The 72,089-nt window shown below is 43.3% G+C and overlaps 2 protein-coding genes across 2 annotated transcripts; one reads left to right on the top strand and one right to left on the bottom strand.

Annotated features, from left to right (window-relative positions):
• Positions 1–9,792: 9,792 nt before the first annotated feature.
• Positions 9,793–12,878, bottom strand: LOC147442981 (pentatricopeptide repeat-containing protein At1g11290, chloroplastic-like). Its single transcript, XM_086528941.1, has one exon. The coding sequence runs from the start codon at positions 12,749–12,751 to the stop codon at positions 11,012–11,014; it is 1,740 nt and encodes a 579-aa protein (XP_086385067.1). The 5' UTR covers positions 12,752–12,878; the 3' UTR covers positions 9,793–11,011.
• Positions 12,879–33,704: 20,826 nt separating this feature from the next.
• LOC147442980 (N-alpha-acetyltransferase MAK3-like) lies at positions 33,705–71,070 on the top strand. The gene is made up of 4 exons (XM_086528940.1): positions 33,705–33,925; positions 69,399–69,519; positions 70,129–70,184; positions 70,308–71,070. The coding sequence occupies exons 1-4, from the start codon at positions 33,758–33,760 to the stop codon at positions 70,665–70,667; spliced, it is 705 nt and encodes a 234-aa protein (XP_086385066.1). The 5' UTR covers positions 33,705–33,757; the 3' UTR covers positions 70,668–71,070.
• Positions 71,071–72,089: the final 1,019 nt, after the last annotated feature.

Raw genomic sequence — 72,089 nt, 5'->3', positions numbered from 1 at the left:
ATTTTTAGATTTGCATTTAGAATACCAAGTTTCCATTCTCCTAACTGGTTGTTTGGTCTAACTGATTTCAGCAATCTGCCTGACCATTTCATCAAGTTTCCTGAACGAAGACCCCTTCTTAGCCTTTCCTTGCTCTTTACATCTGAGCTGCTATAAGAGCTGCTGGAGGTCTCACTAGAATTGGAATTCTCAATAGAATTGCTACTGCTGGACCTCCGTTTCTTGTGGCTTTTCTCCTTCTTAGCTTGATGTTCAAGCTTCAGAGCTCTCTACACCAGGTCATTAAACTTTTTTGTTGGTGCAGGTACCTCTTGTTCTCTCAGCTTCTTGCTGTAGAACCAATTCAAAAACCATGCGCGTAACCTTTTTCCTGAAGGTGGCTTCTGCATGGTTAACTCCTTGATCTTCTCAACATAACTTCTCACATATAATTTCCCTTGTCTAATCTTGTCTAGCTCACATAGGATGTCCTCATCACCTCTGTTGTCTGAATATTCAAGCTTGAAGGCCTTGATCAGTTTGTTGTATGTCCTGTTGGAAAGCTGGAGAACGATAATACCATTTCCTTGCCGTATCTGAGGCAAATATTCTCTCCAGTCATCTTCATCAATATTCTTCAACTCAGCATACTGCTCAAAGGCTTGAATATGGACATCAGGATCATCTTTCTTTCCACCTTTGAACACAAGAAAATTGATCTTTAATGAAGAAGTATAATCATGCCGGTCGGCATCGTCTCTGCTTCTTCTGGCCTTGGAAGCCTGACTGCGTCTTGAGGACTTCCTATAGTGATCAGTATTAGCATTCCAATTACCTTTCTCCTCAGTTTCACTCTCTGTCTCTTCTTTAGCTCTCTTGCTGGAACCGTGAAGACTGCCCTTGGCCTCATCTGCCTTGTGTGTGGATCGAGAACTCTTGGTTTTGCGTTCCTCACGCTCAGCTCTTCTCCTTCTTGAGTGACTGGAATGTTGAGTCCCTGGCCTCTTCAGCATTACTGTGCTCATCTTGAGCATCGGTCTCACTCTCAGGATCCTTCTTAGTATCAGACTCTCTCTTTGACACCTTAGGAATAGGGTCGACACGAGTGGAATCAATGCCCAACCCCGGGTTGATGGTTTGCGACCACGACTGTAATGGAAATTGCCTATGAACTTTGAGCGTAGCGGAATTAGGAAATTAGGCGAAGCACTTTTGAGAGATTCTTTGTGAGCATAGCGGTTGAACTTAATTGATGGTAGCAACATAACCATGGTACTTATTTAACTTGGCATGAACAATAATTTTTCAAGAGAGAGAGAGAGTTTATAGAACATGACAATAGTTGAGGACCGGATTCATATGGAGCCGGTCTCCCCGCCAATAGGCACTTGTATTATAGTTTCTCCCATCAAGAGAGACTTGGTACAATACAATCTTTGTGTTCCTTGTAACCTAGGTGATGCAATGAAGATGGAAAGCTTCATGCATCACAAGCATAATCATAAACTTGAAGAAAGCATTAAATATCCCAAGCCTCAGTCCCAAGGCCTCAAACACCTTCGAAGGTGGAGAGAGCTAGCGGGGAATGGGGATAGGGAAGAGGAAGAAGAAACATTACATAAGAGAATAGTTCCTCACTTATCATTCACATCAAGCATAGCCCTAGCTTGCTTAAGTCTAGGTCGGGTTCCCACCTCAAGCACATCCCTAGCTTGCTTAAGTTTAGGTCGGGTTTCCACCTCAAGCACATCCCTAGCTTGCTTAAGGTTCCCACCTCAAGCACAGCCCTAGCTTGCTTAATTTTAGGTTGGGTTCCCACCTCAAGCTCAACCCTAGTTTGCTTAAGGTCAAAGGAATTTTAACACTAACCATTGGAGGTCTTTAATGAAGCTAACCCTAAGGTCTTTTAAGCTTCATTAGTTAACCTTGCTCTTTGACATACCATCTCTCATTTGGGCCCCTTTACCATTGGCCCCGTGTTGAGATAGATCCGTAAGCACATGTCTATATTCTAACCCTTGTTCTCATTTATTATCCCATATTAAATGATCAGTTTAATATGAGAAAATCAATTGGGTTGGTTAGATATTAGATATTTAATGACATTACCTCTCTCTTGAAATCATAGTCGTCCTCAACTATGAGGTAAAAGGGATAAAGTCATAGTCATTAGTCAATTTGTCTTAGCGGGTAGAGAATCCCTTTTTACCCTACGACATCATTCCAAGATGGATGACTAATCCATTTGGTGCTTGGGAGACATAGCTGCCGCAAGCATGTGTGCTCTTTAGTCCATATCATACTTCCAAAGTAGAGTGACAAGTTCTACTTGGTGTTTGGGAGACGTCTTCACCACAAACATGATTCTAAGCATGCATACTTTTAAATTTGTGCACAATAAAAAGAGAACTAGTCTTATAAGACATTTTTTTTTTCATTTAGAATGCATTTTCATATGCTTACTCTAGTGCAACATTGTAAGCATTGACAAGGTTCATATTATCCTTAAGCTAGGTTACTTGCATTCATTTAGCATCTTTAAAAGGATAATTCTTTAACTTAATAAGATATCATCAGATAATCTTACCGTTTCTTAATACCTTGTTTTCATGTCATAGGATGGACTTAGATTGAAGTACTTCTTCTTGATCTTCGATTTGGAGGGTCTGCAACTATTGCTTCTTTTGATGGCGCTCCTTTGTAAGGATTATGTAGGTTCTCATGGAAAACATTGTGCATGAGCCAATGGTTGGGAAACTTCAATTGATAAGCCATCTCATTGACTGCTTAAGAATTTTAAGGACCATAGTATCTTTTTGCTAGTTTAGCATCATACTCTTGGTGGTCCATAGGACTCTTGCCCGTAGTATGCCTTGGATGAGCCTTGAGAAACTTTAGCAGGAACCAATCATTTTTCTTAAAGGCTAAGGCTCTTTTGTGCTTATTAGCAGCAGCCCTTTTTGCCTTTCCTTTAAGATGGATATAACCCCTTTAATCTTTGGCAAAGATTCTTATAGGTCTCAGTTATATTCATTAGCAACGAAGATCTTCCCATGTACTTGAAGTAGTAAGGGACTTTTGGATCTTCCCTCTTTAACCTCGAAAGGTGCTTTTCCCATGGAAGTATGTACAATGTCATTGTACGCATACTCTATAAGAGGTCGATACTTCTATCATCGAGAACGTTGATCTACTTCCATGACATAGGCTTTTAGTAGATTCAAGAATCATTTAGATTAGTTATTTCACTTTGGTCATCTATTTGTGGATGATATGTCGAAAGAGAAATGTAATCTACTTCTTAGATTCCAAAAGAGACCCTTTTAGAAATTACTGGTAATTCTAGGATCTTTGTCAGACACTATGGATGTTGGAAATCCATGATGCTTGAAAATTTGAGATTTGAAGAAGGTTGCCATTTGATATACCTTAATAGTATTTTTGACAGGCATAGAGTGTGTTTTCTTGTTAAGCATGTTGACTGAAACAATCCAAGTTGCTTCCCTCAATCAATTTTCAACTTTTGGTATACCACACATTTTGAAACATACTCTTGTATGTTTACTTTTCATGGTAGACCAACAGAGATACATTTCTACCCCTCGAAGAGTAGACTATGGAATCCCTCTTTGCCCCGCATACGGAGAAGTATGGGATTCATACATGACTTTTGTATTGTATGGGTGATTAACACATAGCCTATTGTCGTTTGGAAGATAACCATCCTTCAAGGTGAATAATTCTTTTTTTTTTCTTCCCTATTGCAAAGGGTGTAATTATGTACTTAAAGTCTGATCAATAGCATACTCATCTATCATAAAAGATAGATCATTGTGAGCTGCTATAGACACCACATTTACCCTTGGTCATTGTGAAAGTGCATCGACCGCTTGATTGTGCTTGCCAACAATGTGAGCAATATGAAATTTAAATTGCAAAAGAAAATTTTCCCACCTCATTTGTTTGTCAGAGAGCTTGGTTTGCGTCATGAAGTTCTTGAGGCTTTGTGATCCATTTGTAGATGAATGGAATCCCCAAGAGACAGTGTTTCCACGTGTTTAAGGCATATAAAATAGCTAGTAGCTCTTTTTCGTATTTGCCCAATACTCACTTATCGGAGTTGAGTCTTTGACTCTCGTATGCTATGGCATGCCCTTCTTGAAGCAAAATAGCTCCAAGGCAATCACCACAAGCATCACATTGGAACTCAAATGGCTTTGAGAGATCTAGTAGTGTGAGCACACATTGAGAGATAAACTTCTGCTTAAGCTTCTCAAAGCTTGCTATTTTGTAGTCCATGAATACTTAACTTTTTTTTTTGTTAAGTCATGTAATGGGCACACATACTTACAAAGCTTCGTACCTCTTGTAGATTCCTTGGATTAGTCCATCTTTTTATTACCTCTAACTTTGTTGCATCCATATGGGTTCCATATTTAGAGATAATGTGATCTAAGTATTGAATCTCTTGTAGGAAAAATTCACTTTTCTTTTAATTAATGAAAAGCTTATTCTCTCTCACAACTTAAAAGATTACCTGGAGGTGTCGCTTGTACTCCTCAAGAGAATTTGAATGGCCTGAAGATTTTTATTCATCATGAGTTTGAATGTGTCAGGAGCATTTGTCAAGCCAAAACTTGTAAATTATCAAATAGATCTTCTACTCGCGGCACGGGAAATCTATTTTTGATAGTGATCTTATTTAGTGCTCTATAGTCGACACACATGTGATATGTGTCGTCTTTCTTTTGCACTAGAAGCAATGGTGAACAAAATGGAGAGGAGCTAGACCTCACCATCCCCTTTTTCACCAATTCATGCACTTGCCTCATGATCTCCTCTTGTTGAGCTTGTGAAACTCACTAAAGAGGCTTGTTAGGTGGTGAGCTTCTTGGTAAGAGCTCAATTGCATGGTCATCATCCCTCATTTTAGAGGTAGCTCACTAGGGATGTCATCAATGAAAACATCTTGGAATCCATTTAGGAAATTAGACAACTCTAATTCCTCTTGATTCTCTTTATTGCAGAGATATGGTGTTTCCCAACTCATTAGCATCTATATACATGCTCTCTTCCCTGTAGGTGAAATAGATTCTCCTTTTAAGGAGCTTCATGTTGGAAGCCATGCGGTTAAACCATGGTGCCCCAATGATAACATTCTCATGTTTGAGAGGGGAGATGAAGAAATCCTTTTTGTCCACATAGCTTTGGACATGAAGCCTTAATTTTCCAATAAAGGAATTAATTGAGACGTCTTGTCCCTTGATAGCTCCATTGGCTTTCAATGCATCTCCCATCTGGTGGGCTTGTATGCCTAGCTTAGTGGCCAACTGTGTGGATATGAAGTTGTGAGTTGAACCAGGGTCAAACAAAATAAAGGCATCATGCTCTTGCATCTTTTCCCAAGCATAGGAAAGGAGAAATCCTTGGCAATGAGCATCCTCTTTTGGAGCTTCAAACATAGAGGCTCTAGAAGTCTCATTGCGGGCAACTCTCTTGGGGCAAGGACGATAACCATGGCCTTGCTCCCCACACTTAAAACATTTGTGGTCCTTACAAAAAGCTTCTAGCTCTTTAGGAGAGAGTTTATATTTACCTTTGTAAACTCCCATCTCCTTGGACCGATTGTTGTTGTTGTTGGAATAGCCTTGGTAAGAATTTTGGACATTGGTTTTCCCCTTGGCATCACTTTTGTCTTTATTTTCCATGGGCTTGACATTCCGACTAGCCCCTTGTTGGAAATTGATGCATGAAGCAACCATGGTGTGGTGGATTACTTTGGTGATAGAACCAGGCCGTTGGGAGTTGACATACTCGGCCATCTCTTTGGGTAATCCCGCACAGAATTGTTGCTTTTGCTCGGCGAAGTCTATCTTTTGAAAGATTACCGCCTTGAGATGTAAATCCCAAAACTTGTCCACATATTTGTGGATAGACTCATGAGAGAGAAGCTTTAAAATTCACCATTTGGTAAGCACTTTTTCCTTTGCATCACTTGCAAGGAATTGCTTCATGATGGAAACTCGTAGAGTTTTCCATGTCTTTGGGGCTTTGCCGTTGCCACGAAGGCTAGCCCACCATTGACTAGCCAATTTTTGGAAGTGCATAGCTACATGGCGTAGCTTGGAGGACTCCGTGAAGCCCTCGTCCAAAGGCCACATCAAATTGTTGGATGAAGGCAAATACTTTGTCAGTAGCACCGTGCCATCATAGGTGAGAAAAGAGATACTCTTTCCTCCCCCTATTTAGCTTTTGTGACCTTCGCCATGCAGGGTAAGACTTGCAATGTCCTCCCCTCTTGTATTCTCTAGGAGAATAGCCATAGATTTCATCGGTAGAGGAGGAAGGTGAAGAAGAAGGAGAACAGGGTTACCTCTTTCTTGACCTTTTCTTCCTTTGTTTCCTCTCTTCTCTTTTGGAGTGACGAGGAGAAGAACTATGGGTTAACCATTTCCTCTTGGGAGGAGTTGGCGATCGTTTAAACCGCCATCTTCATGGAGCCACATCTTTTGAGGAACTTAGGGAGTCGTTACTTTCTCGTTTTTTGGATTCCTCCTCTCGTATGGGAGAGAGTCTTCTTTGGGGGGTCTCACCTAGAGGCCTCCTAAGCTCTCTCTCTCCTCTTTGAGAGGAATGGAAATCCCATAAGCACGAAGTTGTTGAGTAACTTCGGCTTGCAAAGAGGGGTTGCCCATAGCTTGTTGCAACCTAGTAACAAGATAATTAACAAACATGGGGCATCATCATTAACACCTTCATGTGCAAAATCAAAGTTAGCAATGTTCATTCTACTCTCTTGGTTATTGTCAGCCATGTCAATTAAACTTATGTGTTTACTTAGTGTATGCTTTGGCAATTCAAAACCTTAGTTGCTACTCCTCTTAGCCTTTGAAAATAGGCACTTACGTATTTACACCCATGGCTCGAGTTGGTTAATTATAGAGAGTAGTGGAGTAAGTCTAACAAAACGAAGTTGCCAAGGGATAGCTCCTTTCGGACTTCTTATGGCTCAATAATGTTAAAGCCGTAGGCAAGTCTAAAAAGACTCCATTATTAAGACCAAAGCTCCCGAGGTGTGCACCATATCCCACATAGTGGGCTCAACCAAACCGGTAATAGATCCCAGACCCACTTACCCTAATATAATTAACAAAAACAACCATTAATAGGCTACTTAAGGATCTCTCTTCTTAAGCAAGAAAAGAGAAACCAAATGCTCTGATACCAATGTAATGGAAATTGCCTATGAACTTTGAGAGTAGCGGAATTAGGAAATTATATGAAGCACTTTTGAGAGATTCTTTGTGACTCGTGAGCATAGCGGTTGAACTTAATTGATGGTAGCAACCTAAACATGGTACTTAGTTAACTTGGCATGAACGATACTTTTGCAAGAGGGAGAGAGAGTTTAGAGAACATGACAATAGTTGAGGACCGGATTCATATGGAGCCGGTCTCCCCTCCAATAGGCATTTGTATTATAGTTTCTCCCATCAAGAGAGACTTGGTACAATACAATCTTTGTGTTCCTTGTAACCTAGGTGATGCAATGAAGATGGAAAGCTTCATGCATCACAAACATAATCATAAACTTGAAGAAAGCATTAACTATCCCAAGCCTCAGTCCCAAGGCCTCAAACACCTTCGAAGGTGGAGAGAGCTAGCGGGGAATGAGGATAGGGAAGAGGAAGAAGAATCCCGATACCATAAACTCCCACCTAGCCAAGAGTGTTGGTGTAGGCTTTCACTCTCACAAGCTTGGAGAAGGAGGTGGTGTTCCTCAACTTTCCCCAAGTGAGAATGGCCTTCCAAAATGAGTGTGTGTGTGGAGTATATCCCCCTAGCACCCCCCCTCCTTGCTTTGGACGAGTGGTGGCCTTTCTGCATGTTGCAAACTCATTAGACCCCTCTCGCCCTAGCCAATCACATACAGCATGCAGTCAAGTACATGGGTAGTCTTTTGACAAGTGTCCTCCTTACCGCTTAGAGAGAGAGAGAGAGAGAGAGAGCTTGAAAATATCTAGATATTTGTTAGATGGAAGTAGAAGCTCATTGGACCCCTCTTTAGACCAACCAATAGTATTCAAGCACACCATGTGGTTAAGCTTAGTGAGAGTCTGACATGTGTCCCATCTGCTCTTTTAGAATTCCCCTAACTTTGAGATTTTTATGCATAGGAAGTTTCTCAAGCAACTTCCTCATTAAGTGTGTAGGTTTTCTTTTTGACTCAAGCATCTTATCCCCCATGCATAGGAAGCTTCTCAAGCAACTTCCTTATTAAATGTGACAAGTACCTCAAGTACCTTAGTCATCAAGCATGACAAGCATCTTAGGTGGAGTTCCCACCTCAAGCACAGCTCTAGCTTGCTTAAGTCTAGGTCGGGTTCCTACCTCAAGCATAGCCCTATCTTGCTTAAGTTTAGGTCGGGTTCTCACCTCAAGCACAACCCTAGCTTGCTTAAGGTTCCCACCTCAAGCACAACCCTAGCTTGCTTAAGTTTAGGTCGGGTTCCCACCTCAAGCTCAGCTCTAGTTTGTTTAAGGTCAACCGACTTTTAACACTAACCATTGGAGGTCTTTAATGAAGCTAACCCTAAGGTCTTTTAAGCTTCATTAGTTAACCTTACTCTTTGACATACCATCTTTCATTTGGGCCCCTTTACCATTGGCCCCGTGTTGAGATAGATCCGTAAGCACATGTCTATATTCTAACCCTTGTTCCCGTTTATTATTCCATATTAAATGATCAGTTTAATAATATGAGAAAATCATTTGGGTTGGTTAGATATTAGATATTTAATGACCATGACTGAAAAATGGGTGCCATGTCTTTAGCTGAGAATTCCAACTAGGAGATTGAGCTCTCTGGTCTAAGAGCAATTAACTCTAACCACCGTGATCGCTAAAATGGAATGGGAGCTGGTCTCTTCAGACAGCTTATTCCAGTGTTAGAATTTGGAACTATTCTTATATAGACAATTCAGTTAATAAGGACTGAATTAGAGTACTGGACTGAATAGGGAACTGAACGGAAATGATATTTGAAATGAAAGACATACTTGAAAACTGGAAATGGTATTTGTAGATTCAGATCATTAGCTCTTCGATAACGAGTACAGAGTACACTAGGCTTAAGCTCAGATGATTACAGGAGTAATGATTACAAGGGTGAATCTAGAACCTCAGAGCTCGTAAACCAAAAATGTTTAGAAAGCCAAAAGCCTGGTTACAATGTAGCGGGTCCTATTTATAGCTCTTAGGAGTTACTGTAGTAACTGCCTGCGGTAATTACTGCAAGTGTAGTTGTTCCCGCTTCTCACTAGTCGGCCTTTTAAGGGACAATTCCCGCCTATTGGGACTGTCCTCACCGTCTACATCAACATGCAAAGTATGCTCAAAGATATGAATATATTTACATTTGAAAGTAGAGCGAGAAATGTTTTCTACATTTCAAAGAACAAGTAGAATGTATCAAAATTTATGTGTTTTGGATGATGGCTTTCCATGTCCTACATTGAACAATATTCCATGCATGTGTAGCTTTCTCTGTGTATTGAGAAGGGACAAAGTACTTCATTACCATTCTTTGAACCTTTTTCCAAGTTCATGGTTGTTTGTTGCACAAGGAAGCTATAGTTATAATCATATGCCGTTCCATTTTAAAACAATTCGTTTTTGTGTTTGAGGTTGCAAGTCTTTAGTAGATCTGAAATATTATAAAATTTTGTATCAAACCTTCACAATCATCTATTTGTTTGTTTTTTGCCAATTTCTTGTACTTGTGAATATATTCCAATTATGTCATTTACAACCTTGAACATTTGGCCACCAATAAATCTTCACTATATAAACAAACAGATAATGAGCTACAAGCACAATACGAAATCCTTTAGCAGAAGGAAAGAAGGCGGCTAACTCGTTTGTAAGTTTGGAACAGAGCTCAAAGTAAGTTTGGAGCAGGAACGAGCTCTTTCTCTTGCATTGGTGAAACAAGTCATTGCCTTGGATAAGGCGCTCCTCTAGAAACTTGACGACCAAACCCCGGGTAGCAGTCATTGGCCCACCTCGTAGGAGACAAATTGACGACGAGAGAGCCCTAGCGCACTCTCAACCTGACAGTGGAGAGACCAAATGTACAAAGGCCCTAACCATAAGCCTAAGAAGTAGGTTTTGCGAGCTCCTTGCCCCCATTCAGTATTTTTGTATCCAAGGCTCTTTTAATCTTTTCTTGTAAAAGCTTCTTTCTTTGATGCAATTTCCTGCCCTTTTATGGGGTAGGGAATGGACCCCATTCCTCATAATACCTGCGACCCCTTGGCAACTGAACCCCTTGGCAACTGACGGAGGCCGGGAGCCATTGGGGAGCAGGTATTATGGAGGAACGGATACTTAGTGTCCATTCTTGACCATCAAGGGTCCAGGGGAGGGGGGCCCACAGAGGCAACATGATTTGTTGAGGGAGGAGGATCAGGTGCACTCGGTCAGCAGGCTCTGATCAGTCGTAGTGTTCACCTGACAGCGCAGAGCTCAGATTACTAGAGAATCTGCATTACGCATGCTGAGGTGCCAGCACCTCATCACTTTCCTTGTGCTGACGTGCTGCAGTTTGATTGCAGCTGGTTGGAGGACTTTCCGGATGCTGAGGTGTAGAAATTCCACCTGCTGAGGTGGCACATGATGCTGAAGATCAATGCTGAAGATCAAGCCGACGACGGCGTTTTTTCCTTACGCAGACTGAGCTGGCTGCCATCCGTCAGCTGCAGCTCCCAATTCCACCAGGGAAAGCTAGCCGCTTGGACAGCTATGATATACCGCCCTTCAACCACGGACCTCGACGGAAAAATAACTATCGAAGAATTACTGCATCTACATCATGCTCCAGAGGTGGTCGGCACCATGAAAAGAGTACATTCCATGTCACAAAGAACTAACATAAGAGGTTAATGTGCACATTGAAACCATTAGCCCATTATAATAATGTAGTTTCCTCTTATCATAATAGCTGTACAGTAAACTATTTAGCGTACAACACTTACGCGGATGGGGAACTCTTGCCACCGAGCTCCAAACCAACCTTTATGGCATACTTACTGCTACTGTTGTTAGAAAAAAATCTGCAAGAATTCAGAAAAATCTCCCAGATGATAGTGTTGGGCTTTAAGGGCATGCTCTCAATGAAATCCTCTGCCTCTTGCAGCAGAAAAGCCCGTCCGAGCAAATCCACCATGCACCCACCGTGCTCCACAGATGGCGTTATGTTGTACTTCCTGCCCATAGACGCATAGATAGCACAGCCCTCATCTACAAGGCCTGCATGGCCACATGCACTGAGAACACTAGTAAGCGTAATATCGTCCGGTGTGTGGCCTTCTTGTTGCATCTGTTTAAGCAAGTTCAAGGCCTCTTTGCCAAGCCCATGGTGCGCATACATAGCAATGATGGCATTCCATACAACCAAATCTTTCACATGGGCCTGATCAAAAACCCAAACGGCCTCTTCCACTGTTACACACCTGCTGTACATTCTAATAAGAGCCGTCGCCACAACTACATTTGCCTCAAGTCCAGCCTCAATCAAGCAATGGTGAGCCATTTGACCAATCCTTAAGCCCTTCAAGCTTGCGCATGCAGTGAGAACACTCGCATATGTAAATTCATTAGGCATCAACCCTTCCAACAGCATGTGTTGGAAAAGCTGAAGCACCTCCCGGGGATGCTGACCATTAGCAACAATAATGGCAGTCCAAGAAACCACATCTCGACATTGCAATTTGTTGAATAGTACACATGCACTACTCTGACAGCCACATTTTCCATACATATCGATCAAGGTATTCATAACAACAAGCTCTGACAAATACCCGAGACCTACAGCATTGGCATGAATCATGTTGCCCTCTTCTAAACAACTCTGATCAACACACGCGCCAAGAATGCTAGCAAAGGTCACCTTGTCCAGTTCCAATCCCTCGTTTACCATGTGATGAAAAAGGATAAGGGCTGCATTTTGATCTCCATCTTCAACAAGCACAGTTATCATGGCATTCCACAAGACGACATCATAGTGTTCCATTTTGTGGAACACCACTCCGGAATCTTCAGCACTTCTACATTTTCCATACATATTAACAAGGGCGGTTCCTACAACAATGTTGGAATCAAAGCCATAGACGATGATGCATGCATGGATGTATCGACCCTGCGCCAGCCCACTATGACTTGTGCAAGTACCCAAGACAGTGCTAAAGGTAAACTCATTCGGCTCCGCACCCTTGAGTTGCATTTGAGAAAAGAGTTTGTAAGCTTCGTTGAAGCAGCCTTGGTGCACGTATGCGGCAATGAGAATGGTCCAAGAAAACACATTAGGTTGATCCAAGCGGTCGAACAGGAAACGGGCGTCATTGAGAGCTCCACACTTGCCATACATCTCAATGAGGAAATTGCAGAGGAAGGTGAGGTGCTCATACCCATTGACGGAGATGTGCTCGTGAATGAACTGCCCAGCACGGAGAGAATCAGCATTGACGCAGCTCTTGAGGAGGACAGCATAGGTCTGGGGGTCTGGATCAAAGCTCTGGCGATCGAGGAGATGCAGAGCGTCTCTGAGGAGGTGCAAATTCTCCTTCGATTGTTGCGGATGAAGTTGATGTTTCAGGGTCCGTCTGCGTGATGGAGAAGAAGGCGGTGGGAATGTGGAATACTGGCTCGTTGTCCCGCCTAGTTTCTCTACATTGCCAATCAGAGGCGCCACAAGAGGCGCGGCCGCTGCCATTTGCTCATCCCCGTCCTCGCCACGGCGGGAACTGTTCTCGCCATCGCAGCATTCTCATCAGTCCGCTGATGCTACCCGTTCCGCCTGTCATAAATATCTTGCTAGCTCGCTTATTGGCACTGCCGTTAAGGCAGGGTCTAAGGGGAGGAAATTTGTCCCCATGGCCATAGGGACTTTGGCCAATAAAAATATGGCATGAGAGGTTTATTTTTTGAGGTGGATGGCATGCAGAGAAATTGCTATTTTTTGTTGGGACACGACGGCTTCAGTACTAACAGTGTTTTTTGGGGCTGTTGCTTCACTTCTGTAGTGCGTGCTCTCTCTCTCTATCTCTCTCTCTCTCTCACTCACTCACTTTTTTTTTGTAAATCTACTTTGATTAATTTACAAGTGGGAAACCTCAAAGCGAGGAAAACCCACAAAAAGAAAGCACGGAGCACTATGAGGCTCTGAAGGCTAGAAACAATCAAAATAAATCTTGTAGGTATCAAGAGTGATGTCTCTAGCGTCATGGGCAAAATGCAGTGCTTAATCAAGAGATAATTTGAAATAGGGAAAGGGGTCAACAAGAGTGCCGTGGAACATTAAGGAGTTCCTATGATGCCAGATGGCCCACATAGTCCAAAATCTGACCCAGGTGAAGAACACCGCAAATTGAGATTGTGGTGATCGAAGCATCCCAAAAAGCCAAAATCGTCTGTGAAAAGAGCCGGAAGGAAAACGCAGCCGAAGAGCAGTCGACACTTGTCGAATGAAGGCTCTGGAGTGACGACAACACCACAGTAAGTGTGGCACGGTCTCGTCAGCTTCAAGGCATCTGGGGCAGCGGGAAGGCGCAATATGCCAAGTATGCAACACGCTGCCAACTGGTAGAGCTCCCACCAAGGCACCGCCACGTTCCTTCAAAGGCAGATGACTTTGCCAAATTCTCTCTCTCTCTCTCTCACACACACACATACACACACACACACAACCGTGATGCGCAAGGATTGGTATCTACAAAAGCTGACACAGTTTCGATACAAATTCCAAGTATGTGGCGAGGCACAATTGTGGGATAGGATAATTTAGTTAATAATTTTGCTGCGTTGCGGCTTACTTGAGGCTGCTCGCCCTGTGCTCTCCAAAGTGCAACTACAGACCTTAGCTTTCAATGTGACGGTGTGCTATTAGCCTATTACTTTTGTTGTGCATAGATTTGAAAGTTGTGTCCTCGGGTCTCTCTTGTATGGTAGAGAAACTTTTTCTTTGGGCCTAGTTAGAAGGATTAATGTGATGATAGTACTACTCATGGATTTCAGTTTATTGAAAAGATATAAGACTTAAGTACATGTTTGACTACAATTGGAGAAAGCCCTTCTTTGTGTGTTTGGGCTAAGTCATATTATGTTTTCCCTCTCGGGGTTCTTAGTATTTTAGTGGGGCCTTGAATGCTGGATTTCTGTAGAAGTTAGTGTCAATTATCTGAATCTTGGTAGGTCCAGGAGTGACTGCTGATGTGTTAACATACCAGTTCTGAGCATTGTGTGAATCAATGAATTAACCATACTTGATTCAATGTAGACATGAACATTGACCAGTTTTCATTCAATTTTACACGGGCCAAATGAAGAAGACAAAAGTTGCTCGACCATTCCATGATGTTGCCTAGAATCTCAACTTATAGACTTGTATTTAAGTTATGAGCATTTTATGAAGTTGAGGTCTGGATTTAATTAACAACCCTTAGTAATCTGAGTCTATTTCTGGTTGTTGGGAGATGCACATTGGTACTCCAACTTCAAGTGGTTGTGGTCTTTGACATTGAATGTAATGTTTTTGGATTGATCATTCTGCGCAGACTGCAGATATTGTCATACTTTTTGATAGCGACTGGAATCCCCAGGTTAGTTTATGCATTCATAGATTATGTTAAGTTTCCATCTCGAACGTGTTTTTTTTTTCCGGGGGGGGGGGAGGTTTTGTCATATGTTTTGTGATGTCCACTGTTGACAACTCATTGTAGAAGTAATTGTGTTTGATTTGTGAGCCGTTTTTTGTTTTATGGTAATTACATGGACTATGCTTGTATCTAGAACTTGGTTTGAAAGTCTAGAAGACATGATCATGTACGTGCTGGAGCAACGTTATGGCGTTATTATCTATAAAGCAAGAGTTGGTGGTGTGCAAGACAATTATGAAGTCAGCACATGTTGAAAGTTTGAGTTGAACTTTGTGTTTTCCCAGTCAAAGAGAGGATATACATGTCAGAATAAGTCAACACAATGAAACCACGTTGATAACGGTGTGCTCATTTTAGCTGCGGAAGGTGGGGTTGCAATCAAGGTTTAACATTGATGGTTGGTCTTGCCTGGATTCATCTAGCGACATATAAAGTATAAAGAGAGTTGGTGGTACCAACAAACCTTTTGACGTATACAGCATAGAGAGAGTTGGTGGTACCAGCCGAGCTTTTGCCAACGATCCAAGGTTGGAGCCATTACTGCAGCATGAGGTTCCTTATAAACCTGCATATATTTATTCATTGTGGGTTTTGGAGCCATTACTGTGGCATGCAGCTCTACTTAGAAACACTGATAGTTTCGTTTCCTTTCTGTACGTTGGAAACGTGACATAATGAGGAGGTAGCTTAGTGCATAATGTGGCTTCCTCATTCCATTGTCATCTGCTTGCATGACATATTTGTTATATACCTATTTTTGCCCATTGAGGCCTGTTTTTTGTGGATGAACTTCAAAAGGGGTCATAGATTGAGGATTGTTTCTATAGCTTTTCCTTCAATCTCCAGAATATGTTTTGGCTTTTGAGACCTGTAATTTTCGAGCCAACGCAACTTGGCAAGATCCCAGAACTCGTAGTGCTTTGTACTTGTTGAAGGCTATTATACATCGAACTGGGTTCAATTCCTGCCCCCGATATTGATTTCTCTTTGATTACAGCCGAACGTAGAAGCTTATACGGTATTACTTGGCCTAGCAATTTCTTTGCTTGCAGTACCATTCTTGCAGCCAAATTATGCTCGAGAAAACTGCATGCCACTTTGGACAGTACGGTTTGTGAAATGGTGGACTTTGTATAGTCTTCAAGACTTTGCAACAACACCAGTAGCAAGTGACCTTAAGGGCATGATATACCTTGCATGGTGGTATTGGGCCTTAGGTGCTGAAGTTGGTGAGGATGTTTTTTTTGGATACAACATACGATTGGTGATAGTCACTTTGATTGAAGGTGCTACCATACAAGCTCACCAAGTGTCAAGGGGTATTGTATGGTTTTCTCCTCTTTCTGTGGGAAGGGGGGCATGGATGGGACCCTACTCTTTTGCCAGTCTTGGGTTACATATTCCATATGGGCAATGCAGGTGTGGAGCAAGTTGATAATTATTGAAGTGCTCATTTGGATTACAACGAGAATTCAAATGCTTCAAGCGACTAATAAATTCTCTCACGGATTCCCCTTCCTCTCGTTGGGCTTTTTGGAGCTGACATGCTACACCCCAAAGCACTCCCTCTCGTATGTACTCTTTCAAGTACAGTCTCCTAAGAGTAGGGTAACTCGTTTTCTCTTCCACCCTTAGGATTCTATACCAATCCCTAGCCTTCCCACTCAAGGCAAGGCTTAAAGCATTACTCTTATGCAAGTCATTGTGTGTGCCTAAGGAATCGCATATTTGTTCAAATACTTCAATATGCTTCCTCACATCCTTGTCTCCACTAAATTTTTGTGTGAGCTTGGCTATTTGTACTACCTTACTTCTAGGCTTTCTATCAGACGTGTTACGCATATTTTCAGCAATAGATCGATCGATAGCTTGAGGAAATGTTGCCAAGTCACCCAAGTGAGCAATTATAGTGGGGACAGTGCTCTTGGTATTGCATGCGGAATGGGGGTTGGCATCGGGTTAGGCATATGCGTGATCCTCTGTGTCCCAATCTGGGTACGATGTTGTTCCATGCGGTGGCCCAAAGTTCACATGTGTGGCCTTGGGCATAGCAGACATGGGATGTGACATGCTAATGCTAGCTGGTATGGTCTCATTGAAATAAGGGCTTGGATGTTGTGGTCGTGGAGCATAAGTTGTTGAAACAATGAAAGGGGTAGGAGCTACATGAGCACGAGGGCTCATAGGTGCATATGAATGATACACACTTATAGGTATTGTTGTAGGCATTGGGCCACCATGTAGCGGTGCTTTATTAATAAATGAGGTCCATGGCGTGTTTTTTGTCATACCCATCACTGGGGTAGGCATGGTAGTCATGGTGTCATAAAGAGAAAGATGAGCTAAACTTAGAAAGGTAAAGCTATTGCTCGTGGGCTCGGATTGTACTGAGACCCCTGGTAAAACAACATGTGGAGGATCCATCGGGCTTACCGAGGGAGTCTTCATTTGTGATAAAATTGGCTGCTTAGCCTTCCCTGTATCCAAGAATCTCATGAGACCCGTTGAGGCATGTGGATCCATTTGTTCTGCATCTCCAGCTCAATAACCCTATGGATGACATCACAAACTCTTTATTGTTGCTCCTCTATGCTAGTAGCACCCGTTGTGGATTGTAGGACATCTAACCAACCTACGTGATAGGTGTGACCTATGTATGGTCGGTTAAAGTCTCCATTTGCAGTTCATACTCCCAGTTTTTATTTAGAAATGCTCCATCTAGGATTGAGGTGTTAGGGGTGTCCGTTGAACTAGATGCAATGTGGCTCTCTATGCGTTGGCCCTTAGTCGTTGCTAATTCAAGAGCACTCGATTGCTTGACTAGCATGGATGTTGACATAGGGGCCTTCACCTTTAGCTCTCTCCGTTGCTCTGCCTTGTGTAGTCTCTTAATTTCTTTTTCCCTAGCTGCAATGATACATCGCTCAATCTTTTGCACTTTGGCAAGGCTTCTACCATAAGGTAATGTAACCTCGGAGAGGAATAGCTCTGAAGAGTCAGGGAATGGAGTGAATAGAGTATTCACATGCACACTCTCCACCAAGAGCATGGGGTCTACATTGGTCATGAATGGTAAATTTACTTCCCCATCCCCTTCATTTACATCGCTAGCTCTATGTTCGGAGCGAGTGGCTCTATTCAAAGTCTCTTTCAAGCGGCTAAATAATGTTGGCCAGGATCGTGGGCCCATGGCATGCATGTCTTGGGTTGAACTATCGGGATTGGGCGTTGGGTAACCTTCCATGATGTCATAGTCAAAGGAAGAGTCACTAGATGCAATATGTGGGTTCTGAGTGGTACTACCTTGGGCGTTGAGGGCCTAGAGCCTAATGTGGAGGAATAATGGGTGATCGCATAAACGGAGACACTCTCTATGTGATCGTCCTCTTGGACGTGACCAGAGCGTAGGTGCATGTGACCTCAACACCCTAGAAGTGTTGGTGAGTGCCCGTGAAGGCCGCTCACCTAGTTTTTTAGGTGTTTGCAACCCAAATTTACTCTCAATATTTATTTATTTTTTGTCCTTTTCCTAACCAAGCCACGGAATATGGTGTGTGATAGCTCAAAACAAGCGTTTTAGTTAGAGGGACCCATCGTGCTTTACAGCCCCCGATTCGGTTACTTAAAGCCTTCGGAACCCTAAAAACACACTTTTTTAAGTTGAGAAGAAGGCTAGAATTAGTAACTTCAAGGGGGTAAGTGTGAAGGGAAGGGATAAGACTGAGGACTGAGGCCTTCGCCTAGGCCTAGGCTTGGGAAATGATCTCGACCCCTTCCTTTTAATAAAGATTTTTTATTGCGGCCCTATATGCATACTTGATCAATGCATAGGAAAACTTAACGATGTGCAAGAGGAGGGTATAAGCAATATGCTTATTGGCATTCGATGTGAAGTTTTCTTTATCAAGACACCGGCAAGGCCAGACTAGACAAGGGCAGGACCGAGCTAGGCAGTGTGGAAAGGGAGTCCAACTAGGGCAAAGGGACAGGGGCTATGCTATATAGTGGGTGGTTGGGTGGTGGACTCCTAGGTTCTAGTTCCCCTTGTCTAACATTGGTATCAAGAGCTTGGTTCTTTTTTGGAAAAGGCACAACCGTGGGGGAGGGGAGCCACACAACCTTGCATGAGCAAGTTGCATGTCGGGGTCACCAAGTCATGGAACACTCTCCTGTGAGGAGGACGACAGGCAAGCAGTCCGTGGGCAACCCCCCTTGCAAGGAGGAGCCGCCGAGGCGGACCTACATCAACAGCGCCACTCACAGGCTCTACAACTGCGCACCGAGCGGGGGAGCACTTTATGACACTGGGCCGAAGCCCCTAGCTCATCACAGTGGCGGCCATGGCGTATTCACTTGCTCGCGCGCTGCTTTGAGCGGCCATAGCCGCTATGTGAAGCTTATTTCCCACTACACAGGCGCCCAACCCCCTTGGGGGTTAGTGGCCACATCCAATTTTCAACACTAAGGGACGGTACCCAAAGTGGGGTACCCCCTCCCCTTCCTCGTGTGCGTATTCGGCAAGGCCCGAAGAGGTGTGGCATAGCATCGACGTGGCCGACACAAACTTCGAGCCAAATTCTCTGCGCATTGCCGGCAAAAACTCAGAGATTTAAGAAAACCATTCCAACGGGAGTTCAAAGTACAATTAATTTGCAAAATCAATTAACGATTGCAAGTCTAATTGATTCGGCTACCAAGGACTTGTGGAATTCCCTATACGACGGACAATTCGAATCGATTTCCACCAGGATACTATCAATTTTGACAGGATTAGCAAGGCTATTACACTTTGCGAGTGCTCTCAATCTCGGGTATTTTTTCTGACTACTCCTTGCACCGCACTATGTCGCCATGGATTTGGATATCAATATGACATTCGATTTTGAGCAAAGTATGCCTCGATTTTGAGCAAAGTATGCATGATCCTGCCAATGATGGCCCGCGGCTGGATCCTCTCAAGGAGAGTACCCGCGACGCTACGGCAGGTGATGACACTTACGAATTGCTCGATATTCAAGAATTTCGTGCACTTCAAACACGCATGACAGTCATGGATGAAAAATTTAAAGCTTTAAATGCAACCCGGGGGATTCACTCTATATACAAAATGGGACGCCACCTGCGAGCGGACAACTTTGATAAAACCCCTATATACGACTCATATTATGGAATATGACCCCCCTTTCTACGCGTATACAACAATCAATGCAAAAAACTATCATATCCCTATCTTACATATAAAATTTAGGTCTCACATGATCTAACTGAGTAAAACTATTCAAAGAGCTTGTATCATAGTGACTGGAAACATCCTAAGAAACCGCTTTTGTTGATAACAACATGTACCCTCAATGTGTTTTAGTTTGACTTTCAAACTATGTGCCCGTTCAGCCTGCACTCTAGCTACTCGTCTAATTTTGACCCATCTAAATTACACAAAAAACATGGTTATAAAGTTGTGCTAGGTTCTCCGTGTAAATTTGCATCTATACAATGAGTCTTTATAGCTTTCATCCCTCAACAAATGAACCATAATCACAAAACAAGAAATTGATACAAAGTAGTGTCACTTCTTGCATGTATCTTTGTAGTTATTGACTCACAAGTTTGAGGGCAGACTCTTTTGGGAAGCCATGATTTTGAAACACAAAACTTCGCCTCATTTCCCCCTTTTCTCACTTCTCCCCTCCTCCCCCAAATATGATACCCCCCCCCTTACTTTTAATCTTGGGAGATTAATTATTGGGGGCCTACCCCTAACTTATACGCTTATGTAACTTGTAAAAAAAAAACCCTCCCTTGCACTTACGTGGTGCGGTAAGTTTTCCATGGTGAATCCCCTGGGAAATGCAAATGTTACTAAACTATCCACATTAGTCATTCAATTAATGCAACGACAGTCCAAGGGTCCTGCTGACATGCACATGCATGAGCACGTTGCTACACAAGGGCAAGGCCCAAATGCTAATACGTTGCATACTCTCACTGCAGAAGAGGTGGATGAATTGTTGAAAAACACCAAACCAGCGATTTTAAAGGAGAAGACCGAGACCGCAATAACGATGCAGTGATTATCTTTCTCATCAAGTGGGATGGAATTCACGCCTTACGATGTACTCCGGACGTAGTCAGAGCTCTGCAAACGAGCTTAACTCTAGAAGGCAAGGCCTACAAATGGTGGATGTCTCTCAAGGAGAAGAACATCATACCATAGAGTTGGGCAGCTTTTGAAGCTATGTTTAGCAAAGAATTTTTGCCTACAAATGAGGCATATCGAAATTGGATGGCTTGGGACACATGTTCCATGCGCCAATACCCATCATTGCTTGAATATATCTCTCACTATCGGGATGTTATCCTCAAATTGGAAGGCTTAGATAACTTTCAACAAGTAAGGGGGTTTGTAAGAGGTGTGACACCAGAGCTTAAGAAGTATGTCAAGACCCAAGATCCTAAAACACTTGAGGAAGCCATAGTGAAAGCACATATTCATGATGACCTAGATGAAAAGAAAGCACATAATAGTTACGTGCTTGCTAATACACATGGTAATACACGCACTCAGTATGGGCACAATAAAAGGAAATTTATAGTTGCCAATTCAGATGCATCTAAAAAACCCAAGGGGTCCAGGGGTCCTCTCTCTCCTGAGGACTTTGATAAAGCTAAGAAAAAAAAATTATGTTTTCAATGTTTAGGGAGCGGTCATGGCAAAAAGGATTGTCCCAAGGGGAAATCTGCTGCTCATGGCAAGGAGAAAGCAGTGCACATGGTGCAACTGCTACCTCTTGAGTCTTCCTCACGCTTCTTTACAGTGGAAGTAACACACACAAAGGTGGTACATGAATGTTGTCTCACAGCTTCCATGAGGCAACAAACCTTTGGACCACATGAGTTAGTACGTATACATGGATCTCTGCAAGGCCACAAGATGTGCATCTTGGTAGATGATGGTGCTACTCATAATTTCATCAATTATGGATTGGTGAAAAAACTCAAATTGCCTTAGACTCCGAGTACCCACTGCTACAAGGTAGCAATGATGAATGGACATGATACCAAAATTTGGGATACTCAATGCCGAGCTGTTCCGTTGGAAGTACAAGGTTACTCCACATGCTTGGATTTTCAGGTTATGAACATGGAAAGGGCAGATGTGGTTCTTGGTAGGGAGTGGTTGCATAGCCTAGGACCATCACTGAAGCGTAGCTATGAGCACAACAACTTGATGTTTGAATCCCATGGTGCATATGTGTTGCTATAAGGAGAGAAGGATATACCTTCATCACCATTGATTTGTACCGCTGAGCTTATGCAGCTCGTTTCTGATAATGAAATAGATCAAGTTTTCTTGTGTTACTCACTATCTCATTTTCTTTCTAACATTGAAACTGTTGAACATTCCTCAACGCCGCTTGCTTCTCTTTCATCTCTTCCACCAATGGCTAATTCTAAACAAGAAAACATTGCTAGTGAGTTGCAAAAATTACTTAAGGAATTTCAAGATGTTTTTCCTAATGATTTGCCACCAATTACCGCCGACACGATCAATGCAACATAGCATCGACGTGGCTGTAGGCTGTAAACCTGTTCAGTAAACCGCCTTATCGTATGAGTTATTCTGAAGTTGTTGAGGTGGAATGTCAGCTTGTTGACTACCTTAGCAGAGAGTATATACAACCCAGTTCTTCACCATGGGCCTCTTCTATCTTATTAGTGAAGAAAAAAGACGGCAGCATGCGCATGTGCGTAGACTACCGTGGCTTAAATGCGGTGACGATTAAGAAAAGATACCCATTGCTCAGAGTAGATAAGTTGTTTGACAAACTCACTCATGCTCGCATTTTTACAAAAATAGACTTGCGGTCAGGATATCACCAAGTCCGTATTCGACTTGCCGATATACCCAAAACTACATTCCGAACACGGTTTGGACACTACGAGTTCTTGGTGATGCCCTTTGGGTTAACCAATGCACCCGCAACATTCGTGACACTTATGGATAGTGTCTTGAAGCCGTATTTGGGAAAATTTGTCATTGTTTTCCTCGATGACATACTAGTCTACAGTGCTTCTGAAGAAGAACACTTACAACATCTCAGGCAGGTGTTTGAGTTGTTACGCACAAACAAATTATATGCCAAGGAATCTAAGTGTAATTTTCTAAAAGACAAAATTCACTATTTATGGCATGTTATTTCAGCTAATGGGCTATATATGGATCAATCCAAAGTGGATACCATCCGAAAATGGCCTTCTCCTAAAAATTTGGAAGAGTTATTGATTTTTTTTGGGATTTGCAAGTTTTTACCGAAGGTTCGGTAAAAACTATGCTAATATTGTTGTTCCCATGACGGATCAATTAAAAGGCAAAAGCAAAGCTTTTCAGTGGGGATCCGCTCAACAGCACAGTTTTGATATGATCAAGGATGCATTAGCTACAGCTCCCATACTGGCTATTGTAGATCCTTTGAAACCATCCGTTTTGGAAATGGATGCCAGTGACCGTGCTATTGGAGCAGTCCTGTTATAATACGAAGGACCGATTGCATTTGAAAGCAAGAAGCTTGATGCAGCTCAACAGAACTACTCTGCCTATGAGCGCGAACTCTATGCAATAGTGTCTGCCTTAAAAACATGGCAGCATTATCTGTATGGTGCTCAGTTTGAGATTTTGTTTGACCATGAAAGCATCAAATGGTTTACACAACAAACGGATTTGAAGGATCGAAAGCCAGGTTGGCCGAGATTCTTCAAGAATATGACGCCAAGCTAAGGTATCTCAATGGCCGATACAATGGAGGGGCTAACGCTCTAAGTTGTATGCCAGAGATCAATTCTCTCTTGTTCCCGGGACTTCGTAGTGAATTTTTAGATTCTCTCAAAGGAAAATATGAGCATGATGAAGCATATTCCAAAGTGTGGAGCCATATTCAAATGAGGGATCCTTCTTACTCCAATGGCGGTAGTGTACAGTTAACCTCCACACCTAGTTCTCCTCTATCGAGTGATGAACTACGGTGATGGAAGCATTTCATCATCGACAATGGGTACCTACTCCATAAGGGGAGAGTTTATGTACCGACATACATAGACATTCGACGCCGACTTCTTTATGAATGTCATGATAGTCCAAGTGCAGGGCATCCGGGTATTAGAAAAACTTATGCTTTCGTACAACGACAATTTTATTGGCCAGGTATACATGGCTTTGTTCAAGCTTATGTCTTGCATTGCCAAAAATGTCAAGTTAACAAAGCAGAGCGCCTGAAAGCAGGAGGACTCTTACATCCTTTGGAGATTCCCAATGGAAGATGGGAAAGCATCTCTATGGACTTTATTGTGGGGTTATCAACCACTGTACGAGGTCATGACTCGGTATGGGCGGTCGTAAACCGGTTGACTAAACTATGTAAGTTTAATTCAACCAAATCAACGGTTAAGACACCAGAACTAGCCAAGTTATTTGTGAACAATCTATACAAATTGTATGGTTTGCCAAGTAACATTATCAGTGACCGTGATCCCAAGTTTAACAGTCACTTTTGGAGAGCTGTGTTTAAACGATTGGGTACACAACTAAACCTCAATACAGCCGATCATCCAGAAATAGATGGTCAAACTGAACGAGTTAACCATGTGCTAGAGGATATACTAAGAGCATACATCAGTAGAAAACAGTCATAATGGGAAGAATACTTACCTATTCTCGAGTTTGCCTACAACAGTGTAAGCATGTCACAACGGGCTTTAGTCCTTTCATGCTCATGTATGGGTTTCAACCTAGGTCACCAGTTACGGTGGGGTTGGCAACCGAAAAACTCCAACAGGTTAAGGATTTTCTCCAAGATCACATGGATATGCTGAAACTTGCTCGTCAGAATGTCCGACAAGCACACGATCTGTATAAGAAGTACACTGATAAGAAATGGCGGTAAGTTACCTTCGAAGAAGGGGAGGAAGTATTTTTACGTGTGCCTGAATATTCAGAAAGTCTGAAAACTGGGCCAACACCTAAATTATCTCCCCGATATTGTGGGCCTTTCAAAATACTCAAGCGAGTGGGTGATCGTGCCTACAAATTATTGCTACCTTCACATTCTCGTATTTATCCGGTGTTTCATGTAAGCCATTTACGTAAGCGGTTACATGGGGACGACAATGTCATTGACCAACAGATTTTGGTTGATTTCATTGAACCTCCTACCTTACTGCATGAACCTGAACGTGTTCTCGATTATCATGAGTTGCGTACACGTCATCATGTACGTCAACAAGCCTTAATCAAGTGGAAAGACCGACCTGAGGAAGGTGCCACTTGGGAAAACATTAGTGTTCTTAAGAAGAAGTTCCCCACTTTTGTTTTTGAGGACGAAAAATCTTCTTAAGGAGGGAGTAATGTCAGGACACCGGCAAGGCCCGACTAGACAAGGGGAGGGCCGAGCTAGGCAGTGTGGAAAGGGAGTCCAACTAGGGCAAAGGGCCAGGGGCTATGCTATATAGTGGGTGGTTGGGTGGTGGACTCCTAGGTTCTAGTTCCCCTTGTCTAACATTCTTGTTGAGTTAGTACCAAGAAGATAGTGGTGAAATAACAATCGCTCTAAGTGTGCCACTCATTGTTTGATTGACAGTGGTTGCTTTGGTACTTCGGTTATGTATTTCTAGTGTTGTTGACAGTCCTGCGACGCGAGAGAGAGTGCGAGAAGAAGAGCACGACGATACGGTGAACTCGCTCTACTGTAATGTGTAGAGCATAGTGAGTTCTTATTAGGTTTTTACAAAAGAATATGTGTACATACCTGGCGGGCCGCCCACTTACCTGGGCAACCACATTGGGCTTTATGCCCCAACAACCTCCCACTTAAAGTCCAATGTGGTACTTTAAGTGTGAGAGAAGCTACTATACAAGCTAATATACAAGAGATGTAGAGAAGTGATGTACTACCCTACACCTAACTGCTTGCGAAAATGCGCAAAGCTCTCTGAGGGAAGTCCTTTTGTAAGTAGATCAGCAAGATTTTCTGTGGTGTGAACTTTGACAAGTTGAAATTGCTTATCCTCGAGCATTTCCCTGATGAAATGATACTTCACATCCACATGCTTTGTCTTTGAGTGATAAACTGGATTGCGAGCCAATTGTATAGCACTTTGACTATCACAATATAACACAGGCATCTCTTCTTTGATTCCCAAATCTGTTACTAGTCGATTAAGCCAAATTGATTCTTTGCATGCCTCTGACGCTGCAACATATTCAGCCTCTGTAGTAGAGTGAGTAACACAATCTTGTAATCTAGAACGCCATGATACTGCTCCACCAGCCAATGTAAAGACATACTCTGACGTAGACCTTCGGCTGCCTAAGTCACCTGCATAATCTGAGTCTGTAAAACCCTTTACACTTACCTCCTGACTCCCATAGCATATACACATACTCTTTGTAGCTTTCAGGTATCTCAATATTCCTTTCACTGCTTCCCAATGTTTCTTGCCTGGGTTTGACATGTATCGACTTACTACTCCCACTGCAAATGCAATGTCTGGGCGAGTAGCAATCATTGCATACATCAAACTACCCACTGCAGACGCATATGGAATCTTATCCATTTCAGCCTGTTCTTCCTCAGACACAGGACAATCTTGTTTGCTAAGTTTCACATATGGTGGCAATGGAACACTCAATGCCTTTCCCTTCTCCATATTGAAACGTTGCAAAACCTTGTCAATATACTCTATTTGAGATAACCAAATCAACTTCTTTGATCTGTCTCTCTCAATGCGCATACCAAGTATATGACTTGCCTCACCCATGTCTTTCATGTCAAACGATGTTGCCATCTTTGACTTCAAAGCTGAAATTTCTTCCAAGTGCTTGCCAGCAATCAACATGCCATCCACATACAAAATAAGGATCAGCCAACTACCATCCTTAGCCTTCTTTGTATATAGACAGTGATCGAACTCACTACGTTTGTAGCCTTGAGAAAGCATAAACTTGTGGAATTTATGGTACCATGCCCTCTTTGATTGTTTTAAGCCATAAAGACTCTTTCACAACTGGCATACCCAATCTTCCTTGCCTTTCTCAACAAACCCTTCTGGCTGCTGCATGTAAATTTCCACATCTAAATCACCATCCAAGAACGCTGTCTTGACATCCATTTGGTGCAACACAAAATCTAATATGGCAACCAATGCAAGAAAGCATCTCAATGTAGTCATCTTGACCACCGGAGAGAAGACTTCCTCAAAGTCAATGCCTTGTTCTTGCTTAAAGCCCTTGGCAACAAGCCTTGCTTTGTACTTTGGCTGACTATCATGAGCGGTGATCTTATACCTGTAAACCCATTTACAAGGTAGAGCCTATTCCCTGTGGTAATTTAACTAGCTTCCATGTCTTGTTTTTATGCAGAGCTGTCATCTCTGACTGCATGGCCAATTGCGAATTCCCGGAGTCCTTCATTTGACTGCTTCCTTGTAACATGAAGGCTCATTGCAATCAGTCAACATGACATAGTTCATAGATGGAACAAACCTATCAGGAGGTCGCGTGATACGTCCAGATCTACGCACAATAGGTGGCTCAGGCTCAGCCACAACCTGTGGTTCCACTCTATCCTGTCCTTGCTCCTCTTGAGCCCTGACATTTTGTCTTGCACGTGCAGGTCCATCTTCTTGGAAGACAACTCTTCTAATCTCCTCAACCCTCTCTGGTTGAGAATGATATTTGGATTCATTAAAGTGAACATCATTGCTGCGAACAACCTTTTTGGATTCGGGATCCCAAAGTCTGTACCCCATCTCACCAGAATTACCATAGCCTAGAAAGATGCACTTTCTACTCTTTGGCTCAAGTTTGTTCCTAAATTCCTTTAAAACGTGAGTATATGCCTCACAGCCAAAGACTCTGAGATGCTTGTATGAGGGAATTTGCCTGACCATACCATCTTTGGCACTGAATCCTTCTGCAAAACCTTGCTAGGAAATCTATTTACAAGATGAACAACTGTTGATACAGCCTCAGCCCAAAACCCATTTGGCAGCTGTGCATTAGACAACATACTTCTGACCTTCTCTTGTATGGTCCTATTCATCGTCTCAGCAACACCATTTTGAGGAGGATTGTAAGGAGCAGTAAGTTCATGTTTTATACCTTTTGACTCACAAAAGTCCTGAAAGGCCTTTGAAACATACTCTCCACCATTGTCAGTGCGTAAGCATTTAAGCTTCTTGCCACTCTGATTCTCCACAAGTGTCACAAACGTTTTGAAAACACTAAACGCTTCATCGTTGTGCTTGAGAAAGTAAACCCATACTTTCCTCGAGTAATCATCTATAAATGTCATAAAGTAAGAAGCTCCCCCTTGAGATAGGTTAGGCATAGGCCCACACAAATCACTATGAACAAGTGCCAACTGTGTATCTCTTCTACTGCTTCTATGCTTATGTGGCTGCTGTGTTTGCTTACCATACAGACAATGTTCACAGAATTCAAAATCATTAAATGAAAAGCAAGGCAAATACCAGACAAGATTTCCATTCCCTTCTTGGACATATGTCCTAACCGGCTATGCCACAAAGAAAGGTTCGGCTGCTCGGTTACATTGATTACATTTTTAAAGACATTTCATACATAAATCATGTAAAGTCCTCCAGACTTTACTCCATGTGCTACTGTCATAGAACCCTTGGATATCTTCCACATGTTCTGTCCAAAAATGGTGACGTAGCCAGCATCATCAAGTAAACCTGTGCTGATCAAGCTCTTTGTAATTGCGGGAACATGTCTCACATTCTTCAGCGTGAAAGAAGAGCCATTCTGAAACTTCAATTGAACATCTCCAACACCTAAGATCTCACATGTCTGCCCATTGCCTAGCCGAACATGATCTTTAGTGGTAACATAAGAGGTAAACCACTCCTTGTTTGGAGACACATGAAGTGATGCCCCTGAGTCTATAATCCAGTCACTTAGTGCATTTCCATCAGATGCTGTAAGAAGAGCTGATTCCATTGTATTCTTCAAGAAGTAGATGTCTCCTGACACTAGACTGTCATCCTCTGCAACAGTGTTTGTCACATTTATTTCTTGAATCTTCACTGAGGACTTGTTCTTCTCACCATGGTCTTCAGCTTTCTCTTTGCCTTTTTCTGCTTTCCATTCTCTGCAGTCTCTTTTCATGTGACCCTTCTTACCACAATGGTAGCATTCTATGTCACTCTTGCCTTTAGCACTGCGGGACTTGCTACGAGACTGATTCCTCTTTCCACCTTTGTACTTTTCTTTGGTCCTTCCCCTGACAACTAAGGCTGTTCCTTTGCCTTTGTCCATTGTCTTTCTATTGGTTTCTTCAGTAAGAAGACTTCCTTCTACACCTGCTATGTTCAAACCATCTGGAGGTACAGAATTACTCAAAGCTGTGCGAAAAGTGTCCCAACTTTTTGGCAATGTGATCAACAGGAACATAGCTCTAACAGGTTCATCAAACTTGACACCTTGAGCTGACAACTGACTATAGATTGTGTTGAATTCATTCAAATGATTGGACATAGGTGTCCCTTCTTTCATCTTCAAGTCAACAAGCTTCTTAAGCCAGTATACCTGTGAAGCTGCACTCTGCTTCTCATAAAGATCACTCAGCTTTAACCATGCTTGATAAGCCGACATCTCGTCTGCTACATTGAAGTAAACGCTTTCTGCCAAAGTCAGTATAATGGTAGAAAGTGCTAATTCATCCATTTCGCTCCATTCATCTTCGTCCATATCTTCTGGTTTTATCCCCTTGAGCTTTATAGGTTTTATATGCTTCTTTTGTACAAACACGTGCCAAATTTGCTTCTTCCACAATGGGAAATTGGTTCTATCTAGCTTCTTGATATTGTAAAGAGCAGTGTCCTGTGATCCAGCCATAGCTACGCTTCATAGTAGTTTACTTTTCTGGGAAAAATTCGGCAGAGTTTTCCTTGTAAACTGACCTCTGAACCAATATCAACCTGTCAAATGAACCAAGAAAGCTTCAGATTTTGCAGAAATTTTGGCAGAGTCTCCTTTGTAAAATGGCTCTGGTGTACTAAAAACAGACCAAAAAACAGCTCAGAAAACACTGTCTCTCTGACACTGTAAGCTGCGGGTAAACCTGTCCTGCACCTGTACTGTCTCTCACTGTCCTGTCACTGTCCTGTAAGCATAGACTGCGACAATGCCTCAACGGCAGTAAAGCAAAGATGCAATCCCAACTGTCTAACTCACAGTCAATACATCCTAGCTGCCTATCTAAGGGTGCTTGAGGGATCGCTCCAAGACCTGTATCACCGAAAGGATCTCAACATTCGAGAATCCCCCAGCTCAATAAAACCTCACTCGACCCTCAACAAAGGCTACAGTAAATCTGACAGTACATAGACTTCCCACAAAGTCATACATCCACAAATTTCCCACTGTATGCTGTAACCGCTGCGGCGGTTGTTTGCTGCGTGACTCACAGCCAGCAAACCCTCAACAGACATACATCATCTCTGACAATACATCCCATGTGGAAGTACCTGCAATGTCAGGAAGAAATTTGGAATATCAAGCAGCAAACACAAGCTACCTGATGAACTAGTGGATGTTGCCTACAGTCTGTGTGTAGATGCACCCCTGTTGTATGTGACACGCCTCCAAGAACTGTGACCCGTCCTTCGATGTGTAGACAGCCACAATCAACACTCTGGGAGTGTCGATATCATCAGCACCTGCAGTCGTAGGCCGAAAACCCCAAATTTGCAGAGTCGGATCTGCACCCGTCGAGACCACGTAGTCAAAAATGGCCTATGCAGACCTTTGTTGAAGCCGAACGGTGGTCGAGATGACCTCAGAATGAAATTCTGACAACACCAAGTCCTTAGGGCCCTCCCACGAGATTTGGGGCCGTGTCTTCGCCTGTCGAATTTCACTCCAATCTGAGTTGGTGACTCTAGCCTCCTGCAGTGCTGCCCCGAGCCTCGATTTGAGCTCTGATACCAGTTGAAGGAGTACGAGCGGAAGTGCGACGCGAGAGAGAGTGCGAGAAGAAGAGCACGATGATATGGTGAACTCGCTCTACTGTAATGTGTAGAGCATAGTGAGTTCTTATTAGGTTTTTACAAAAGAATATGTGTACATACCTGGCGGCCCGCCCACTTACCTGGGCGACCACATTGGGCTTTATACCCCAACACTTGCCTCGTGATCTCGTCTTGTTAAGCTTGGGAAACTCGCTAAGGAGGCTTGTTAGGCGGTGAGCTTCCTAGTAAGAGCTCAATTTGATGGTCATCATCCTCTCGTTTTGGAGGTAAGTCCATAGGGATATCCTCGATGAGCACATCTTGGAATCCTTTTAGAAAATTAGACAAGTCTAACTCTTCTTGATTCCTACCATTTACATTTGATGAAACATTAGGACCTTTTAGGAAACAAATTCAGGAGAATAAGCCCCTCTTTGATCATTACTTTATTAGCAATCTAGTCTTAGGCAAAATCAAAGCCAGATCAACCCATCAACTACCACCTAGAATAGAACCCTCCTCTCCTTCTAGTTCTAATGATGAAATCATAGAATATCCCCAGGATCTTCCCTCAACATCACAAAAACTCCCTGGTCTATCATCTCCATTACAGTAAAGGAAATTAGTGAAGTAGAGAGAAAAGATATCCTAGAATCTCCAACTATCAATATTGATGGTATTCCTATAGAAGATCTACCATTTCTTACTTCAGAAGAAAAGATAAACTCTTCTATATATTATTCCTATAAAAAAGAAGAAACTATTTTAGATCTAGAATACCCTCTCAAAACTCAAACTGATAAAGAAAAGGCCAAATGGATTAACACCAATGTGGTAGTACAAAGAGCGTCAAGATGGAACGACTGGAGGAAGTTCTATGTCAAGTATGCAAACTCTGATTCAGAATTAGAAATCTCTGAAGAGGCTAACCTTCCTAAGCAATTGGATGATGAACAGATCAAGTCAATTAATCTTGAAACTATAAAGAAAGCATGGACCAATCCAATCGGTAGACAAATCCAACAATGGATTGGTGATCCTATAAGGCTTCAAGCTCTTGCTCAAATCATAAAAGATGAGCAATCCCATGATAAAATCCCAAAAGAAACATCTATATGAAGCAAGAGAAAGGGTAAGCAACCACAAGAAGAAAGGTTCTACCCAATAATCGCCAATCAGAAACCTCTAACAAAACAAGTCTGGTTCTTTCTAAACTTGACAAACTTCTAGAAGACATTGATGACATCCGAACCAGCGTACGTCACATCACAAAGTTGATTATCAATAATCATCAAAGCCTTGCAAGGATTTCCAAATAGGTAAAGGAATTCATCTCCTCCCAGCAAGAAGAAATTCATGAACCACTAAATGGAGATAGCAATCTTTCACCATTAAAAGAAGTCTCCGTTACAATAATCCTGAATATTAAATTTTAGAGTTCCCTCAATGCTTTATTAGATATAGGAGCCAACTTGAAACTCCTTAACGAAAGGTTTGTTCCTGAAAACTTCTGGAAAAAACTAAAAGAACCATTTGTTATCAAGTGTGCTAACAAATAAGAAGAGCCGATAAAAAATCGGGTTAAATTGTGGCTATTGCTTGGAAAAGCCAGAATACCTATCTTCGTCTATCTCTATTTTCAACTCAGTTATGATATGATCATCGGCAATGATATTCTGGACAGATTGCAGCCTATCACATTCGTAGTGGCATGCCTCTGAAGATTCTACCTCAAAAGCTAAAGCCACTTTAGAAAAGGGATTCCCTCTTCACTAGTAAAGTCACTTTAGAAAAGTGATTCCTTCTCCACTAGTAACTTAGTGTGCACGACAAGATACTTGTCTTTACAGGGCACCTCTTCTCTCTATATAAAGAGAGTGCTCCTTCATTGTAAATCATCTCAAGTTGAGCCTAGCCTTGTATACAATCCCCATATCGATCGCCTGCACACTTAGTGTATTTCCTTTGTAATCCGTTTACTTTATAATACACACCTTTCGCTTGTAATTATTGTGTGTGCGTGTACACACACACACACACACACACACACACACATAGGGAGGGGGATGCACAACCTTTAAATCTATTTCTCCCGCTCATATATAACTTTTAGTTTTAGACTAACCATGCCTATCTCATTCCTTCGACAAAATCTACCGTTTTCTAGAATCTTCTACTTTTGGGTGACCAATGAAATTCCAAACTTTACAAGTCCACTATAACAATTTAGAGGTTTTGTGTGAACACTGCTCCCTTCTTTTTTTAGCGAATCTTAGAGCCGAGTCTCACTTGATTTAAGTGGAATTAATTTTACCCCTTAAAATAGATAGTAAGCAAGTGGGCTACAATTTTCCCCTTAATACTTGCAATGCTACTTTCTTCCAAAACTACGTGCATTTCGCTTGAAAAAAAGCTATTTTCTAGAAAATTAATGCAAGTCAACTAGCTTTTTGTGAGCTTGAACAATGCCTTTTGCTATTTTTATTTATTTTTCAATGCAATGTGACTTGGATTTAGCAACATTAATTCTAAATTCTACTAATCCTACAAATCTCAAGGGAGACTTGGCTCTTAGGGCCAGTTCACATGGGTTGGTGGTTGCGCACAAGTTGTGCACACTTTTAGTTGACATTATGAAGTATATGAAATTTCTTCACCATTGGTTCACAACCAGTTTCCACTCTTGCTCCTGCTCAAGAGGTGGAGCGAGCAGACAACCGCCGAAAAAGAGAAAGAACCTCACGCGTAAGTGGTTATATTTGCCCTGCTAAACCACTAAAAGCCAAAATAATTGCACCTTTTTCAGTTTGCGCACGACGTTGGCAGCGGCTAGCTCTTCCTCACATGAACAGAAACGTAGTTGGTTGCTCGTTGGCAACAAGTGCGCCACCCATGTCCCAAGTGAACTAGCTCTTATTATGCCAGCATGACCAAAACGTCCGTGTCCTCTTTATGGCAGTCTGAACGCTGCCTAAGGTTATATAGGCTGTTTTTGCCCGGGAGAGAGACGGGCTCGTCTACTTGTCGCCGGTGCAGAGATGGATGACGAGAATGGCGCGGCGATGGTTCCCATTCGGTACGTGAGCTACCAAGGAGAGGAGCAGCTACCCATTATCATGAGCCTTATTGACCAAGAGCTTAGCGAACCCTACTCCATTTTCACATACCGCTACTTTATTACCCTGTGGCCGCAGCTCTGCTTCATGGTATGCCACGAACACACACATGTGCAAGCGCGCGCGCACACACATTTTCTTTCTTTTTGTTTTTTTTTGAGTGATACCCTACAACTGGTGGAAATCTCACACCTGCACACACGCACATCTGGTTTCTCACAGTAGTACAAAGCTTAGTTTGAGTCTAAACTTTGGGACTTGATTAGGAGCCATTATACATTCGGGAATAGTCAAAGAATAGCTCGAAATTTGCCTCAAACATGTTAAGAGTTCAGATTCCTATCCGGTGGTAGCTCCAGTATCTCCCAAGGGCAGATTAGAAAGTGGGGGCTGTTTTGTGGTTGTGCCTGGCCGTATCTGAGCTAGACGTACCTATTCTCGGCGGTGCACTCCACGATGTTGCTCACCTGGTAGACTGGCGTGAGACGGGCACCCCGTTCCTAGGGTTTCCCAAGGTCAGAGTCTCAAGTGCTCTGCAGTTCTGCTACGAAATATGCGTGTCTATTGTCATGTCACTTTTAGTCAGTTTACATATTTATTAGCATTTATTAGCCATTTATCAGGATCGTGGGATTTTGGAGTAGGTAGGGCAAATTTGGGATTTGCCTATATATGCAACCCCTCCCCTTGTACTTTTGGCATGTTGTGTGATCATTGTAGAGCTTCAGCATTTGGGCACACTCTCTCTCTCTCTCTCTCTCTCTCCCCCGCCCCCCCCCCCCCCCCCCCCCCTTCTAGCGCTCCCTCTCCCTTGTCGTGTGTACACCTTTTAGTGTGGCATTGCTTATGGTGAGTTCCCGTGGTTGTTTGATGGACGGTACGCGCTAGGTGCTTGACGACTAGGAGACCCATCGCGATAGATTTGAGATCTATTGGTTGTTCGATACGGAGAGGAGGTTTGCTTGTGATTGCAGACAAGTTCATTATCTGATTCACCTTTTTCTATTGCACCTTTGACTTGATGGATGGTTCTGTGGCTTTCTACCACTGGGTGTGCACTTCTACAACGGATTGCCGAGACAAAAATTTTGTAAACTGAGGATCCTTCGCAAATTTAATCATCCGCTTTCTGCACTTGTCAACCTGCTGTCGACATTCCATCTCTTGAAGTTCGTATTGAGTAGGCCGAGGTGGCCCGTACTCTTTCTCAGTTAATTCGGTTGAATCTTCTTTGTATCTCCAGCAGATGCAGAAGAAGTCGATCGATTCTTGTTGGAATCGATAAGTGTTGCAAGAAAAGGATCAGATTTCTCGGCAGAAGACAAAACGGCCGCGCTCTGATACCATTGTAACAAACTTGGACACCCCATCGCGACACAATAAAGATTCAGTGTAGAATTGTTCACAAAAGACGACACGACTTGACGTAGTTCCGTGTCAAGAGATATTGGCCCCAAAGATTGGCGCCCCTTTCGGTATTTCTTTTTATATTAATCTGTGTGCAAAGTACAAGAGAGTCCGTGAGAACTCACACTCAGACTCTTCGTCCAGATGCTCTGAGTAATAAGGCCCAAAAGACTTATTTATTCTTACAAGGGATGTCCAAAAGCAGAGCCCCAAAATCTTTTAAACTCAATAGCAATGGCTCTCAAAAGCTTTCAAAAGAATAAAGCAAACTGTCTTAAAAGCTTTCAGTGCTAATTCAGCCAACCAAAAGCAGCAACGTAATTTTCGGAAATCCGTACATTGCCACGTTAGCATGTCAACGAAAATTGCGGAGGTTTGTACGGCTTGCCATGTCAATCTGTCGGCACATTTTCCGGGACCTGCTGCCACATTAGCCCGCCGGTGCATTTCACGAGGTTGTGCCCATTAGTAGGGTGTGTCCGGGGACGTGTCATGTCACTAGTTTGTGACAGTAATCGCATCTAGATCCATCCTTGACCTCACTGATGCCGGAGTAGCTAATTCTTATTGCGATCATGTCTATAGATTCTCAAGACGGAAATGCTGCAATCATTTTGTCTTTTAGTCTTGCACTCAAACAAAATCAGATTAGAGAGTACACATCAATCAGGTTCAAGTTCGGGAATTCCCATTTTTAATATTCATAAAGTCATACAACAGAATGCTGTCAGCACAACAATATCCTTGAAATCCAAAGGGAAATCAGTGACTATTTCATCCAAGTAATCTGTGACGAAGGAGCGGAGTGACTCCCCTCTTGTGCAGTACCGTTTGCACCAGATTCAACCCTTGTTGATCTGCGGGATCTTTCAGAATAGACGCAGCTAAGCCGAAAGCCTCAAGGTAAAGTTTCAAAATCTGAGGAGTATCTGCAAGGTCCTTCTCCTTTATCCACTTCGTATCCAATGTAGGATAGTTCTTAAATTTCACTAAGAACCGCCGAATCACTTTACCTTCACTTTTCATTCCTTATGTGTCAGAATCTGTTCTGGAACGAGTATCTTTTCGCTCTCTTCCACTACGGGTTGCTCATCAGGCTCCCCGTCAACTGGCGCCTCATCCTTAAAGGGTTTCAAGACTCATATGAAAAGCCTTGTGAATCTTCGAAGTTTCTGGCAACTTGAGTCTGAAGGATACACCATTTATCTTTTCTTGTATTTGAAAGGGCCATATTACCTCATGCTAACCTTTGGAAAAAGCCTCTCCTTTCCTTTTCGTTTCCTTAGGCGTGCCTTCTCAAAACGTAAAAGCACCCAATCATCTTTCTTCAACTTCAAGTCGCGTCTATGTCTATGTGTTGCTGTCACAAAGTGATGACGTGGCGGACAACAGAAACCCTAATTTCTGCCAGAAACCCTAAAATTCCTGCAAACCCTAAATTTTGCCAAAAACCCTAATTTCCGGAAATCGTGGAGGCGGATTATTATATTTATTATTATTTTTTTTGGAAAATGATGAGCGACGCAAATTTCGCTTTTTCTCTACTTAAATTAGAAAGAGAGAGAATGCTTTTGCTTTCATGTTTTGACTCTCTGTGAGAGAGAGAGAGCAATTGCTTTTGATTTGAAGCTTTTGGGGCTCTGCTTTTGGGCATCCCTTGTAACCTTTAAATTAGTGGTGAGGGCCTCACTTCTCAGAGCATCTGGACGCAGAGTCTGAGAGTGAAACCCTAACCGCTCTCTTGTACTTTGATGATTGATTAATATAAAAAGAAATACCGAAAGGGGCGCCAGTCTTTGGGGCCAATATCTCTAGGCACGGAACTCCACCGGGCCAGTGCAAATCTATTGTGATCTGTGAATTGTTTTGAAGTGGTTATTTGGTGCTGTCGCGGTTGATTCTTGACTTGGAGTGTCCAAGTCTGTTACAGTGGTATCAGAGCACGGCCGATTTCTCTTCTACGGGAAATCCGATCCCCGATTTTTTTTTTTCGTGGCACCTATGGCTTCAGGCAATGATCAGTCGACTCCCTCTGCATCTGGAGATGCTGGGTGGGATCACAACGAAGATTCAGACAGAGAGTATGGCCCGCCTCAGCCTACTCAGGCGGAGCAAAGAGAGATGGAGCGTCGTCAATTGATTGGCGATGCAACAAAGATGATGCTCAATTTTGCCAAGGATCCAAAGATGGCAAAATATATGAACCAGACCTCTTTGAAAGAGGTACAGATGGAGTGGCAGAGAACCACAACACCACTCCCGAAACCCGCTCTCAAGAAACCTTCTGTCTCCAAGAAATATACGGAGAAGGAACTGGAGAACAGGGTTGATGCACGGATTGCTCAGTTTTTTGACACACAAAAGAAAGCCAAAAAGCAAGGCAAAAAGCAGAAGAAAGACACTGACTTCCCGGGATATTTGGGTCGTCGGTCGACATTTGACAAGGCAAAGAAATTGAAGAAGCGCGTCAAGTTTGAAGACCTACCCAGTTCTTCTTCTTCTTCTTCTGACAGTTCTTCTAGCTCCTCGGACTAGAGCGAAGAAGACAAAAAAAGCAAAAAGCGAAGCAAGACACAAAGCTTCGAAAAGGGCAAGAAAAAGGCAAAGAAGGCTACATCTCGCCCAGAGACTGACAGTTCTACTGAGGACTCGTCTACAGACAGCTCAGATTCCGATGACGGAAAGTTTTATGCGAACAAGAAGAATTTTTACAAAGCCACCCAGTATGACTTTCTCGAAGATAAAAGCAAGAAAGTTCGAGAGTTTAAGGAAGGTGGCCACTCGATCAAGTTTGGTACTTTTTCAGGATACTCAGATGCTTCGAAGGCTTTGTCTATTATACAGCAGTTTGACATCGCTTTCGCAGGAGGATGCTATTCAGAGCACTCCAAGATTCGGAGAGCTGCCTCTTATTTTAAGGGGAATGCTCGTACTTGGTGGTCCACGCTTCTTTTAAACAAGACTGCGCTAGTTAAATGGCTGAAATTTAAGAGGCTTTTTATTTCTTCTTGGTTGACTCAAGAGTTTGAGCGAGATATACGAGCTGCTTGGAACCATCTCCGGATGACCAAGAGCGATAAAGTGAATTCTTATTGTGAAAGATTCTGGAGCTCTTTTCTACCCGCCTCTTCATTCAAGAAGATCTCGTTCAGAGAACAGATTGAGTGGTTTACCTTGGGTCTACCTACAGAAATCCGAAATCACTGCTTGGAACAAAAGTCAGTTTCTATTCAGGAGTTGATGAGTCATGCGAAGCGGGGCTTTGCCATTCACTCTGGTAGTCTGACCTACCCCACAGATGAGGCCATGACACAACGAGCCGAATAGACTTCTGGGAATGAAAGTAGAATGAAAAAGAGAAACCTAGAGAAAAAAAAGGATGCACGACCCAAGCTTACTCCTGAGGAGAGAGCTCGCTTCATCAGAGAGGGGAAGTGCTTTGGGTGCGGGGAACATGGACATATTTCTGCAAAGTGCCCTGATAAGGCACAGAAAGAACACAATGATAAAGACGACGACAGGTCTGAGAGTTCGAGAGCAGCTGAGGAATGTGGCAGAAAAGGCAAATAGAAAAGCATAACTGGTACCACATGGCGTGGGACCTGCACCAAATCTAATGAATGAAAGTACAAACTTTGCCGCTTTCGGGGCAAAGCGAAGGATCAGGAAGCTCTTTTGAAGGAGCCAAGGCCAACTTCTTTTCACTTGGAATTGGCGGCTCGATTTGGAACTACGCCCGACAGACTGACGCCACAGGCGGAGGTAGTTCGACTGGCACCCGGATGGGATGTTGCCATTACACCGAGCATTGGCAAACTTCGTTTGCAATGACAGGGGTGTTCAGGGCACGTGAGTGACGTTCTACTCGGGATCCCTTGGTACCACAAGAACTACGCCGTGGTTGACTACCGGGCCAAGAAAGCGACTTTGATAAATGAAGGGCTTAGAGATTGTACTTGATGAACTTCAGTTTTCTTACTCATTCTTTTGGGAGAACTGAACGATGGATAAAGGTTGAATATGTTTTGACCTGAAGAAAAGAACGCCAAGATTTTTTTTCTCCACGCTCATGCCGATTGCTTTTGAGAGGGCCTGAAGATCATACCATTGATCTGATATCTGGAAGCACGCCACCGAATCGGCCACCTTATCGTGTGAGCCGAGTACAGAATGAAAAGATTATGAACTCAGTGAAAGACCTCTTGGAAAAGGGTCTTGTCCAGCCTAGTACTTCACCGTATTGCTCTCCAGTGTTGTTGGTTTTGAAGAAAGACGGATCTTGGAGAATGTGCATCGATTATAGCACTCTCAACGAAATCACCATCAAGAACAGATTTCCGATTCCTAGGATCGATGATATACTTGACAGGTTACAGGGATCCTCGTGCTTTAGCAAGATTGACTTGAAGAGTGGATATCATCAGATCAGGATAGCGCCAGGAGATGTCTACAAGACAACTTTTTGGACGACTTTTGGGTTATTTGAGTTTTTGGTGATGCCTTTTGGCTTAACCAATGCTCCTGCGACATTTAACCGGATGATGGATAGGAGTTTTTGAGAGTACAAGCTATTTGTTGGCACTTTCTTTGACGACATCATTGTTTTCTCCAAGAATGAGGCAGAACACAGAGATCATCTGCTTCAAGTATTGCAGGCATTACGAGATCACACATTAGTGATTAATGCTAAGAAAAGTGAATTTTTCCTACCAGAGATACATTTTTTGGGACACATTGTGTCAGCAGCACAGCAGTAGTGCAAATGGACCCGGCCAAGATAGAGACTATCCGTGATTGGCCCGATTTGAGGAATGTCCATGAAGTTAGAAGCTTCTTGGGACTGTGTTCGTACTACAGGCGGTTCATACGAAAGTTTGCAGAGGTTGCTTCCCCTTTGCATACCTTGACACACAAAGGAGTACCTTTTTCGTGGGGACCTACAGAGGTGACTGCCTTTTGGACATTGAAAGAGAAATTGACTACGGGACCTATTTTGACTTTGCTGGACTTGCAGAAGTGATTTGAAGTATATTGTGATGCTTGTGGTCGTAGTCTGGGTACGGTCTTGATGCAAGAAGGCCATGTCATAGCTTACGAGAGCCGTTTGTTCTCTAGGCCGGAGATGACAGCACATATCTATGGGAAAGAGCTTTTGGCGGTTATCCACGCTCTTACTTAGTGGTGGCATTACCTACTCGGAGCGGATTTTACTGTCTTTACAGACCATCAGAGTTTGCGCTACTTCTTGTCACAGAAGCAGCTTTCGGAAAAGCAGATGCGGTGGGTGAACATCTTGTCACAGTTCCACTTCTAGATTGTCCATGTGCAGGGACAGAAGAATGTGGTGGCAGATGCTTTGTCTCGAAAACCGTTGGTTCTGGCTATTTCCGCGATACATCATAGGAGCTTCGAGGATATGGTCGATCAGTATGCCACTGATACAGATTTTGCAGATATTTTCACACGGATACGGGGTGGGGAGACAGTAGCTGGATACTCCCTTCGGGAAGGCTACTTGATGAAAAAGACTATGTTGCGCGTTACACTGCCGTTGAGGGAAAAGGTTATGACTAATTGCCACTGTCCACCTTTTACGGGTGACCGCGGCATTGCTACCACCATGAAAGGGGTAGAGAGATACTTCTTTGGGCCGAGACTCAAAAAGGATGTGGAAGAGTTTGTGCGCAGTTGCTCAATATGCCAGAAGGTCAAGTTTGACAGGCATGAGGCACAGGGATTGTTACAGCCTTTACCCATACCCACCCACCCCTCGGAAAGTATTGCAATGGATTTCATTTTTGATCTCCCGAGAACACAGAATGATCACGATGATTTTCCGATTACATGGCACGTCTGAGACGATTGTCTTCGACAGAGACCCCAGATTTATGAGTTTGTTTTGGAAGGCAATTTGGGAGAACATTGGCACGCGGTTGCAGTTCTCGTCATCGTTCCACCTGCAGACTGACGGGCAATCTGAGATTGCCAATTCAGTGGTTTTAGATTTATTGAAGTCTTGTATCTCGCATCAGAAGACTCAATGGAAAAAGAACTTACCTTTGGTGGAATTTGCCTACAATAACACGATACACTCTTCGACGGGAAAGACGCCATGTGAGATTGTTGAAACTGCTGCGAAGGTGCCATCCTTCCTGAGCACGAAAGATTAGAAATTTGAAGCGGATGAATATTCGCGAGATTTGGATACGGCTTTTGCCAAGGTTCGCGAGACTTTACAGAAGTCTCAAGAACGACAGAAAAAGGCAGCGGATCGCCATTGTCGCGACTGGAAACTGAAGGAGGATGATTGGGTGCTCTTACTTTTGAGAAGGCACGCCTAAGAAAGAAAAAGGGAAAGGAGAGGCTTTTTCCAAAGCTTAGTATGTGATACTACGGACCTTTCCAGATTACTGACAAGATAAATGATGTCTCCTTCCGATTGAAACTGCCAGATACTTGGAGGATTCACAATGCATTGCATGTGAGTCTTTTGAAACCTGTTAAGGGTGATGTGCCTGATGATGGGGAGCCTGATGAGCAACCCAAAGTGGAAAAAAACGAGGAGATCCTTGTTCCTGAACAGATTTTGGCACATAATGATACAAAGAAAGGTAAAGTCCGAAGGCGGTTCTTGGTTTAGTTCAAGAACTTTCCTGCATTTGATGCGAAGTGGATGGAGGAGGAGGACCTAGCAGATACTCCTAAGATTGTGAAACTTTACCTCGATGTTTTGGTTTAACATAGTCTACTCCAAACGGAACCCAGAAACTCAGCTTGGCCGAAGATCTGGTGCAGTGGGATGCACAAGAGGGGAGTTACTCCGCTCCTTTGTCAACAGATGCCTCGATTTTGATACTAAAGTCACTGATGTCTCTTTGAACTTCAGGGATACTGAGAGCTGACAGTATTCTGCTGGATGACTTTATGAAATGGAATTACTGATTATGATACTGATTTGTTCTTGACTTCTTGTGAGTGCAGGAACTGATAGCCAAAATGACTGCAACATTTTGGTTTGATTGATTTCGAATAGACATGGTTGCAATAGGGGTTAGTCAATCGGACATCGATGAGGTCCCGATTGGACCTAGATGTGATTGCTAGCTACATTGCCGATAAATCATGGTCTAAGATCCGAATGAATGTTGAATGTCATGTGATGTCCTGTGATGTTTGGTGATGTCCTGTGATGTCGTGTGATGTGACTGTCGATTTTGTACATGTGCTAGATGTGTGTTCCTAGTACATAGGTACTAACAGTCAGTGTCTGCTAAGACGGTTTATGGCTTTTGTCGGTTTTGCAGGCGTAATCGCGGTCGATTACAATGCTTTCAAGAGGGGGGTATGTCACAAAGTGATGACGTGGCGGAGAGCAGAAACTCTAATTTCTGCCAGAAACCCTAAAATTCCTGCAAACCCTAAATTTTGCCAAAAACCGTAATTTCTAGAAATCGCGAAATCGGATTTTTTTTTTTTTGTTTGGAAAATGATGAGCGACGCAAATTTCGCTTTTTCTCTACTTAAATAAGAAAGAGAGAGAGAATGCTTTTGCTTTCATGTTTTGACTCTCTGTGAGAGAGAGAGAGAGAGCAATTGCTTTTGATTTGAAGCTTTTGGGGCTCTGCTTTTGGGCATCCCTTGTAACCTTTAAATTAGTGGTGAGGGCCTCACTTCTCAGAGCATCTGGACGCAGAGTCTGAGAGTGAAATCCTAACCGCTCTCTTGTACTTTGATGATTGATTAATATAAAAAGAAATACCGAAAGGGGCGCCAGTCTCTGGGGCCAATATCTCTAGGCACGGAACTCCGCCGGGCTAGTGCAAATCTATTGTGATCTGTGAATTGTTTTGAAGTGGTTATTTGGTGCTGTCGCGGTTGATTCTTGACTTGGAGTGTCCAAGTCTGTTACAGTTGCCTTCTTGTCCTGTGCTTGAGACTTCTCTAGAGCCTCGTGAACCTTGGCAAAAAGCAGTGTCCAAATCCCTCGTGTATTGATCGGCTTCAAAAATCTTGTCTTTGGTGCCTCGAAAGGGAGGGACCTTCTTAGCACCTTCAATTACTTTAAATGGCACGTTCCACACCGAAGAGTGAACCGTGTTATTGTAGGCAAATCCCACCAAAGGCAAATATTTTTCCCATTGAGTCTTGTGATTAGAGATGTAAGACTTCAATTGTCACAAAGTGATGACGTGGCGGAAACCAGAAACCCTAATTTCTGCCAAAAACCCTAAAATTCCTGCAAACCCTAATTTTTGCTAGAAACCCTAAATTCCGGAAATCGCGGAGGCGGATTATTATTAATTTGTTTTTTTTTTTTTGAAAATGATGAGCGACGCGAAATTTGCTTTTGCTTTTTTTTATAAAAAAAAAGAGAAAAGACTCTCTAAGAGAGAGAGAGAACTAATGCTTTTGATTTTAAAAGCTTTTGGGGCTCTGCTTTTGGGCATCCCTTGTAACCTTTAAATTAGTGGTGAGGGCCTCACTTCTCAGAGCATCTGGACGCAGAGTGTGAGAGTGAAACCCTAACCGCTCTCTTGTACTTTGATGATTGATTAATACAAAGAGAAATACCAAAAGGGGCGCCAGTCTTTGGGGCCAATATCTCTAGGCACGGAACTCCGCCGGGCCAGTGCAAATCTATTGTGATCTGTGAATTGTTTTGAAGTGGTTATTTGGTGCTGTCGCGGTTGATTCTTGACTTGGAGTGTCCAAGTTTGTTACAGTGGTATCAGAGCACGGCCGATTTCTCTTCTACGGGAAATCCGATCCCCGAATTTTTTTTTCCGCGGCATCTATGGCTTCAGGCAATGATCAGTCGACTCCCTCTGCATCTGTAGATGCGGGCTGGGATCACAACGAAGATTCAGGCAGAGAGTATGGCCCGCCTTGGCCTACTTAGGTGGAGCGGCGAGAGATAGAGCGTCGCCAGTTGATCAGCGATGCAACAATGATGATGCTCAATTTTGCCAAGGATCCGAAGATGGCAAAATATATGAACCAGACCTCTTTGGAAGAGGTACAGATGGAGTGGCAGAGAACCACAACACCACTCCCGCAACCCGCTCTCAAGAAACCTTCTGTCTCCAAGAAATATACGGAGAAGGAACTGGAGAACGTGGTTGATGCACGGATTGCTCAGCTTTTTGACACGCAAAAGAAAGCCAAAAAGCACGGCAAAAAGCAGAAGAAAGGCACTGACTTCCCGGGATATTTGGGTCGTCGATCGACATTTGACAAGGCAAAGAAATTGAAGAAGCACGTCAAGTTTGAAGACCTACCCAGTTCTTCTTCTTCTTCTTCTGACAGTTCTTCTAGCTCCTCGGATTCGAGCGAAGAAGACAGAAAAGGTGAAAAGCGAAGCAAGAAGCAACGCTTTGGAAAGGGCAAGAGAAAGGCAAAGAAGGCTAAATCTCGCCCAGAGACTGACAGTTCTACTGAGGACTCGTCTACAGACAGCTCAGATTCCGATGACGGAAAGTTTTATGCGAACAAGAAGAATTTTTACAAAGCCAACCAGGATGACTTTCTCGAAGATAAAAGCAAGAAAGTCCGAGAGTTTAAGGAAGGTGGCCAAGCACTTAAGTTTGATACTTTTTCGGGATACTCCGATGCTTCAAAGGCTTTGTCTTTTATACAGCAGTTTGACATCGCTTTCGCGGGAGGACGCTATTCAGAGCACTCCAAGATTCGGAGAGCTGCCTCTTATTTTAAGGGGAATGCTCGCACTTGGTGGTCCACGCTTCTATTAAGCAAGACTGTGTCAATTACATGGCTGAAATTCAAGAGGCTTTTTATTTCTTCTTGGTTGACTCAAGAGTTGGAGCGAGATATACGAGCTGCTTGGAACCATCTCCGGATGACCAAGAGCGATACAGTGAATTCTTACTGTGAAAGATTTTGGAACTCTTTTCTACCTGCCTCTTCATTCAAGAAGATCTCGTTCAGAGAACAGATTGAGCGGTTTACATTGGGCCTACAGAGATCCGAGACCACTGCTTGGAACAGAAGTCAGCTTCTATTCAGGAGTTGATGAGTCATGCAAAGCGGGGCTTTGCCATTCACTCTGGCAGTCTGACCTACCCCACAGATGAGGCCATGAACCAAGAGCCGAACAGACTTCTGGGAATGAAAGTAGAATGAAAGAAAGAGCAACCCAGAGAAAAAGGATGCACGACCCAGAATTACTCCTCAGGAGCGGACTCGCTACATCAGAGAGGGGAAGTGCTTTGGATACGGGGAACATGGACATATCTCCGCAGAGTGCCCTGAAAAGGCACAGAAAGAACAGAATGATAAAGACGACGACAGGCCTAAGAGTTTGAGAGCAGCTGAGGAATGTGGCAAAAATGGCAGATAGAAAAGTAGAACTGGTACCACATGGTGTGGGACTTGCACCGAATCAAATGAATGAAAGTACAAACTTTGCCGCTTTTTTTTGGGGCAAAGTGAAGGATCAGGAAGCTCTTTTGAAGGAGCCAAGGCCAACTTCTTTTTGGCGGCTCGATTTGGAACTACGCCCGACAGACTGACGCCACAGGCGGAGGTAGTTCGGCTGGCACCCGGATGGGATGTTGCCATTACACCGAGCATTGGCAAACTTTGTTTGCAATGACAGGGGTGCTCAGGGCACGCGAGTGACGTTCTACTCGGGATCCCTTGGTACCACAAGAACTACGCCGTGGTTGACTACTTGGCCGAGAAAGCGACTTTGATATATGAAGGGCTTAGAGATTGTACTTGAAGAACTTCAGTTTTCTTACTCATTCTTTTGGGAGAACTGAACGATGGATAAAAGTTGAATATGTTTTGACCTGAAGAAAAGAACGCCAAGATTTTTTTTCTCCACGCTCATGCCGATTGCTTTTGAGAGGGCCTGAAGATCATACCATTGATCTGATATCTGGAAGCACGCCACCGAATCGGCCACCTTATCGTGTGAGCCGAGTACAGAATGAAAAGATTATGAACTCAGTGAAAGACCTCTTGGAAAAGGGTCTTGTCCAGCCTAGTACTTCACCGTATTGCTCTCCAGTGTTGTTGGTTTTGAAGAAAGACGGATCTTGGAGAATGTGCATCGATTATAGCACTCAACGAAATCACCATCAAGAATAGATTTCCGATTCCTAGGATCGATGATATACTCGACAGGTTACAGGGATCCTCGTGCTTTAGCAGGATTGACTTGAAGAGTGCATATCATCAGATCAGGATAGCGCCAGGAGATGTCTACAAGACAGCTTTTCGGACGACTTTTGGGTTATTTGAGTTTTTGGTGATGCCTTTTGGCTTAACCAATGCTCCTGCGACATTTAACCGGATGATGGATAGGATTTTTCGAGAGTACAAGCTATTTGTTGGCACTTTCTTTGACGACATCATTGTTTTCTCCAAGAATGAGGCAGAACACAGAGATCATCTGCTTCAAGTCTTTCAGGCATTACGAGATCACACATTAGTGATTAATGCTACGAAAAGTGAATTTTTCCTACCAGAGATACATTTTTTGGGACACATTGTGTCAACAGCAGGAGTGCAAATGAACCCGGCCAAGATAGAGACTATCCGTGATTGGCCCTATTTGAGGAATGTCCATGAAGTTAGAAGCTTCTTGGGACTGTGTTCGTACTACAGGCGGTTCATACAAAAGTTTGCAGAGGTTGCTTCCCCTTTGCATACCTTGACACAGAAAGGAGTACCTTTTTCGTGGGGACCCACAGAGGTGACTGCCTTTCAGACATTGAAAGAGAAATTCACTACAAGACCAGATTTGACTTTGCCGGACTTGCAGAAGTCATTTGAAGTATTTTGTGATGCTTGTGGTCGTAGTCTGGGTACGGTCTTGATGCAAGAAGGCCATGTCATAGCTTACGAGAGCCGTTTGTTCTCTAGGCCGGAGATGACAACACAGATCTATGGGAAAGAGCTTTTGGCGGTTATCCACGCTCTTACTCAGTGGCGGCATTACCTACTCGGAGCGGATTTCACTGTCTTTACAGACCATCAGAGTTGGCGCTACTACTTCTTGTCATAGAAGCAGCTTTCGGAAAAGTAGATGCGGTGGGTGAACATCTTGTCACAGTTCCACTTCTAGATTGTCCATGTGCAGGGACAGAAGAATGTGGTGGTAGATGCTTTGTCTCGAAAACCGTTGGTTCTGGCTATTTCTGCGATACATCATAGGAGCTTCGAGGATATGGTCGATCAATATGCCACAGATACAGATTTTGCAAATATTTTCACACGGATACGGGATGGGGAGACAGTAGCTGGATACTTCCTTCGGGAAGGCTACTTGATGAAAATGACTATGTTGTGCGTTACACAGCCGTTGAGGGAAAAGGTTATGACTGATTGCCACTGTCCACCTTTTACGGGTCACCGCGGCATTGCTACCACCATGAAAGGGGTAGAGAGAGATTTCTTTTGGCGGAGACTGAAGAAGGATGTGGAAGAGTTTGTGCACAGTTGCTTGGTATGCCAGAAGGTCAAGTTTGACGGGCATAAGGCACAGGGATTGTTACAGCCTTTACCCATACCCACCCGCCCCTGGGAAAATATTGAAATGGAATTCATTTTTTTTTTTTTTTTTGATCTCCCGAGAATACAGAATGATCACGATGATTTTCTGATTACATGGCACGTATGAGACGATTGTCTCCGACAGAGACCCCAGATTTATGAGTTTGTTTTGGAAAGCAATTTGGGAGAACATTGGCACGCAGTTGCAGTTCTCGTCATCGTTCCACTTGCAGATTGACGGGCAATTTGAGATTGCCAATTCAGTGATTTTAGATTTATTGAAGTCTTGTATCTCGGATCAGAAGACTCAATGGGAAAAGAACTTACCTTTGGTGGAATTTGCCTACAATAACACGATACACTCTTCGACGGAGAAGACGCCATGTGAGATTGTTGAAAGTGTTGCGAAGGTTCCATCCTTCCTAAGCACGAAAGATTAGAAATTTGAAGCGGATGAATATTCGCGAGATTTGGATACGGCTTTTGCCAAGGTTCGCGAGACTTTGCAGGAGTCTCAAGAACGACAAAAAAAGGCAGCCGATCGCCATCGTCGCGATTGGAAACTGAAGGAGGATGATTGGGTGCTCTTACTTTTGAGAAGGCACGCCTAAGAAAGAAAAAGGGAAAGGAGAGGCTTTTTCCAAAGCTTAGTATGTGATACTACGGACCTTTCCACATTACTGAAAAGATAAATGATGTCTCCTTCCGATTGAAACTGCCAGATACTTGGAGGATTCACAATGCATTGCATGTGAGTCTCTTGAACCCTGTTAAGGGTGATGCGCCTGATGATGGGGAGCTTGATGAGCAACCCGAATTGGAAGAAAACAAGGAGATCCTTATTCCTGAACAGACTTTGGCACATAACGATACGAAGAAAGGTAAAGTCCGAAGGCGGTTCTTGGTTTAGTTCAAGAACTTTCCTGCATTTGATGCGAAGTGGATGGAGGAGGAGGACCTAGCAGATACTCCTCAGATTGTGAAACTTTACCTTGATGCTTTTGGTTTAGCATAGTCTACTCCAAATGGAACCCAGAATTCAGCTTGGCCGAAGATCTGGTGCAGTGGGATGCACAAGAGGGGAGTTACTCCACTCCTTTGTCAACAGATGCCTCGATTTTGATACTAAAGTCACTGATGTCTCTTTGAGTTTCAGGGATACTGAGAGCTGACAGTATTCTGCTGGATAACTTTATGAAATGGAATTACTGATTATGATACTGATTTGTTCTTGACTTCTTGTGAGTGCAGGAACTGATAGCCGAAATGAGTGCAGCATTTTGGTCTGATTGATCTCGAATAGACATGGTTGCAATAGGGGTTAGTCAATCGGACATCGATGAGGTCTTGATTGGACCTAGATGTGATTGCTAGCTACATTGCCGATAAATCATGGTCTAAGATCCGAATGAATGTTGAATGTCATGTGATGTCCTGTGATGTTTGGTGATGTCCTGTGATGTCGTGTGATGTGACTGTCGATTTTGTACATGTGCTAGATGCGTGTTCCTAGTACGTAGGTACTAACAGTCAGTGTCTGCTAAGACGGTTTATGGCTTTTGTCGGTTTTGCAGGCGTAATCGCGGTCGATTACAATGCTTTCAAGAGGGGGGTATGTCACAAAGTGATGACGTGGCGGAGAGCAGAAACCCTAATTTCTGCCAGAAACCCTAAAATTCCTGCAAATCCTAAATTTTGCCAAAAACCGTAATTTCTAGAAATCGCGAAGGCGGATTTTTTTTTTTTTTTTTGGAAAATGATGAGTGACTCGAATTTTGCCAAAAACCCTAATTTCCGGAAATCGCGGAGGCGGATTATTATTATTATTATTATTTTTTTTGGAAAATGATGAGCGACGCAAATTTCGCTTTTTCTCTACTTAAATAAGAAAGAGAGAGAGAATGCTTTTGCTTTCATGTTTTGACTCTCTGTGAGAGAGAGAGAGCAATTGCTTTTGATTTGAAGCTTTTGGGGCTCTGCTTTTGGGCATCCCTTGTAACCTTTAAATTAGTGGTGAGGGCCTCACTTCTCAGAGCATCTGGACGCAGAGTCTGAGAGTGAAACCCTAAACGCTCTCTTGTACTTTGATGATTGATTAATACAAAGAGAAATACCGAAAGGGGCGCCAATCTTTGGGGCCAATATCTCTAGGCACGGAACTCTGCCGGGCCAGTGCAAATCTATTGTGATCTGTGAATTGTTTTGAAGTGGTTATTTGGTGCTGTCGCGGTTGATTCTTGACTTGGAGTGTCCAAGTTTGTTACATCAATAAATCCAAAACCACTGAATTAGCTATCTCAGATTGCCCATCAATTTGCGTGTCACGAGGACGTGGCAATTGCTAACTTGAGTTGTTGGTTTCTTTCCGATGATTTTTGTTTAATTTTTGGGACCCTCTTTTTGAAGTTGCAAATGGTCGGACATTGTATGGCTAGTGTGAAATAGTAGTTTTACCCGGAGACGGGAAGTTGGTCGGCAGTGGAATTTCAGTAGTAAAAGTAGTAAACGGGTGTCTAGGCTCAGCTCAAAGTCATCTAGGTCCCCTCACTGTACTTAATAAGTTTGTGGATACTACGAAATTAACTCCATAGAGGCACAGGACAAGGTGGGGTCACCCAGAGAAAATCACCCGAGAACTGGGCTACATTACATTTTTGGATGCGGTCCAGTGGTGAAATATGGCCAGATGACCAGTGAGAGTCCAATAGAAGCATCTCCTAAATTTTAGGGAATTGCTATTTTGGGCCACGAAATCTGTTCGCGTCATTAGCTTCAGAATGACAAGTGGATCATTTTATTACTTTACTTCAAAGTCAAGCTGATACACCAGTTGAGAGATTTTTAAGCAGGAAGCCCAATGCGGGAAAATTGCATGCATGAGTGCCAAGTGGTACTTTTTGGCCAATTTACCAAGTCTGGGAGAGCAGAACTCGTAATTGACTTTTTGGAGTAATTTTGGAGGCTGATAACTCTGCTTTTCAGCCATTTCTTTGCATTTTTGAGCTTCCAATGACTTTACCTAGGACCAAGGAGCTCATTTTTAGCATTGGAAGGCATCAAATGCGTGTTTACATGGCTGTTTTGTTGCTTTTTCAGCGATACGCAGGCATGGAACTCTTCTCCTTTTGCATTTATTTGTTCACAGATGCATTACAGGTCAAGTGCAGGAGAGGGGGGCGCTTGATTTATGTTGGGGGGATGCTTCATTGAGAACGTGTCACAGGTTAAGAGCTACTGTGTGCTTGCCTATCCTCTATGTACCGTGAAGTGCAAGTACTTAAGCCTTGCACAACGTTCATTGCTCTCTCTCTCTCTCTCTCTCTCTCTCCCCCCCCCCCCCCCCCCCCGTGCAATTATGTGATGCCCCACAAGAGGGCTGTAACAAATTGTTGAGGTGTTGACCCACTGAAGAAGGGAGCTACCGGCTGAGGGGCCTAAACCCTAGAAAACAGAAGCAACAGAAGAAGAAAGCAGCAGATATCCGCCGACCTGATGACGTGGCAGATTGTACGGATTTCCGGATTTCACGCTGAAGTGATGACGTAGCAAACTGTACGGATTTTCGCGTTTTTGCGCTGACTGTTGACGTGGTGTTAGGTCGAGCGGAATGAATGTTTACGCTTTGCTCAAGATGAGTGCTCCGAACTGTGCTCAAGGTTCCTTTTGTTCTTATGGAAGGTAGAGCCTTTCGTTCTTAATGAGAGAATGCTATGATCACAAACAAAGTGAATGGACACTATGCGTGCAAGTGTATGAGACTGAGATATAGAGAGAGAAGAGAGGTACGACACCAGAGACGTAAAACCCTCCTCCGAAGGCCCCACTCTCGTCGGCGAGAGTGGTCTACTATTGATTGCACAAACCGGTACAAATTGAATGCATACTAGATTGATGACGACGACGGTGATGGCAAGACCGATCTAAGGACTGAAATCTGCAATCTTTTATTTGCTGTCCAAAAACGCTATGAGCTGAAATCTGCTGTAATCCAAAAACGTTGATTTTGAGGTTGCTTCTATAGGTCTTTGTCGCTGAAAATCTGCATGTTTTAGGCTGAAAACTGAGGTTCTTAAAGGCTGAAACTGATGGTCTTTCCGGGCTGAATCTGCTACTCCTTAGGGCTGAATATGCAGGTGCTTCAATGCTGAAAACGCCATGTTGAAAACTATCAAAAACGCTAGGTGTTGGGTCTCCAAAAACGCCAGGGGCTGAAGCTTCTGGCGGTGAAGATGTGGGATCAAAACGCTAGGCTTGTGGTCTTGCTGTTGCCGGAATCTGCAAAGTAAATCGTTGGCTGATCTTGATGGGAAAAGCGCTAGGTCTTGCAATCTGCAAAACGCTAGGCCTTCTAATGGGTTCTGCTGAGAAGTTGCCTGTTGAGCAAGGTGCTCCTGCTGCCTCTTCTGCCAAATAGTGCTAGTCTAGGTTTGCTTATATACAAACTTACTCAATTTGCCCTACCTACTTTCCAACAAAAGTCACTTGAAAATAATAAGTGAAAAATATCAAAAATAGGGAAAATAGGCTAAATGCACTGGAAAATTCCCCTGAAGGATTCTAATGGATTCTGATGGGAATGCTTATGATCATGTTGTGTGCAACTAGAGGATATGCATCTACACTAAGTGTCTGGGCATGCACGGTCTACGAATAGACTCACAAAAATGCCAGATCACCTCTAATCTAGACTGACTGGACTGATTGAACCCTGATCATGCTGTAGCTTGTCCACGGACACATAGGGTTGGATGTGTCACGTGACATCCCCTCCTTTTCAAAGTGAGGTACTGGTACCGAACTGTATGGCGCCGAGGGAGATCGCCAATAGCATCCGGAATCCTAGAAGCGACTCGTCGCCGGCCCACTTTGATGTGTGGATCTTGCGATACTTGAACTTCATAAAGGTCTGCAACGCTTGCTTCTTTGGGCCGCGCCGAAAGCGACAGTCTTCTGTGGCTCCTTCGATACTTCAACTTCGTCTAGAGTCTGTTTCTTTCTTCTTCAAGAATCTCCATGGCTGAAAATTCCTGAAACCATTTCCAACACACAACCATGAACATACCCATTTCATGTAAAGTGAGTGGAAAAAATCTCGTCTTCCTCAAAGATTGTGCATGCAATGTAGATGAACAAAGAGACGGAGTGCCAAACCGTTCACCACACACACGTAAACAATGAGATCGAATCTTTCTCTTATGATCTAAAACAATCAACTGTGGCAATTCACAACGGAGATGCCCATGCTTGGTGCTCATACTTTTATGTTCTCGTTCTACGAATGTGTCATGCCAAGGAAGAGACATGGAATGTGACTTCCTTGAATGCATACTTTTCAGCTTTTCATGAAAAATCCGCATACATTCGTGCTCATCCATGAGTGAAATGTGCTCAACATACAATATGTCATGCCTAGAAAAGGGATCACATAAAGACGCTGACTAAAATACATGAAACGATCATGAATGAAACACTCGAACAATGCGTGCGTATGAATCATGCGAACACATAATACTTCTTGTGAGGGTTATTTGGACCTAGGCTCGAGAGCCAAGATCGGTTCTTCCTGAGGGGGTTCTTTGGACCTAGGCTCGAGAGCCAAGATCGATCCTTCGTGATTGATCGAATCTGCAACGTGATGAGCTTTGCTAGTAAAAGCATCAACTAACTCATCATCCTTGTGAACAATCGCGTCATCTTCATGCAACTCATCATGCTTGTGAGAAATCACATCTTGATCATCCTGCAAATCATCATGCTTGTCATTGTCATCCAAATCATCATGCTCATCATTATCATTCAAATCATCATGCTTATCATTGTCAATCAAATCATCATGCTCACCATTATCATTCAAGTCATCATGCTTATCTTTGTCAATCAAATCATCATGCAAATCATGCGTGTCTTGCTTTGGAGAAGTAGAGACTGAGAGAGTCTCCTTTTTCCGATCCTCTGCAAACTGCGTCTGCACAATAGAAAAGAGTCGCAAGAACTCTTTCATGTGTTTGTCGCTCTGTTCTTGTCTTGCTTTGTTCTCGCGGTCATATTTTGCTTGCCTTTTCGTTGTTCTCGCGATCAAATTGTGCTTCTCTTTCTTTGTTCTCGCGATCCAATTTGGCTTGACTTTCTTTTTCTTCCTAGTCGTATTTACGCTCTATGGCTGTCATTTCTTCTGCGTAGGCCTTTCTGTTTGCTTCTCTTTTCGCGTTTCGTGCTTCGCGGTCTAACTTCATATCCATCACCATCTTGTTCGAAAGCCTCCATAGGAGTTAGTGCAATCCTTGGCGTAGATGGGGAAGGGAGAGGGTCGGAAAAACCTCCTGGTGTGGAAAATTCTTCTTCGCCTCTCTCATGCTCATCACCTCCAAGCGAAGTATCCATTCCGCTTCAAGTGATGACCATCCATTGAAGGCGTAGGTTCTTTGGTCTTGGGTCTTAAGTTCACGAGGAACTTGGGTTCTTGAGGGTCTTGAGGTTCTTCTTTCGCTTGCAATCTGTGTTCGAGAAGGATCTTCTCTTCACCTGAGATCTGCTCTTTTCCGCGGGCGCACCCCTTGGCGGCCTTGCGCTCACACCAAGGTTGCTTTTTCCCACCTCACGTCGATTGGCCGGCCGCTAAGTGCACGGTCCGCTCTCAATGAGTGAACAGAGGCACAAGGGGAGGTTGGACAAGCCCTTCTTTCTTGGGATTCTTGTCACTCTTCAAAAACACGATTAGGAATCGACACACCCAAGCGAACTTGGGTTCGTGCGACCGCAACAAGCAAAAAAGATATCTTGTGATTCTTGTGGTTCTTTCCTTGAGTGATACAGAACACTGCCAAAGCTCTGATACCAATGTAGGGTGCAACGGAATGAATGTTTGCGTTTTGCTCAAGATGAGTGCTCCGAACTGTGCTCAAGGTTCCTTTTGTTCTTATGGAAGATAGAGCCTTCCGTTCTTAATGAGAGAATGCTATGATCACAAACAAAGTGAATGGACACTATGCGTGCAAGTGTATGAGACTGAGAGATGGAGAGAGAAGAGAGATACGACACCAGAGACGTAAAACCCTCCTCCGAAGGCCCCACTCTCGTCGGCGAGAGTGGTCTACTATTGATTGCACAAACCGGTACAAACTGAATGCATATGACTGATGCAAGTCTAGGCTAGATCGATGACGACGACGGTGATGGCGAGACCGATCTAAGGGCTGAAATCTGCAATCTTTTATTTGTTGTCCAAAAACGCTATGAGCTGAAATCTGCTGCAATCAAAAAACGTTGATTTTGGGGCTGCTTCTGTAGGTCTTTGTCGCTGAAAATCTGCAGGTTTTAGGGCTGAAAACTGAGGTTCTTAAAGGCTGAAACTGATGGTCTTTCCGGGCTGAATCTGCTACTCCTTAGGACTGAATATGCAGATGCTTCAATGCTGAAAACGCTAAGTTGAAAACTGTCAAAAACGCTAGGTGCTGGGTCTCCAAAAACGCTAGGTGCTGAAGCTTCTGGCGGTGAAGATCTGGGATCAAAACGCAAGGTTTGTGGTCTTGCTGTTGTCGGAATCTGCAAAGCAAATCGTTGGCTGATCTTGATGGGAAAAACGCTAGATCTTGCAATCTGCAAAACGCTAGGCCTTCTGATGGGTTTTGCTGAGAAGTTGCCTGTTGAGCAAGGTGCTCCTGTTGCCTCTTCTGCCAAATAGTGCTAGTCTAGGTTTGCTTATATACAAACTTACTCAATTTGCCCTACCTACTTTCCAACAAAAGTCACTTAAAAATAATAAGTGAAAAATGTCAAAAATAGGGAAAATAGGCTAAATGCACTAGAAAATTCCCCTGAAGGATTCTGATGGGAATGCTTATGATCATGTTGTGTGTAACCAGAGGATATGCATCTACAGTAAGTGTCCGGGCATGCACGGTCCACGAATAGACTCACAAAAGTGCCAGATCACTTCTAATCTACACTGACTGGACTGACTGAACACTGATCACATTCTAACTTCCTGTCCATCATCATCTTGTCGAAAGCCTCCATAGGAGTTAGTGCAATCCTTGTCGTAGATGGGGAAGGGGGAGGGTCGGAAAAACCTCCTGGTGGGGAAAACTCTTCCTCGCCACTCCCATGCTCACCACTTTCATGCGAAGTATCATTCCACTTCGTGTAACAGACTTGGACACTCCAAGTCAAGAATCAATCACGACAGCACCAAATAACCACTTCAAAATAATTCACAGATCACAATAGATTTGCACTGGCTCGGTGGAGTTCCGTGCCTAGAGATATTGGCCCCAAGAATGGCACCCCTTTTGGTATTTCTTTATGTATTAATCAATGATCAAAGTACAAGAGAGCGGTTAGGGTTTCACTCTCAGACTCTGCGTCAAGATGCCCTGCAGAGTGAGCCCAAACCGCTTATTTAAAGTTTTTACAAGGGATGCCAAAAGCAGAGTCCCAAAAGCTTAAAAATCAAAGCAAAGTGTTTCTCTCACAAACCTCTTGAGGGCTTTCTATTAAAATAAAACAATGCATCTCTCTCTCTCTCTCTCTCTCTCTCTCTCTCTCTCTCTCTCTCTCTCTCTCTCTCTCTCTCTCTCATGCCCAAATTGCGTCGCCAAAAGCTGGCTTCTGCTTTCCGTAATTTCCGCCGCAAATCTCGGAATGTTCGTACTGCTACCATGTGGCATTTCTGTCGCCCGAATTAGGGTTTCAGCCACATTTAGGGTTTCAGCCACATTTAGGGTTTCAGCTAACAATTAGGGTTAGGGTTTCTAGAATTAGGGTTTTTGTAGATTAGGGTTTTTGACAGAAATTAGGGTTTGCAAGTTTTAGGGTTTTCAGAGTAGCCACGTCATCACTTTGTGACATACCCCCCTTCTGAAAGCATTGTAATCGCCCTCGATTACGCCTGCAAAACAGACAGAGGCCATAAACCGTCTTAGCAGACACTAACTGTTAGTACCTACGTACTAGGAACTGTTAGTACCTACGTACTAGGAACACACATCTAGCACATGTACTAATCGACAGTCACATCACATGACATCACAAAACATCACTAGACATCACAGGACATCACATGACATTGGATCTTAGACCATGATGTATCGGCAATGTAGCTAGCAATCGCATCTAGATCCAGTGGGGACCTCATCGATGTCCGATTGACTAACCCCTATTGCAACCATGTCTATTCGAGATCAATCAGACCAAAATGCTGTAGTCATTTCGTCTATCAATTCCCGCACTTAAAAGAAGTCAAGAACAAATCAGTATCATAGTCAGGAATTCCATTTCATAAAGTCATACAGCAGAATACTGTCAGCTTTTAGTATCGCTGAAGCTCAAAGAGACATCAGTGACTCTAGTTTCTAAATCAAGGCATCTGTCGACAAAGGAGCGGAGTGACTCCCCTCTTGTGCATCCCACTGCACCAAATCTCCGGCCAAGTTGAATTTTGGGTTCCATTTGGAGTAGACTATGCTAAACCAAAAGCATCGAGGTAAAGTTTCACAATCTGAGGAGTATCTGCTAGGTCCTCCTCCTCCATCCACTTCGCATCCAATGCAGGATAGTTCTTGAACTTAACCAAGAACCGCCTTCGGACTTTACCTTTATTCTTCATATTCTTATGTGGCAAAATGAACATGACTTCACAATGGTATAAACCAAAAGTTTCTTAAAGACAACTTTTTTCCACCAAACTTGTGCTCTTCCAGGTGCTCTTGTCATTGGAATTTGTTTTGGACTTTTTCTTTTGTTGTTCTTTCATGAAACATGTAGTAGGTCATGTAAGTTACAATGTCTTTACCACACTAAATCACTGACCTAAGTTGCCAACTTATAAAATTCCCTTTAAATAAAACCACAAGAGAATCTTCCGTTTTCACTTTATAGGAAAGATTTGCTGAATTGTACTCTTGCAAGACTCTATGTAGAAAATGTGGATACTCTTGTAAGTTACAAAAGGTTGAAAAATTCTCTAGAGGATCCCATGTTTAGGAACAAGGATCTCCTCATTTTCTTCCACTTCGGGTTGCTCATCAAGCTCCCCATCAGCAGGCACATCACCCTTAAAAGGTTTTAAGAGACTCACATGAAATGCATTGTGAATCCTCCAAGTATCTGGCAGTTTCAGTCGGAAGGAGACATCATTTATCTTTTTCGTGATCTGGAAAGGCCTATAGTATCGCATACTAAGCTTTGGAAAAAGCCTCTCCTTTCCCTTTTTCTTTCTCAGGCGTGCCTTCTCAAAACGTAAGAGCACCTAATCATCCTCCTTCAATTTCAAGTCGCGACGATGGCTATTCGCTGCCTTTTTCTGTCGTTCTTGAGACTTCTGTAAAGTCTCGCGAACCTTGGCAAAAGCCGTATCTAAGTCTCGCGTATATTCATCCACTTCAAAAATCATATCTTTCGTGTTTGGAAGGGTGGAACCTTCGCAGCACCTTCAACAATCTCAAATGGCGCCTTCCCCGTCGAAGAGTGTATCGTGTTATTGTAGGCAAATTCCACCAAAGGTAGATACTTTTCCCATTGAGTCTTCTGATCTGAGATATAAGACTTCAATAAATCTAGAACCACTGAATTTTCAATCTCAGATTGCCCATCTGTCTGCGGGTGGAACGATGATGAGAACTGCAACCGCGTGCCAATGTTCTCCCAAATTGCCTTCCAAAACAAACTCGTAAATCTGGGGTCCCTGTCGGAGACAATCGTCTCAGGCATGCCATGTAATCTGAAGATCTGGGCCACAAATAGTCTCGCTCAGTGATCCGGCTTGGCTGTTTTCTTCACTGGAATGAAATGAGGCTGCTTGCTAAATCTGTCAATAACAGTCTAGATACGATCGTGACCACTTTGTTTCTCGGGAGATCAAAAATGAAATTCATTGCAATACTTTCCCAGGGGCGGGTGGGTATGGGTAAAGGCTGTAACAATCCCAGTGCTTTATGCTTGTCAAACTTGACCTTCTGGCATACTAAGCAGCTGTGCACAAACTCTTCCACATCCTTTTTGAGTCTCAGCCAAAAGAAGTATCTCTCTACCCCTTTCATGGTGGTAGCAATGCTGCGGTGACCCGTAAAAGGTGGACAGTGGCATTCAGTCATAACCTTTTCCCTCAACGGCTGTGTAACGCACAACATGGTTTTTCTCATCAAGTAGCTTCCCGAATGGAGTATCCCGCAAGTGTCTCCCCATCCCATATCCGTGTGAAAATATCTGCAAAATCTGTATCTGTGGCATACTGGTCGACCATATCCTCGAAGCTCCTATGATGTATCGCGGAAATAGCCAGAATGAACGGCTTCCGAGACAAAGCATCTGCCACCACATTCTTCTTTCCATGCACATGGACAATCTGGAAGTGAAACTGTGACAAGATGTTCGCCCATCGCATCTGCTTTTCCGAAAGCTGCTTTTGTGACAAGAAGTAGTGCAAACTCTAATGGTCTGTAAAGACAGTAAAATCTGCTCCGAGTAGGTAATGCCGCCACTGAGTAAGAGCATGGATAACCGCCAAAAGCTCTTTCTCAGAAATCTGTGCTGTCATCTCCGGCCTTGAGAACAATCGGCTCTCGTAAGCAATGACATGGCCTTCTTGCATTAAGACCGCATCCAGACTACGACCACAAGCATCACAATATACTTCAAATGACTTCTGCAAGTCCGGCAAAGTCAAAACTGGTCCTGTAGTCAATTTCTCTTTCAATGTCTGAAAGGTAGTCACCTCTGTGGATCCCCACGAGAAAGGGACTCCTTTCTGTGTCAAGATATGCAAAGGGGAAGCAACCTCTGCAAACTTTCGAATGAACCACCTGTAGTACGAACACAGTCCCAAGAAGCTTCTAACTTCATGGACATTCTTCAAATTGGGCCAATCACGTATAGTCTCTATTTTGGCCGGATCCATTTGCACTCCTGCTTCTGCTGAGACAATGTGTCCCAAAAAGCGTATCTTTGGTAGGAAAAATTCACTTTTCTTTGCATTAATCACTAACTTGTGATCTCGTAATGCTTGAAAGAACTGAAGCAGATGATCTCTGTGGTTCTGCCTCATTCTTGGAGATGACAATGATGTCGTCAAAGAAAGTGCCAACAAATAGCTTGTACTCTGGAAAAATCCTGTCCATCATCCGGTTAAATGTCGCACGAGCATCGGTTTAGCCAAAAGGCATCACCAAAAACTCAAATAATCCAAAAGTCTTCTGAAAAGCTGTCTTGTAGACATCTCCCGGCGCAATTCTGATCTGATGATATCCACTCTTCAGATCAATCCTGCTGAAGCATGAGGATCCTTGTAATCTGTCGAGTATATCATTGATCCATGGAATCGGAAATCTGTTCTTGATGGTGATTTTGTTGAGAGCTCTATAATCGATGCACATTCTCCAAGATCCGTCTTTCTTCAAAACCAACAACACTAGAGAGCAGTATGGTGAAGTACTAGGCTGGACAAGACCCTTTTCCAAGAGGTCTTTCACTTGGTTCATAATCTCTTCATTCTGTGCTCGGCTCACACGATAAGGTGGCCGGTTCGGTGGTGTGCTTCCAGGTATCCGATCAATGGTATGATCTTCAGGACGAGCAGGTGGTAACTCGCCTGGTAGGCCCTCTGAGAAGCAATCGGCGTGAGAGTGGAGAAAATCTTGTCGTTCTTTATCAAGTTTAGACATATTTATCCTATCCTTATCGCTCAATTCTTTCATAAAGATTGAGTAAACAAACAGACTGGACTCCATTAATTTAGAAATGGTCGAAGCCGATACAATAGGGACAGACTCGCTCTTCAGATTAATATCGAGTACAATAGTTCTGCCCTTCTATGTAGTCAAAGTCGCTTTCCTCGCCCGATAATCGACCACAATATTGTTCTTGTGGTACCAGGGAATCCCTAAGAGAACATCACAACCCTCCAAAGGCATTATGAAAAAGTCCTCATGCCCCAAATACCCCTGACAATGCAACCGAAGTTTGCCAATGACAAGTGTAATGGCTACGTCCCTGCCGAGTGCCGCAAGAACTGCCTCCGCAAGTGGTCCCATCCCATCGGGAGTGATCTCGAGCCGCGCCGCCAATTGCGGTGAAATGAAGTTGGCCTTGGCTCCTCCATCAAAGAAGATCAGGGCCTCTTGATCTTTCACTTTGCCCCAAGCTCGGCAAAGTTCTGTACTCTCATCCATGGTGTTGGGATTGGTACCCACACAATCTGGAACCAATCCTATTTTCATCTTGTCTTTTCGTCCACGTTCCTCAGTTGCTCTCGAACTCTCAGGCCTATCGTCGTCCTTATCGGTCTGTTCTTTCGGTGCCTTTTTAGGGCACTTCGCGGAGATATGTCCATGTTCCCCGCATCCAAAGCACTTCCCCTCCTTGATGAAGCGAGCTCGCTCTTGAGGAGTAAGCTTGGGTCGTGCATCCTTCTTCTCTGGGTTGCTCTTTCTCTTTCTACTTTCATTCCGAGAAGTTTGTTTGGCTCGTTGTGTCATGGCCTCATCGATGGGGTAGGTCAGATTGCCAGAGTGAATGGCAAAGCCCCGCTTCGCATGACTCATCAACTCCTGAATAGAAGCTGACTTCTGTTCCAAGCAGTGATCTCGGATCTCTGTAGGTAGACCCAAGGTGAACCGCTCAATCTGTTCTTTGAACGAGATCTTCTTGAATGAAGAGGCGGGTAGAAAAGAGCTCCAGAATCTCTCACAGTAAGCATTTATTGTATATCTCTCGGTCATCCGAAGATGGTTCCAAGCAGCTCGTATATCGCGTTCATACTCTTGCGTCAACCAAGAAGAAATAAAAAGCTTCTTAAATTTCAGCCATTTCACTGGCGCAGTCTTGTTTAAAAGAAGCGTGGACCACCAAGTTCGAGCATTCCCCTTAAAGTAAGAAGCAGCTCTCCGAATCTTGGAGTGCTCTGAGTAGCGTTCTCCCAAGAAAGCGATGTCAAACTGCTGTATAAAAGACAAGGCCTTCGAAGCATCTGAGTATCCTGAAAAAGTGTCAAATTTGATCGACTGTCCACCTTCCTTAAACTCTCTGACTTGCTTGCTTTTATCTTCCAGAAAGTCATACTGGTTGGCTTTATAAAAATTCTTCTTGTTCGCATAAATCTTTCCGTCATCGGAGTTTGTATTGTCTGTAGACAGTCCTCTGTAGAACTGTAAATTACTGGGCGAGATTTAGACTTCTTTGCCTTTTTCTTGCCCTTTCCGAAGCGTTGTTTCTTGCTTCGCTTTTTGCCTTTTCTGTCTTCTTCGCTCGAATCTGAAGAGCTAGAAGAACTGTAAGAAGAAGAAGAAGAAGAAGAAGAAGAAGAAGAACTGGGTACTCCTTCAAAGTGAACACGCTTCTTCTGTTTCTTTGCTTTGTCAAATGTCGACCGACGACCCAAAAAACCCGGGAAGTCAGTGCCTTTCTTCTGCTTTTTGCCGTGCTTTTTGGCTTTCTTTTGCGCGTCAAAAAGCTGAGCATTCCGTGCATCAACCACCTCTTCTAATTCCTTCTCTAAATATTGCTTGTGATCAGGAGGTTTCTTGAGAGCGGGTTTCGGGGGTGGTGGTGGTGTTGTTTTTTGCCACTGTGCATGCACTTCTTGAAAAGAAGTCTCGCTCATATATTTTGCCAATTTCGGATCCTTCGCAAAACTGAGCATCATCTTTGTTGCATCGCCGATCAATTGACGACGCTTCATCTCTCATTGCTCCGCCTGAGTAGGCCGAGGCGGGCCATACTCTGCCGGAATCTTCGTTGTGATCACTGCCCGCATCTCTAGATGCAGAGGGAGTCTACTGATCCTTGCGTGAAGCCATAGGTGCTGCGGAAAAAAAATTGGGAATCCGATATCTCGCAGAAGAGAAATCGGCCGTGCTCTGATACCACCGTAACAGACTTGGACACTCCAAGTCAAGAATCAATCATGACAGCACCAAATAACCACTTCAAAACAATTCACAGATCACAATAGATTTGCACTGGCCCGGCGGAGTTCCGTGCCTAGAGATATTGGCTCCAAAGACTGGCGCCCCTTTCGGTATTTCTTTATGTATTAATCAATGCTCAAAGTACAAGAGAGCGGTTAGGGTTTCACTCTCAAACTCTGCGTTTAGATGCCCTGCAGAGTGAGCCCAAACCGCTAATTTAAAGTTTTTACAAGGGATGCCAAAAGTAGAGCCCCAAAATCTTAAAAATCAAAAGCAAAGTGTTTCTCTCACAAACCCTCTTGAGGGCTTTCTATTAAAATAAAGCAATGCATCTCTCTCTCTCTCTCTTTCATGCCCAAATTGCGTCGCCAAAAGCTGGCTTCTGCTTTCCGTAATTTCCGCCGCAAATCCCAGAATGTCCGTACTGCTGCCACGTGGCATTTTTGCCGCTTGAATTAGGGTTTCAGCCACATTTAGGGTTAGGGTTTCCAAAATTAGGGTTACTGGCAGAAATTAGGGTTTGCAGGTTTTAGGGTTTCTGCAGAGTAGCCACATCATCACTTTGTGACACTTCGGGTGATGACAATCCACTGAAGTCGTGGGTTCTTAAGTTCACGAGGAACTTGGATTCTTGTGGGTCTTGGTTCTTGAGGTTCTTGAGGGTCTTGAGTCTTGAGGTTCTTGAGGTTTCTTCTTTCGCTTGCAATCTGTGTTAGAGAAGGATCTTCTCTTACCCAAGCTCTTCTCTTTCCCGCGGGCGCACTCCATGGCGGCCTTGCGCTCACACCAAGGTTGCTTTTTCCCACCTCACGTTGATTGGCCGGTTGCTAAGTGCACGGTCCGCTCTCAATGAGTGGAAAGAGAACAAGGGGAGGCTAGACAAGCCCTTCTTTCTTGGGTTTCGTGTCACTCTTCAAAAACACGATTAGGAATCGACACGCCCAAGTGGACTTGGGTTACGTGCGACCTCAACAAGCAAAAAAAAAAGTAAATTTTGTGGTTCTTTCCTCGAGTGATACAGAACACTGCCAGAGCTCTGATACCAATGTCAGGTGCAGCGGAAGTGAATGTTGAACTTTGCTCAAGATGAGTGCTTTAAACTGTGCTCAAGGGTTCCTTTTACTTACGGAAGGGAGAGCCTTTCGTTCCTTTAGTGAGAGAGTGCAATGGACACAAACAAAGTGGTGAACATTGTGAATGAAGGTGCATGAGAGTGAGAGATAGAGAGAGAAGAATACGACACCAGAATGTTGTCAAACCCTCCTCCGAAGGCCCCACTCTCTATGGCGAGAGCAGTCTACTATTGATTGCACAAATCTCTACAATGCTTTGAGCTTGCGGACGATGTGGACGACGACGAGACGGGCTGAAATCTGAAAACGCTAATGGTTGAAATCTGCAAATCTTGTATCTGTTGAATTTTGACTCTATGTCGGTGATGATGTCGACGACGACGATGCGACGACGATGCGCTGAAAACACAGATGCTGAAATCTGCGTTTTCTGGGCTGAATCTGCAAACTATGCTGGATCTGACCGTGCGGCGAGGATTTGTTGCGGGAAGGTGAGATTTGCGAGGTTCGGGATTTGTTCTGTGGCGAGTCTATGCTGAAAACTGAAAACACTGGTGTTCTTCTGGATTCTGTCGCGATGGAACTGCAAAACGCTGGTTTGTCATGCTGCTCCAAAAACGCTAGGCTGAATTGTGTCTTGCGGTGGAAATCTGCCAACGTTGGGGCTGATCTTTGATCCTGCTGCAAAAACGCTAGGTTCTGCTGTGTCTGCCAATGCTGGGGATGAACTGCAATGCAGAAACTCCAGGCTTGGGGGATGGCTGAAAACGCTAGGCTTTGTAGATGCAAAAACGCTAGCTCTGCTGATGTGGGGAGTCTTGCTGAGAAGGTGCCTGTTGAACGCGAAGTTCTTGCTGCCTCTTCTGCCAGATTTGGTGGCGCTAGGTTTTCTTATATACTTCACTTGCTAATTTGCCCTACCTAGTTTCCAACAAAAGTCACTTAAAAACAATAAGTGAAAATTGGCTAAAATAGGGAAAATAGGTCTATGCACTGTAAAAATGTTCCTGATGGGTTCTGACTGTAATCCAATGATCATGCTGTGTGCAACCAGCGGATATGCATCTACTCTAAGTGTCTGGATATGCACAGTCTGCGAACAGACTCACAAAAGTGCCAGAACACTTCCTAATCTAACTGAACTGAACCCATGTCATGAAGTAGCTTGTCCACGTACACATACGGTTAGATGTGCACGTGACAAAGACGCACTATCATCTGATTCCTCGTTCTCTGGAATGGTTTGATGAACGTGCATCTGGTTTCCTTAGTTCGTCGGAACCCTCTGATTCTTCATAGTCGGGTGATGAGCTGTCATCCAATTTCCTTTATTCATTCTGTTCACTGGCAGACTCTTGCCTTTTTAAGGTGGATAATATCCTGTCCGTCGCATAAGTCAATGAGCCGGCATGCATTCCAAATCGTTGCTTAGTCATGTCCCACAAGTCTCTGAATGGAGTCAGACTTATGGTTTAAAGCATGGTCTTGGATCTCTTTAGCAAATTACCGCTCAATCTGGTCTTTCAAAATAATCTTCCGAAACGAAGACACTGGCAAACAAGTATCCCAAAACCTCTGGTAGTAGTCATCCTATGTATCTTTCTCAGTGATGCCAAGTCGTGAGGACATCTCTTGCATATTCATCTAATATCCAAGTTGACGTGAAAAAAAGAATTTTAATCACGTCGCAGGTGCTTCTTTGCGTAACAACAGAGTAGACCACCATGTCGATACAATTCCTTTCAAGTAAGATGCTGCCTTTCATACCTTGGGTTGTTCTGAGGGCCGTCCTCCAGAGAAGGCGACGTCAAATTGTTGTACAAGCCTGAAACTCTCTCTCCATTCTATATCCGAGTAAAAATGTGAGGAAATTCAGGATCTTTGGCGTAGTGGTCAACCATATCCTCGAAGCTTCTGTGATGAATCGCGGAAATAGCTAGAACCAAGGGCTTTCGAGACAATGCATCTGCCATTAAATTCTTCTATCCTTGAACATGGACAATTTGGAAGTGGAACTGTGACAAGATGTTAGCCCATCGCATCTACTTTTTCGAGAGTTGCTTCTGTGACAAGGAGTTGCGTAAACTCTGATGATCCGTAAAGATTGTAAAATCAGCTCCGAATAAATAGTGTCACCACTGTGTAAGAGCATGGATCACTGCCAATAGCTCTCTCTCATATATCTGTGCTACCAGTTCTAGCTATGAAAACATCCTGATTTCATAAGAAATAACATGGCCTTCTTGCATCAAAACTGCTCCCAGACTATGACCAGAAGCATCACAATAAACTTTGAATGGCTTTTGCAAGTCTGGCAAAGCCAACACTGGTTCGGTAGTCAATTTTTCTACCACAAGCATCACAATAAACTTCGAATGGCTTTTGCAAGTCTGGCAAAGCCAACACTGGTCCGATAGTCAATTTTTCTTTAAGTGTCTGAAAAGCAGTCAACTCTGTTGGTCCCCACGTGAAAGGGACTCCTTTTCGAGGCATAAAATGCAAAGATGAAGCGATCTCTGCAAACTTCCGAATGAACCGCCGATAATAAGAACAGAAGCCCAAAAGCTTTGAACTTCGTGAACATTCTTTAGGTCAGGTCAATGGCAAATAGTCTCGATTTTTGCCGGGTCCATCTGTACACCTTTTGCTGAGACAATGTGTCCCAAGAAATGTATCTCCGGTAAGAAAAACTCATTCTTTTCGGCATTGATAACCAATCTATGATTCGGCAACGCCTGATAGACCTGTAACAGATGATGTCTGTGCTCTGCTTCATTCTTGGAGAAAACTATAATGTCGTCAAAGAAAGTGCCGACAAAAGATCGATACTCTCAGAAAATCCTATCCATCATTTGATTAAATGTTGCTGGAGCATTCGTGAGTCCAAAAGGCATCACCAAATATTCATATAAACCAAAAGTTGTCCGAAAGGTTGTCTTGTAGACATCTCCTGCAGCGATTCGGATCTGATGATATCCACTTTTCTCGGCCAAGTTTTGTAAGTTTGGCAGGGTTAGGATGTTAAGAGTTCTAATTTGGTCCTTTTGAAGTTCCACATTAGCAATTTGTGACATACCCCCCTCTTGAAAGAAGAGTAGTCATCCGTGATCAGACCTACAAAACTCAATCAGATTCTTTAGTTCCACAATCCGAGGGTCATCTAATCATCCAATCATCTCATCCCATATCGGAGCTCTTTATATTCTAGCGTAGCAAAGTTAGCCATCACATCGAGACCGCATTGATCTTTAAAGGTGCGTCTTGATGCACTAAGATTACATACCCAAGCAATCTCACCCAATTTGGAAGTAATGATGCGCCAAATTCATATGTTTCACAAATTACAATGTAACACAGATGATTTGAGATGCAATTACAAGACAGAGAGACAAACTCACCCATGAATAGCGCCCCCCCCCCCCCCCCCGGAACCGAAGTTTAGGCCATGAGATCTTCAGAGGGCGAAGTATACAATCAAATGTCCCCCAGACCTTAAGCTCTTGGATAGTCGAAACTTGCTGGGACAAACAATTTTTCTTGTAGTGGTGATGGCAGTCCTATTGTACAACGTTCACACTGGTCCTCCATGGATATTAGCGTAAAAAAAGACACCGGAAGATAGACATCTAGGAACCTTTGGTTGTAGTCTTCCATGGTTTCCGTGGCAAGCATTTTCAAGTTACCCCATTCTGCCAAAAGCTGCACTTAGAGTAGGGATATCATGCGACTCCGGGAAGAAATATTCTTGAAAGTTGGCAAGTCCTCGGAGTGTGCAGCTTGATAGCTATAGAACTCCATCATTGCATAGCATTGTCTTTGAGAAAATCAGCGGCTCGAGAGATCTTTGATTCTTTAGTGTAGTTCCCTAGGGCATAGATATTGTCAAACTGCTGCAGGATGTAAGGCTTTCTTTCTATCTTTCACTCTCAAAAAGGTGAAAAATTTCACCGTAGATCCACCATTCTGAAAGTCCTTGGGCTGATGCGGTGCAAATCCAAGATGCGGATAATAGGGGAAGGCATACGGGCTCCAATCATTATACCCAGGTGGCGGTGGCAACGGTGGTGGGAAAGGAGGTTGAAATGGAGAAATCAGATGGCTGCACCATGTTCATGAAAACTTCCCCGATTGGAATAGAGGACTATGTAGGTTGTCGAGAGCAGCGTAACAAGAAAAATTTCGTGTGTTTCGTCGTTTCGAGGCGTTTCGTTTTGCTTCGTTTCGAAAATGCCAAGACAAAACACATTATGAAACACGTATGTTTTTAGGAAACCTAATATTTAGTAGTCTAGCAGGTGGATACATCCTATATACATGGTCATACAAGTAGTAAAATATGTTGCACATCATATACCGTATGGCTAATTTTGAAATTTGAAAATTAGACCTTTTTTTTTTGAACCTGAGAAATGCGTCTCGTCTCCTCGTTTTGAGTTTGTTTCGAAAAGTTTGAAGCGTTTCGTGTTTCATTTTGTTTCAAAGAGACGAAACGCATTTTCTGGTCGAGAGGAAGCCCTTGCACTTTTTGGGTGCCGAAGGAGGAAAAACCTGAGGCAACATAATTTGCAACATGTAGTTCAGAAACTGCTACAAGCTCTGTAGAATTCGGAGGTTCTGTTGAGGGTGCCTTGAGGTTATGTCATGGACTTTGTCAAGGAGGAACTATAGGTACTGTGTAGAATCAAGAAGCGCCATCTTGCTCTATCTGTTCTTGAAAGGACTGGTATGCTTTCAGAAAAGCAGATGCCTGAAACTCTGATACCTCTCTAACGAGAGGGCACCACATGGAAACTGAAAGAACAGATTGGAACAGACTTTTACATTTCAAAACAACTAAAGAAAGAGAGAGAGAGAGAATCTACGCGAGAGACACGGACTGGCGGAGTTCCACTCCCAGAGTGCACTGGCCCAAAACCCGGGCGCCCCTTTTGCTATATGCCAATCTCTTTGTTGGAACCAAAATTCTCCATGCTGCACATAAAATTTCCTCCTCTTCTATGTCTTGTACTTGCATATGTAATCCTTTTTGGAATGACGAGCATTGATTTCTTTGTTCAGTTGTGTTTGAAGTGCTAAAGTCTGTTCCAGTTGTGCTCTTTTGAGTTGGCGTGTGGTTCTCTACGGTTACAGAGATGAAGCATAAAGATTGATCAAGGTGGTCATTTAAGAGCTTATGTCTAGTTCGAAACTTGAGCATTATAAAGCTGCTTCAGTTCTGAAGATTGTATGGACTACCGTAATGCCTGTCATAGACTGCACTTCCTTGCTCTACGTTGCAATGTATATGAGTCATGTCCTGGTTGGAGATGGTGGGCCCTCTTTATACGGTGAGCTTGCTGCACAAGACTTTTGAGAGCCTGACCCTGTTTAAAGCTGGGCAGTGGGCAATACATGGTTAGGTACATAAGTCAGCAGAAGAACTCCCAGCAAAGTAAGTTTGTAGCCCCGGTTGTAATAACATCTGCATGCATTTGAAAGGTCCAGCTGCTGTACTAAATTCACGAAACTGACTGGGTTTTATTTGTTGGCAAGAGTAAGTTAAAAATGCCTTTTCTATTTGACCTACGGAGGTGCTTTATCATTTTCATCAGTATTTACACTTTTTTTAATCAACTGAGCAATTTTGGTTTTGGAAAACTAACATGAAGTATAATGTATTCTCAGGCTTTTCATGAAGACACTTGTGTGGGGACTATTGTCTGCAAGATGGGCCAGCACAGAAACACATTCAGGGGCTACATAGCTATGTTAGTGGTTATTAAACCGTTTCGGGGGAGGGGAATAGGTAAGGGTAATGGTAATGCTATTCTTAAAGAGTTTTCAGGAATGTGAATTTTCAACAATGAAGTGAACAAAGAGATTCTGTTTGGATTTGTGTATTTCTCGATGTACTCCTGTCAACTCTTCATGATGTGAAAATAGGGATGATATAGACTTAATTGAAAGGTAGCCTTTGTATTGAGCTGTTTTCAACTTAACAAGTTTTTAAGGCACTGCTGTCCCAAGCTTTTTGTTGTTGAAAGGGGAACAACTTGCCACAAGCAAAGCTTTTTTCTGCAGTTTAGTTGTTTGTTATCTTGATGCTTAGCAGTCAAAACACTCAGCCATGTCTGATAGTGATGATTTCGAAGGCAAGGTTGGAATCTCCAACGTTTAGGTTGTGACGTGTCAATCTTTTGTTATGCTTTGATTTAAAAATCTTTCATATAAAAATTTGAAGTTTTGCAGGCAAGGTTGGAATCTCCAATGTTTAAGGTTGCGACGTGTCACTCTTTTGTTGTGCTCCGATTTCAATATCTTTCATATAAAAAATTGACTGATATGTCAACAAAATAAGTTCTTCCCTTTATCATCCACCTCATCTGAGCTGATTGTAACATTCTTTTATCCACAGCTACGGAGCTTGTGACCAGATCAATCCAGAATATGCGTGACGCAGGGTGTGAAGAGGTGAGCTGCTACCGATTTCTATCTGTGAACACTTTTAATAAGGCAGGGTTGTTGTAAGGTCTGTAAAAGGTCGTGAAGTTTAATTATATATTAAAATTTACCTGCAAAGTGCACTTGCTGCAGGTGACTCTAGAAGCAGAGGTAACAAACAAAGGTGCTTTGGCTTTATATGGAAATCTTGGTTTCACTCGTGCTAAAAGGCTTTACAAATACTATCTTAATGGGGTAGATGCATTCAGATTAAAGCTCCTGTTTCCACTCCCATATGACCAAAGAATGCTGTCACAGTTCGACGAATTGTCTTGCCAAGAAAGTGGACACCACGATCATATCGGCTGTCACGGTCAAGGTCACGGTCATGATCATGGTCATGGTCATGCTTGTCACCATCATGATCATCGTCACTCCCATGATCGCAGTAATCACAGTGGTTGCAATCATGGTCATCATCTTCATAATGATCGTTGCAGCCATGCACATTAGCATCCTGGTAGACTTGCAGCTCCTGCTATGGGTGTTCATGATGAGCACCACCGATGTTCACACGGTCCTGAAACAAGGGCAGCCGAAGTTCTTATAAACAATTAAAAAAATTTGTTGATTCATTTAAGTGTTCGCCCTCCAAGCAAGAACAATGGATCACGGCAGTTAAGGCATGTGTATAAGAGCATCTTCAGAGCATAGCGCATCTGCCCTGTACTTGTACGCATTGTACGTGCAGAACTTATTTTTGAGAGAGGCCACTGTATGCTTTAGAAGCTTCTGATCTGAACTGATTCATCCATTGAGAGCTTCCAAGATGGTTTCGTTGTCCATTATGCCATTCAGAGCCTCTTCACCCAAGTGCAATGGATTGTCCTGTTGTTATCTAGCTTTTTTTTGTGGATCCATTGTTTCACTTTTCACTAGAAATTATATACTAAATGTTTCTTTTAAAGCTCATTGCAGCCAAGCTTGTGAACTTTGTAACTGTATTTTGGTGCCGTTCAATGGAGCGGAGCATGTCATGGTGATGCGGGTGCATTCCAAGTAAAATTTCACTTGGCATGGAGTTTTTGTTGCTGCGAAACTGATTGCAAAGAGGAAAAATTGGCCTTAAGCATTTGGTAATTAGTGCTCTGACTCCATTGGATTTCCTCTTAATTTCTGAATAACTTTGCCTTCGCTCTTGCATTGAACTTGCAAGGGCCATCTATCTAGCTATGGGGTGTGCAATTTTGGCTTTGCTTTCCTTATTTTCCATATTGAAGATGATGTGAGTGATTGTCCTTTTAAAATGTCGGTAGAAGTAATCTCAAAAAATTGAGTATCATGTTTGTAATGATTTTTCCTCATGGAGTCTTGTAGAACTCAGGAGGATGTTGATAATCCAAATTTCACTAGCATAAATGCAGACCCACACACAAGTACACACGTGTACATGCATATAAAATGTTATGCATCTCTCTCAAAAGAATTAAAACACGAAAATGGTTTTGATGTGTGTCAATTGCCCCCCCCCCCCCCCTCCCGGCCCCCTTCTCATTTTCCAGCATGGTATTTGAGCACACATGGCTTGTAGCTCCTAAGATTGGAGATAGGATTAGAGCTATTAGCTTTCCATGAGAGGTAGCCTTAAACAAATTTACTTGTCTTGATCATGTTTTAGAGCTTTTAAAGTTTTTCATCGTTAGTAATACATCACTATTGATTAGTATAACAGGTTACATGCATCGGTTTTCCCATTTATTCCACATACTAACCATGCTAAGGCATTTAGAGTGTGGGTAGTTACTCTCTTAATGAAGAGCTTGTTTTTAATAGCTCCTCCCCCTCTGTGAAGACACCTAAGGTGGGAGTATATTTCAGCATATTTGCTGTTCACCACGAGTGTGCCCTTCAAAAGTTCTTTACTTAAAGAAAGCA

Source organism: Adiantum capillus-veneris, chromosome 14 (assembly GCF_014529385.1).
Source record: "Adiantum capillus-veneris isolate H3 chromosome 14, ASM1452938v2, whole genome shotgun sequence".
Lineage (NCBI taxonomy): Eukaryota > Viridiplantae > Streptophyta > Polypodiopsida > Polypodiales > Pteridaceae > Adiantum > Adiantum capillus-veneris.
Note: the sequence above shows the minus strand (reverse complement) of the source record. Positions and strands in the feature narration are given on the sequence as shown.

Coding starts and splice junctions, on each gene's coding strand:
- LOC147442981 (XM_086528941.1), bottom strand. CDS start 12,751: ATGGCAGCGGCCGCGCCTCTTGTGGCGCCTCTGATTGGCAATGTAGAG.
- LOC147442980 (XM_086528940.1), top strand. CDS start 33,758: ATGGATGACGAGAATGGCGCGGCGATGGTTCCCATTCGGTACGTGAGC. Junction 33,926..69,398: donor GGCCGCAGCTCTGCTTCATG/GTATGCCACGAA, acceptor ATGTATTCTCAG/GCTTTTCATGAAGACACTTG. Junction 70,185..70,307: donor GTGACGCAGGGTGTGAAGAG/GTGAGCTGCTAC, acceptor CACTTGCTGCAG/GTGACTCTAGAAGCAGAGGT.